Source organism: Lagenorhynchus albirostris, chromosome 4 (genome assembly GCF_949774975.1).
Source record: "Lagenorhynchus albirostris chromosome 4, mLagAlb1.1, whole genome shotgun sequence".
Taxonomy (NCBI): Eukaryota; Metazoa; Chordata; class Mammalia; order Artiodactyla; family Delphinidae; genus Lagenorhynchus; species Lagenorhynchus albirostris.
The window spans coordinates 48,708,207-48,780,295 of NC_083098.1; the positions used below are offsets into that span (position 1 = coordinate 48,708,207).

Here is a 72,089-nt window from a genome sequence, read left to right on the forward strand (position 1 = left end):
TCACTATCGCAGCCTCTCTTGTTGCAGAGCACAAGCTCCAGACGCGCAGGCTCAGTAGTTGTGGCTCACAGGCTTAGTTGCTCCACGGCATGTGGGATCTTCTCGGACCAGGGCTCGAACCCGTGTCCCTGCATTAGCAGGCAGACTCTCAACCACTGCGCCACCAGGGAAGCCCCTTTTCAAGTTATTTTAATTCAAAATAATATATATGCCTAAGTGGCATATTTGGGAAATCCTGCCCTGAAACACATCAAGGGTCAGCCTCTGTTCAGTCTCCCCACAGATTGCGTGTCTGGCTCCCCTTTTTCTTTCTTCTGGTAACACAGCCTAGATTTACTCTGTTTTCAGTGCATGGGGTTCATATGGGATGACCTATTTCTCAGCCCCTTCTTATCAGGGCCCACCCCTGTACGCTCAGAGAAGGGCAAGTGACCTAAGCCTGGGCAAATAAGAAACAGTCTCTAGAATTTTTGTTGAAACAATTGAAAAAGAAGTTCTTAATTCTTCCTGGAGTTCTAAACAGGTAAAATGGGTCTTAGACATGAGCTAATGCTTCGGGAGAGATTTCCGTATAATGAAGTTGGCCCAGAGGAAAGCACTTGAAATGGGGCAGATTACTGAGGACCTTGTTTGGGCACCTATGTCTACCAGGTGGCTCTGATTTATCCATGGACATTACGTAGACCAACAGATGTTCTTTTTCTTTAAATTTAAATTAGATTTATGCCTCATGCCAGTGAAATAGTCTGGCTTAATACCATCCATCTTTCACATTTCTGCTACAGATAACTTTCCAACACAAGTAACTCTATTTAATCTGTGTATTCATTTGTCTCTTCAACATTTATCTATCACTCATAAGCTAGGAACTAAATTAGGTTCTAAATTAGTTTACAAAGAGGAAAAAAATAAACCAGACTTGGCCACTACCAAACACAGCCTATGGAAGCATAACGGAAAGATATGAAGTTGTCTGGAGCTCCATGATACTTAGCAATGTACCGAGCTTTATAGGCACTCAGAGGAGGGTGGGCATCTGACTCCCCTTCTTGGAAGGGTGGGAGCTGTCAGAGAAAAGTTGCTAGAGGAGGGTACTACCTAAGGAGAGTGGGTAGAGTACCTATTCCCGACAAAGAGGACCAAGTGAGCAGAGGCATGGAAGCTGAAAGCAATGCAGTATGACCTGAGAACAAAAATAAGCAGTTCGTTTTTTTTGTTTTTACCTGGCGTTTAACGACAAGGCACGGATGTATAGAGAGCAGGAGGATAGGCATGGCTCAGACACCAGAGGTTCTCTTGTCACTCAGGAGCCATTTCAAGTGTCACCTCCATTAGAAATCTCATAACACATCTAAGTGTTTACCTTAGCCCTTGGATACAGATCACATTGTGGTTTACATGCTCCCATGCTGGACTATGTACTCTGCAAAGAAACTATCATATCTTGTTTCTCTTTCCATCCCCATCTTCAGTGTGAGTCAGGTCATAATCATACTAAGGATTTGACAAATGTTTGTTGAAATAATACATGAATAAATGATTTCAGGCCACTATTGATTTTTAAGGAATTTGTTTTGGAGATAAAAACATCATTATGACATTATGGTATTATGGAAACAAAATTTAGGAAGTCGAGAGATGAATGTATAAACTGCAAAAGAAAATAGCATGCATAGCAAAAAGAGACAGATTTCAACTAGGAAAATTATGAATCATCATAAAAACTTGATATTGAGCATCATGTCCACAGTATTTTCCAGTGTTCATTATTTCCCAGTTTCTTAGCCAGAAATACTTTTGTTTTTATTTTTACCTTCTGGGCTCTGTCCATACACTCAGATAATCTTGGAGGCAGAGGATTCTGAAAGATACTTATTTCAAAGGAGGGACTCTGCTAGTGTATGACTGAGCTAGTTCATTGACTGACATTTTCGAAGTGGTTGACAACATTAAAGAAATATGACAACATTAAAGAAATTTCCACCAATTAGGTATGGTGGAAATTATGGTGGAGGTAGAGAAAGTATGGCTTTGTTGTGTGTATTTTACATATGTGTATATTATGCACTGAATGTGAATATCTACAATCAAATGTTTAATGAGCACATATTATAGCATCTGTGTGTGATTGAAGGGTGTAGATGGACAGATAAGGGGAACTCTAAGCAGATTCCTTAACAGTTACAAATGTGACTCTAACAACAGCAACAAAAAATCATATAAATCACTTATTGGGCAAATGCATGAGTGTGTTACAATGTCTGTGGATAGTTTGGTGAAATCTCTGAGCTTAACAAAGTTGGGAAGAGACTCTTTAATGTTCAACCAATTTTCTGCTGGCAAGGTGCCTTATCCAGCACCCAGCTGCAGTATTACATCTTAATATTAACTGCGTTATTGTTTCATGTAGTTAATATCTGACAAACATTTATTTAGCACCTACTCCATCAGGCATTTTTATGGAAGCGGGAATGAAGAGAGGTTAATAAGCATGACCCTTATTCCCTGATCTAAAGAAGGAAAACAGATAAACAAATAATCACAGTGCAGTCTAATTGTTATTCTAATGGAGGTGTGTATAAATTGCTTTACTCCTGTTTTTCCAGGAGATCCTATCATCATCCCTAGAATTACCACAAAAAGAAGACTCTTTCTCCAGCATAGCTAATACATAAGAGCTGATTGTTCCAACACTGCTCACTGACTGCCCTGCTTTCAAGTTTTACTAACCCTCACCACAATACAGGCTACTAATAGCATAATCCCCATGTTGTGTCTGCCTAAGCAAAGAAATAAATATTTGACAAGGTTATACACAAAGTTTATTTCTTTTCCTTGTTTTAGATACACAGTTAAGCCAGGCTTCCCATCACCATTATGTCCTGTGGATTTTATAATCTTATAGATATTCTGGTTGATAAACATTGTGGTTTTGTTATTTGATTTTCTTTTAGTTGTTAACCATGAAGGGAAAATACAACTTGAGTCTATGACATTAAACTTTTTTTCTTAACTAGTTATCTGCGCCCACATGTTGAGTTATGGTTCTGTTCAGGGGAGGTTATAGCTTGTTGGCCACATTCTTAGTGGGTTGCTTCTTAGCTCAAGGATTGTGGCCATTTGGAAATGACATGTGTTCTAGGGGTAAAACTCCAGAGAAAAGTAACTTTTACTTACTAGGTTCGAAGTTTGAGTCAGGCCCATGCTGGCTCCAATTATAAGTGAGATTTACTCCTTTCCAGAGTCCTGTGGGGTGAGCATTACTGCCCTTGTTTGGCAGATGAGAAAACTGAGGAAACTCGGGGTCACAGAGAGTCAAAAGATGTAACCCAGACTGTCTTATTCAGAAGCTTGTTGGGCTAAAGCCAGCAACTACGGGGATAAGGAAGAGCCATACAGGAAGAAGAAATAATTATAAAACCACTATTAAATTTATCGAATGTCTTTGCTTCTTTCCCAAGGTGTCCTAGAAATCAATGTACTTTTGGCCCTCAGTTCAGTTTGCATTAGACCCCAAACTAAGATGCACATAGCTGAAGCAGGATGGGCAGTGAATTTAAGTAGGGGCACCCAGCTGTAAAGGACATAGAATCTCAACAATACAGATAATGTTCTACTTGGTGTTACATCTTCCCCTCAAAAGCTGCTTCTTATGGCATTCCCAAAGACTCCATCCCTGAGTCAGGCCTGGAGACTGAGGTAAGGAGATTTAACTGTCCTGCCGTTCCTGAGCTTTCTGTCCCTACTAACCAGACAAGCATCTTGAGAAGCACTAATTAGAGTGCGGACTCCAACATGAAATGTTAAAACTTGACTCTTCAATCAAAGGACTAGACAATGTTTTTAAACTACAAGTTATGATCCATCACTGGGTTATGAAATCACTTTATTATAGGCTTGTGGCCAACATTTATTTTTAAGTGGATAATTGGGAGAGGCTAGTATGAAACAGAGCAGCACCCTGTGGTGGGGTCCCAGGTACAAATCCTTTCTATGCCCTCGATTCTTTTTTTTTTTAACATTTATTTATTTTTTGGCTGAATCGGGTCTTAGTTATGGCATGCGGGATCTTTTGTTGCAGTGCGCGGGCTTCTCTCTAGTTGTGGCGTGTGGGTTTTTTCTCTCCAGTTGTGTCACGCGGGCTCCAGAGTGCATGAGCTCTGTAGTTTGCGGCACGTGGGCTCTCTCGTTGAGCAGTGCAGGTCGGTAGTGGTGGCACCTGGGCTTAATTGCCCTGCAGCATGTGGGATCTTAGTTCCCTGACCAGGAATCGAACCCGCATCCCCTGCGTTGGAAGGTGGATTCTTTACCACTAGACCACCAGGGAAGTCCCATCCATGCCCTCGATTCTTGCTGGTAGGAAATAGGCTTCATTCAGCCTCCTAGACCTCTCCTGAGCTCCAAAGGACAGATTCAAAAAGTTGTTTATCAGGAAAGGGAAGGGATGCAGAAACAAAGGAGGAGCAGTCAAGAAACAATAGTCCAGTCATGGGGCAGCGTTCTGGTTCCTCCTCAAGGAATATACGTAATAAAATACCTTTGAGTTCTTCTGCAGGAACTAAGGCCCTCACCTAAGTGGAGGATGGTAACTTCAGACTGAGCACAAGATTCCTGAAACACCACCCTGCTACCTCACCACCAACGAATTGAAAGAAAGTCTGCACACAGTGAAAGATAATGAAGACTTTGACCCCCTTCACCAAATGATTCTTTCTCCCTTTAAAACCTTTCATGGTCAAGCAGAATCTTCAGAGTTGGTTTTAGGACATGAGGTCCACCTTCTCACCAGGTTGCAACCCTCCTGAATAAAGCAACCTTTCCTTTTCCAACCAACACTTGCCTCCCAAATATTGGCTTTTGAGCAGCAAGAAGCCCAACCTAAGTTCTGTAACAAGTATAGAAAATAAAATATCAAAACACAATAGTTGATAAAGCAAGTATAAGTATTGTATTTTAAACTCGTTTTAGGCCTGTGTGTCTATACATGCATACATACACACACAGTGAATACATACATACACAGTACCTATAAATCTATAAATAGATACCAGGTCACATGGGTTTGATATTATTTCTCTGGCCAAGTAAAAACTTATTTTATTAACCAAAATTGGAACAAGAATACTCACTAACTAGTTTCATTGCAATGAAGTAATTACTGTGTTCCTTTTATGATTGTGTCCAGTGATATTTTATTGAAAATCAGCAGTTCACCTCATAACTACATCAAATGACTAATATTTTAAAAAATGAAAAGAACATTTTGAGTAGTGAAATTAAAGTTTTTTTTTTAAGTTTCCTCCTTCTTTCCTCTGTATTTCTAAGTTATCTGTAGTGAGCATGTATTCATTGTTTTTGTAATGAGAAAAAAATATGAATATATCTTTATAACCAACTAAGACCTCAATACTCTATGCATTGAAGAGGAAACTGTTTTTACCACAAAGACCTTAAAAGGGGGGGGGAAGCAAAAATTAGAAAAATACTGAAGAATGTCCCAGAGCAAAATACACTTTGGTGGTTTTGTTTGTTGATAAGGCCTGTGACTGTGCAGTAAGCACTTGGTTGGGGACATTTTCTGCTGACTTACTTCCTGCCAAAAAAAAAAAAAAAGAAGAAGAAAAAGAAAGAAAAAATAGTTCAAGTTTACGTACATTCAATCTATATCACTCCATGAATGTTTGAACAGCAGGCAGCTACAGTAAATTGTTCTCTAATTTAGACTTTTCCTGGTAGGAAAGTCCTCTCCCAGTGCCATTGCTGATAAAAGCGACCACTTGAAAGCATTCTCCGGCTGGTTAGCCAAGGTAATTCCGAAGGGAGAATTTACAAGGCACCAACATTAGTTGACTTTGCACAATTTGTTTTGGTCCTTTGGCCCTTTGAGTCATACCTAGGAGTTATTGAATCCAACTAAGTATGTTGTTTGATGCAGGCAGTAAAAGGAAATTAGGCAAAAAACTATTGTACCATTCACAGCCAATTTCAATGTATTCTTTTCCAAAGTTCATTTGGTTTGAGAAACTTTTATTGCTATTGCAACTTTTTGTTTGTTTGTTTGCTACTTATCACCAAGAATCACTCTGTTAAATGCCTTACTCAACACTCCAAACTGACTGGAATTGTGTATTAAGAACAATATTGAAAGCAAAAAAAAAAAAAAAAAGAAAAGAAGGCAATAGTAACAATTAATCATTGCTAATTTTTAAGCACAGACTATGTATGAGGAACTATGCCAAGTGTTTCACATACATCATCCTCTTAGTCTACACAATAATCTATGAAGTAGACACTCATCCACATTTCATGGATGAAGAAACTAAGGCACAAAGGGGAAGTGAGTATAGCACAACCTTGTGTGCCATGATAAGAACTTTGGACCTTGAAGATAATTTGGGTGAAGGTGCACAAGGTGGATCGAAAGTGAAAAACACCAAATGGGTGAAAACTAGTTGGGAGACCCATCCCCATAGACATACTGCAGAATGGTAAACATCCTGAGGACTTAATGATCTTGTGTCTTTCTACTTTGTCATCTTGTGGCAGTTTCATTCTTCCCTTTGCCCCTGGCAAATTCATACACCACCTCCAAGAGCTGGTTTTTGGGTCAGTTCCTCTCTGAAGAACTAGCTAACATGCCACTAACTTGTGTGAAAGGCAGAACAACATGAAGGCAAGAGCAGGGAGTTGAAAGTCAGACTGATCTGCTCACCCTCTAGCAAACTGGTCTTGGGAGACGCCTTAACCTTTCTGAGACTGTTACTGCAACTCTACAATGGGAATAATGTTACCTGATGTGCAAAGTGGTTGTGAAAATTTAGATGATACTCTTGCACTTCATAAGCCTCTATAAATAGCGTCTATTTACGTAGTTTGTTATCTCAAAGCTTCCTCCCTTTCTCCCACCCCAAGGAGACTGAAATGGACATTCTCCATTTTCTCTTAGCAGTCTAATCCTCCCTGTACACAAACATTGCCACCTTAGGTTGAAATGACTTTGGTTCATGGGTAAAGGTCTGTAGCTTTCTCCTGCCTCAACTAGATTCTGCCTTCTTGCCCTCTAGGCTGAATAAAGATTTCCATATCCTAACCTCTAGAACCTTGTGAAAATGTTACCTTATATGGCAAAAAAGATTTCACAAATGTGAAAGGATCTTGAGATGGGAAGATTATTTTAGATTGTCCAAGTGGGTATAGTGGGATTATCCAAGTGGGCACAGCATAATCACAGGCCCCTTTTAAGAGGCAGGCAGGGTATAAGAAGAAGAGTCAGAGGTGACAACAAAAGTAAAGGTTGGAGTGATGTAGTTTGAAGATAGAGGAAGGGACCAGGAGCTGAAGAATGCAGGTGGCCTCTAGAAGCTGAGAAAGACAGGACATAGATTCTCCCCTAGAACCTCCAGAAGGAATGCAGCTCTGAGGACACCTTGACATTAGCCTGTAAGCCCCATTTTGGACTTGTGATGTCTAGAACTGTGAGATAATAAATTTGTGCTGTTAAAGCCACTGAGTTTGTGGTACTTTGTTACAGAAGCAAAGTAACTAACACACCCAACTTTCAATGCCATCCTTTCTTCCTGAAGTATAGTAGTGTCTTCTTAAAGCATAAACGAAAATACAATCTGTATCTCTCCTAATTTCCGCAGCTGTTTAACACACAATCTCAATATCTCCAGTGTTAAGAGATTCATGGAACAGTGGTAAACTGCAAATAAGGTTTTACTGAACCCGAGAATACTGAGGAAAAAGTCTATTAAAGACATTTTCATGCTTAGAGCAAAACTCACGGTATAGAAATGGAACGTAATAAGAACCAATTCTGTAAGTTTGCCAAATGTGGGATTTATTACAGGTGGTAACATAAGTACAGGAACCGTTTTTATCATTTCATTTTTGTTAAATGTCAGCATTATCAAAGGATCAATAAAAAGTACAATATTTTAATGTAATGCTCTGGAAAGTATCCGTATATTTCCACTAAGTAGTAGAGAATTCTAGTTTCATTTTTATTAATTTTCTATACTGGGGTAAAGTATAAATCTTAAGGAGGTAAAAGCAGTGTCTACTTTATTTACTTATTTTTTTTAAAAAAAGCAGCCCAGAAAACTTAAGTGCAATTAATATTTATTGGCAAAGCTAATCATGACATTATTATGTAAATAAGTAGTTATTAAGTAATACAATCCTGGAAATATGCAAATATATATCAGCCAACATACAACACCAAGTAAAACCAGTGTTTATTAAACCAAACCTTGTTTCACAATATATGTTTGCTTAAAATTCTGGAGATTTTTCTTTATATGAAATTGTGATATGTCAACATTATTTCTTTCCTCTATTAATAAATATTGACTATACCACAACTTCATTTATTTTGTTTATGTAGAATTTCAAGGATAATAAAATCATCAGATGATTTTTCCGCAGTTAGATTGAAAACGAAAAAAAAAAAAGAAGAAACACTTTATATAGCAAAAGTACAGATTTAGGCAGCCGACTCTTCAAAAGTACAGATTTAAGAGCTAACTCTTCAAAAGTTTCTTGATTATTTTCTTATACAGAGGATTCTGCGGGTCCAGACAAATTTTCCTCCCATCCTTAAGCGTAGCTCTGCCAGGGAAAGAAGAGGCGCGCCTTTCAGTCCTTGGGTTTGAATTTGGGATTAGGCTGGCGGGAGGCGGGTGGAGAGGGGCGGTAGGGAAGGGGAGAGGAGAAGAGGGTGGGCACGAAAGAAGCGAGTGCAAGGACTCACATCAGTTGGGGGCTGGGGCAGTGGAGTCCAGCCCCGATCACCTCCAGGCTGGAGATGCTCCGGGGATGGACCGCAGAGGTGGTCTTCACACACACGCAGCGCAGGTCTCCAGCTCCACCTTCAGAGTCTGCTGCGGGTGGGCCGGGGACAGTGGGGAGTGACGACTCTGTGAATAGCCAGAGGTACCTTAGGGATCTTCTCGTGGCGTGGCGTCTGACCTTCACTTCCTCATCCACAAACCAGACCTCCCTCAGAAAGTGTCTGACTGTCCAGGTGGTAGAGCGCAGCGGGCAGCACGTGGCACAGCGCCTGCGCTCTTAGCCGCGCTCGGTCAATCACAGCTGGGAACCGAGACGGGTACAGACTCCGCCCCAGCCCCGGGGGTTCCAGCACTCTCTCCCCACCGCCCCCGACCTCCCCCAGGCCCTGCTTCATTCAGCTCTTACCTTGGGCGAGAGCGACGGCTAGTAGGAGCAGCAGCCCGGGGCTGGGCCGCGGGCCGGGGGCGCGGGTGCCAGCTGCCAGGCTCATGTCGCAGAGATGCCAGCAGGAGCCGAGAGCGCGGGGGCAGCCCGGGCTGGCGCTCCGCAGACCGGTGGTTCCCGAGACTCTCAGGCCGTTTTATACCCGCGGTGGGTCGACTTCGTCGGAAGCCTGGGGTTGAGGATGGAGAACTGCGGTGCGGAAGCTGAGACACTTCTGCAGAGTTGGGCACTGTGCAGCCAAGATTAGGGCAAAAGGAAAAGAAGCCAGGGATCAGCAGTCTTGCTGGGAGCTGGTAGCAGGATCCAACCGCCACCCTGAATTCATATAATACATGCACATTTGTGCAGTTAGAAACGGTACTTTAACCTTGTAAAAATGTATGTTTTCTTGGTTATGTGCAACAGTAGAGTTCTCTGTAGTCACCGTGTTGCAGTTGGTACAGCAGGAAAGTTTGTTTCCTTCTCAACCCTCAATTGCCTCATCAAGAACAAATACCGTATGCTAACACATATATAAGGAATGTAAGAAAGAAAAAAAAAAGGTCATGAAGAACCTAGGGGTAAGACGGGAATAAAGACCCAGATCCACTAGAGAATGGACTGGAGGATATGGGGAGCGGGAAGGGTAAGCTGTGACAAAGTGAGAGAGAGGCATGGACATATATACACTACCAAATGTAAAATAGCTAGTGGGAAGCAGCCACATAGCACAGGGAGATCAGCACGGTGCTTTGTGACCACCTAGAGGGGTGGGATAGGGAGGGTGGGAGGGAGGGAGACGCAAGAGGGAGGGGATATGGGGATATATGTATATGTATAGCTGACTCACTTTGTTACAAAGCAGAAACTAACACACCACTGTAAAGCAATTATACTCCAACAAAGACGTTAAAAAAAAAAAAAAGAACTGTTCCTTCACTTCTGCCTTTCTTGTTGATTACCACTGAGTGAGCTTGGCAGGTGCATTTCTTCCAGATGTGCCGTTTGTCATTGTTTTCTGCTACTAAAGAGTTGAATTTGGTCTCCAGGTGATGACTTGGTTCCAAATTTCACGTGAATGTGGAAAGTTTCCTCAGTCTCTTGAATGGGATCCACCTGGCTCTACCAACCATCGTCCAATATACTCCAGGAAGCAAGCTCAGTTAGCCTCATCTATCCTCTTATTCTGAGAAAAATTGTAACGGTAATGTTTGGATGCACGCTTTCTATAGAGATTGCTACCTGGATGTTTCTCCATTCTGCTCAGGAAGAAGAGAGGTCAAGGAGAGTTTTCAGGCCATATCTCCCGGTGCCTGCTGCCACCTGGCCGGTACAAGTGACAGGGTGAGATGGGCTGCACCGTTGGCGGGAGTAGTGAAGCTCTCGGGAGGACACAGAGCACCTGGGAGTTGAGTGTGTAAAAGATGCAACAGAATCCTGCACAGAAAAGGTCCAGAGATCAATATAGACCATCTTCCCTTCCCTGAAAAAGAATGACTTTGGCTCTTGATCAGGGCAAAGCACGCCCTCATCTCAAAGCCAGAGGCTCCCTGTCACACTGATTAACAGTGGTGAGGGGCCTCAGGAGCCCACTGCATGGAACTAGCAGACCTCTTTTTTTTTTTTTTTTTTTTTTCCCGGTACGCGGGCCTCTCACCGTTGCGGCCCCTCCCGTTGCGGAGCACAGGCTCCGGACCGGCAGGCTCAGCGGCCATGGCTCACGGGCCCAGCCACTCCGCGGCATGTGGGATCCTCCCGGACCGGGGCACGAACCCGTGTCCCCTGCATTGGCAGGCGGACCCCCAACCACTGCGCCACCAGGGAAGCCCTAGCAGACCTTTTAATGCTCAGCAGGACCAGATTTCTGCAGGGATATGGAATTTAGTTCCTGGGCCTGGAATGTGCTTTCTCTTACTCTCCCACCACCTGTCTTTTCAGCTGGCTAGTTCTACTCATATTTCTGGTGTCTGCTTAAATATCACCTCCCCACAGGGGCCTTCCCCGACAGCTAAAGCTACTTGTTTTCCCTGTTGTTGTCTTGTAACACCCACTGCTTCTCCTATGTCTCACAGCTCATACAAACACAAATATATGACATACACACACACATGCATATATATCTAAATGTGTTTAAAATGGTTTCTCTTCCTAAATGGAAAGCCCCGTGTGGTGAGATATAGTACTGTCTATCGCTATTCTAGCTCCCTGGAAGGAACTCAGTATAAAGTACTACACTAGTGAAGATGATAAATGTTGAAAATGAGAACGATGAGGCTTTGACGTGTTCATGTGTCTGTTTCTTTGTGTAGTTGGAGCGTACCTCTATATGAACTTGTGGTCGTGATTATTTGTCAGCCTGTCTGCCTCTCCCACCAGACAGTACTCTCTTCAATGGCAAGTCTCTGTGACTTACAGTCTTTGAATATCCAGCATCCGTGCAATGGCTGGTACAGCATGTATAAGTCATACATGTGTATGGAACTGAAACTTGAGATCCCAAATTGGGTTAGCCCAGAGGGAATGGACAGGAGGGGTGGTTTGGCGTATGGATGGGCAACATACTGGATTTGTACAACCTTACCCCACAGATTTCAATATTTGCAGTATAAAGGAACCCAGGGAGTAGTGACAATGCATTCATTCTTTCTCTGCATCTAAATAGAATAATTCAATATGCGCACACAAAAGTAAGAGACATATGCATTATGCAGGAGGTATTAGCCTAGTGTAAAAACTGTGTCATGTCTCAAGAGGTGGCCCTGTTGGATTTCAGTAGGAAACCACTAGAGAAATGAACGAGATGCTGAGCTATTTTAAATTATTGGAGAAAAACTGATCACCACGACTGCAGTCACCATTTACTGCTTTATTTATTACATGTTTATTCGTGTATGTTATTTGTTAACTATTACTTAATAAAAGTATTTATTTTGTAGAGAAAGCGTCTAAGGCATTAAACCTATAATAGTGAGGAGAAAATAAAAGGAAACCTAATAATGCAGAGATTGTGAACTATGTGCTTAATACATGAGTGCTCCCCAAGGTCCATGTGCAGTTTGGGATAGATGAACTGATATCTTCTCCTATAACCATCATAGTATGTGCAGTATGCTATTTATGTATCAAGTCCTATTTTCCGTGTCAATAACATTATGTGATATATAATGTAATCTCTTAATTAGAGAAAGAAAAATCAAGCAAAGTGATATGGTATGTGGTTAAGAGCATAGTTTCAAATTACCACTCTGTCACCTACTTAGTTATCTGATTCTGAGGCAAATTTCCTAATCTCTTTGAACTTCGTTTTTCTTCCCTATAACACTAATGGTAATAATAATAAATACTAACTAACATTGACATATGGGTTATTGTGTGACATTCATTATCTTCAGCACTTTGAATTTATTAACTGTTAATTTCACATCAACTCTATGAGATAAGCAATATTATTATGCCATTTTAGAGATGAAGAAACTTAGGCACAGAGAGGTTATGCAACCTGCCCAAATTTACACAGCTGGCAAGTGGTGGACTAAGTTACCCTCTCTTTAGAGGACGTGCTCTTAACCAGATCCTAGCTATCTTGTAAGAATTATTAAATTCTTTACAATTATTTAATTGTAATGCATGCAGAACAATTATTTTGTCTGGAATATTAATCTTATTATTAATATAACTCATAATATTAATAGTTATTAATAAAGTTTAGCTATTACTATAGTACATTAAAAATAGCACGTATCATCAGCTAGTGACTTTTGTTGGCCATATTGTTAAATACCAAAGTTTAAAAAAATAAAAACCTAAGTCTTTTTTCCCTAATAATTCTGTTAAAAGTAATAATATATGACAACAAAGCAATAATAAATTTGATTTTATATTAATATTTCTTTAAGAATAGCGTGGGTGTAAATGAAAGAGATTAGACATTAAAGAAAGTTCTGTTGATTGTAAACTAACAGTTAGTAGCCTGGTAAAGCTTAAATTCTCTATCGTGTTTATTTGCAAGGCTGATTCTCATACTGAAATGGTTACCATCTAGATATTTAGTAAATGCAAATACGTACAAACATGTCAAGGTAAAACATTCAACACCAAGTAGAATCTGTGTTGTTATTATTATTATTGAAAATACTATCATAGATTATTAAAAATATATATGATATTATATACCATCACATATTTTTGCTCTACTGGTATTAAATATATCCACTTTAAAGTCAATAACCACTGCTTACAAGATTCACATGCTACAGCTTTATTTTTAGGATTTGAAGGCTAAAATAAACATTAGAAAAATCTTTCAGAGAATGTTTTGAAACAAGACATCCTAGGACTAAGACAATGAAAAACACTATTAATATATAAAGTGCCTAAATATATTAATAAACATTTATTGAGCAAGTGTTCCATGCTGGGCCCTGTGTGGTTCCTAATATCACTGACCATTATGGAATCATCATGGGCACATCTAGTCTAAGAGTACAGAGGAGCAAGATAAGTTAACATGGCTGTATTTGGAAAGAAATTTTTAAAGAGGAAATGCAAAACACAGTACCACATTTAGCCAAGAGTTGGGGAGTAAACCATGTATTTTGAAACTAGCCTTGCTTACTTTCCTTTTTTATTAACTTTAAAATTTTTAAAGTTACTTTCCATATACAGTTATTACAAAATATTGGCTCTATTCCCCCTGTTGTACAATGCATCCTTGAGCCTATCTTACACCCTAGCCATGCTTACTTTCATTTTCTCTCTGTCATCTATTAATCAGCCATCTCAGAACAAAATGTGACTTTTTGCGACAGAACGGAAAACACATCCAAAGCTTCATACGGTATGACTCGGTATCCTGGATAAATAAGAACTCTAGAAAGCCAAGACCTCAAACTTTTATCCTTCTTGGGAGATAAAATCGTTTGACAGAAAGCAAAAACATTAAGCAGCTGACCCACCATCTTCCAATATTTTCTGGACTATTTTCTTGATTCTGGGAGCTTCTGGGTCCAGACAGATTTTCTTCCCATTCTTCAACATTGCTCTGCAAGAGAGAATAGAATTATCCGAGAGCATCCTGGCACACTATCAGAAGGGATCCAACAGTGTCGGTAGGGATGGAGGTGAAGGGCTTCCCTAGTGAGGCAATACTGCAGAAGCAGAGACTTACATTACTTCGACTTTGGTGCAGTGGGGTCCTGCCCTGATCACTTCCAAACCTTGGATGTTACTGGGATGAATGCCAGAGGTGGTCTTCACACATGAGCAGCGAAGTTCAATGTACAGCCTTCTATCCATACTTTTAGCTAGGGTAGAAGGTGCGATTCTATGAGAGGTCATGATTATCTCAAGGATCTTCCCTATTGATGGGTACCTCTCTCACAAGGCCATTGCGAGTCTGATCGGTAAACCTTTAGTAAAGTACCCTAGCAGAATTCCTGGCACATGAGTGCATCGCCTCCATTTACAGTTATTCATATAATGCCTTTCTCTAGTCCCAGGAGCACCAGGACAGTCCATCCCCCAGATACAGCTGCAGCAGAAGCAGCCTCAGGTGCAGGGAAACAGAGACTCCACCTTCAGCTTTCCCTAAGTTTCTCTTACGTTCTCCAGTGGTGGAGGGAACCAGCATGGTCAGGAGCAGTGACATCGGCAGCAACACCTGCAGGACAGGAAGTGGGATGGCCCTGGTACAGGAGGAGGTGGTGCTGCCCCTGAGGCTCATGGCAGAAAAGACTGAGTTAGAGCTGTTAGCCTGGGAGTCTGCAGCTAAGTCGCTTTCACAGTCTCCTGCTGTCTTTTATACACACTCCCTCAAGGCCAGTAAGGAGAAAAAGGATAGGGATGGGGGAAGTGAGGGTGTGTGGTAATATATGTGTAAGAGTGGTCAAGTTGTGCCCAACCCAGATAAATGCCAGGCGAGTCAAATTCCTGCTAAATTTCATTTTAAGCATCCCTGCACACTCTCACTCCCCCCTTCTCAATATCCATCTCCCTTACACATATTTAATACTGTACTTAGGAAGAACTAGACTGAAATATTACACATATTTTCTTTGTATAATTATGTAATATGCCCTGCCTTTCCTATAATGCAATTTAGAGGCCTTATAGACACTTTAGGTGTATCTGAAAGCATAAGTATGCGGCCCTCGAAACAGAGAGTTAACTTCCCTTTCCGGTTGCCAAGGAAAGCAGATGTTCCTATCTTGGTCGTTGATAAGTATTGGGATTCGTTTGGAGTATGTGGATAAAATAGGAGCCAATTACCATCAAAGTCTCACTTTGCATATTAGTTTATGGGCTTCTTTCTGTCTTCCAAATATATCATCTTTTGTAATTTTATCCAGAAACTAGAAGCAAACTCATCCTCCTTTCTGTTATAAAATAAACTACTTTTTTCTATCATCTGAGTATACGCTAGAAAACAAGACCCAGCAGCTTTATTTTTCATCATTAATCTAGCTGAGAAATGTATAATACAATTCACTGTAAAAGATTCATAACCTGCAGATGCATGTGGGATAAAGCATGCAAGTTCCTCTTCATCATTACTCCACATTCCCGGTCTCCGATGGTAACCACCGGTAACAATTTGGCACTAGTTTTCTATTCTCTCTACATTTCTATATACACATATACATATACATAGAGCCACACACATAATATTGGGTAACTTTTTGGCCAACCCAATACATAGAGATAAACATATAGAGAGGTAGACATAGATTTTTTAAATATAAATGGGATTATTATATAGCTTTTGTCCTTCAAAAATATGTCTTCAGCATCCTTGCATGCTACCTCAGTGTCACTTTTCCCCATTCTTTTCAACGTCTGCATAACATTCTATAGCATGGGCTCTTGTTGTTCAACTTCTGTCCCATTGGTGACCTTGAAGGTGTTTCCATTTTTGAACTTTTATATGAACTGCAGTAACATCTTTATTCCTCAAGTCTCAGACACCAATTAAGGGTCTTGATCTCAAACCCCACACGACAAAGCCCTGCAGCTATGCAGAGATAGACCTGCACATCACATACTGGCTTGCATATGCTATTGTCTGGATCTCTGCCCCATCTATGAGACCTGCTTCCTCAACAGGACTGTACACTTTTTTTTTAAGGTTTTTAAAATAACGTTTATTTCTTAAAAGTTAACATGTGCATAATAGGAAACCGAAAAACACAAGAAGCAAAAATCAGTCGTCCATAATCACAAGCAGTTTACTGTTTGATGCATCCTTCTAAATCTCATTTGTGTATCTACACAACTAAGCATCCATGTATCTGAATTTATGTAATTCAGATTTTACAGTTATGTATCATGCTTTTTCCCACATCACGAACATTTACCATTTCAAAGTCCCACAGCTATATGAGTATTTTTATAACCAAGAATACACTACAGCAAGTCAATCTGGAAGGAAAAAAATATAATCCTGCCTTTCTTGGCAATAAAAATTTCATAAAAGACAAAAATGGCAACAGGCCTTTAGACAGATATTGGCAGACTTATGATTAAAATACTACATTCCCTTAATGTTAAATTCAAAATGAGACATAACACAACAGAGTACACAAAGCATAATGCTTCTAAGAGGATTCATTATCTGATCTAAACAAAGTATTAGCAAGAAGGTATGTTTCCATTGACTCACTTAACAATATATTCCTATAGCACAGCCAAGAGATGCACATGCATCAATGGTTATCATCAAAATATAAATATGAACACATCCACATACATCCCTCCCTTTATACTTCCTTCTGCCCCTCTTCTGCCAACCTAATGAAAGAGTCCTGACGTATATTTCTGAGACAGTTTAACCATTCCATAACCAAGGTGCTGCTTTTTTAAAAAATCAATTATAACAAAGATATTTACAAATTGGTTAATTCACTAGCTCTATTTTTTTTTTTTTTTTTGCGGTATGCGGACCTCTCACTGTTGTGGCCTCTTCTGTTGCGGAGCACAGGCTCCGGACGCGCAGGTTCAGCGGCCATGGCTCACGGGCCTAGCCGCTCCGTGGCGTGTGGGATCTTCCCGGACCGGGGCACGAACCCATGTACCCTGCATCGGCAGGTGGACTCTCAACCACTGCGCCACTGGGGAAGCCCACTAGCTCTACTTTTTATCCTACATCGTCACCTCTGATCATCTAAAAATCTTAGATGTTGCAAAGTAAAGAATGAACCTTGTCCACAATAAACATAGGTACTTTACAAAACTGCACATATAGCCTATGGTTATAACCTAAAACTGTCTTCTAGACATGGAGATATTAGCCAAGAGCCCTTCCTTTCACCCTTCCTCTTACCCTTCCACCAGCATTTCAACGACTAAGTACAGGACTACATCTAGCTCTAAGAAGTGGATTAACATAGACACTCCCAGAAGACACAGCCCTTCCTAAAAAACAATAAAAGAGCATTTATAAAGGGATTATTTTACTACCTCTACTTTTAATATATTTTGGGCATTAGGACCTGTTTATTCTTTAATGCACAGCAATGTTAACTGAAATGCACAAGTAGTACAATGGTTAGACAATCTGAACGTCTAGACTCATGGGCACAGAACCCCCCTCTGTACACTTTTGAATACAGAGACATGTCCAAGGTTTCTTTGAAGACCTCATGTATCCTATAATGTGTAAGGTAACACAATATACAGCAGGTCTTAGCTAAACAGTGTTAGTGAATAAATCAGTGAATATGTATCACTAAAGGAAAGTTTCGTTTTCATTTCTAATCAGTCACAATTCTCAAATTAGACTTCACATGGCCCAAAGTACCTGTGGTATAAAAAGGTGCTTTGGAAGGCTGGGCAAAAAGGATGAGGCCCCAGACACAGGTTGTCTTCCTCTTACAACTATGTCCAAATCTTACACAATATTCAAACTTCCCATTTTCTTTTTTTCTTATTTATTTATACCTTCAAAATTTTAGAAGAAACTCTTAAAATATTAAATGTATAAGATTACTTTTTATCAAAAGAATGACTGCAGTAAATGATTTCTAACTTGTAAAAAATTTTAAGCCAATTTCTCCTGTTGTTTAGCAGTTACTGACTATGCCTACTGAAGTTCTTATTTCCTGTTTTACAATGTATTCCATATTTTTCTCCAGCCCATTTGTTTTCTTCTTATAACTTACAGTCTAGCAGTAGAACATATTAAATTAACCTGATTTTCCACCTCTCCCAACCCCAAAATTCATAGTCTAGTAGGTAAGCTTAAGGAAAATCTTAAGCTGAAAAAACTTAGTATCCTTCTAAGAGTGACCATGTGAAGTGAATTATAGAAAGAATTTCAACAGGAAATAGAATCAGGAGAGCAAACTTCTTTCTGGTTCTTCCTGAGTGATGATGGTATAGCCTTTCCCCATTATTGTGATTAAACTATTGCTGATTCACAAATCAGATATGTTTGTATTCAACCATAAGCTCAAAACCATTTCCACAGCAAGATATAAAGTTTTTTGGCATTATTCATCGTATCATTCTTTTTCTGTCCATCCCACCTCTCCTCTCTGCAACACGTACTGTTTACTATATCTGTGAGTTTCAATGTACGCTTCCCTCTCCCCGACCCCCATACAAACACTATCCACATTTCCTTCCTGGTTCACTTACTAAGATTAGTCAAAAGTTCCTAATCCTTTTGGGGAAACTATATGGAAGTTTTCTGAGCTAATGATGTTACTTGACTTAGTTGATACCAGGAAAGAGGTAAGCATGTAGCACAGGATCATCAACTCATTGTCTTAATCAACAAGTGTATTTTGTCACAAAAGACACATCGACAGCAAGGTTTGTGAGGAAGTATTAACACATTTCTTGAGTCACTAAAATTTCACAAGCCTATTAGCGTGTGAGGTAAATAACGTTTTGCTAGTTTTCATTTCTTCAATATGTATTAAGTATCTACTATGTGCCAGGCATTACAAAGTCTCTTTGCTGTGTGACTTAGTCATTTAACTACTTCTTTTTTAAAAGTGAGATCTCAAATATTTGTGCAAAGCAATGGGATATAAATACTAATTTGCTATTACTACTACTACTATTGCTAACTGCTATTACTGTCACATGCATGATTTTCTTGGCTTTCCATGAAGAGAAACATAATACTGACTTGAATAACCTGACTATACAGAAATGGGTAAAAAATATTTTAAAATCAGTTATTCAAGCAAAAGAAGTTACTTTATGCAAAGTTATTACTTCAGAGAATGCTAGAAAATTAGTGTCAGAGGCTCTTGGGTTTAAAAATAACTTGACAGCTTTTTATGACTCTTTGTCACCCTGGGTTTTTTTTTTGTGGTAAGTTACTTTATCTCTTTTTCCTTTAAGTCATTGTCTTATAAATAGCAGTGTCATTCAGGAAACTAGCAAGTTTTCTAAGACTCAGAACAGAACTTATCTGTTAGCTATTTCAAAAGAAAATATCTAGAGACACTGGAGGAACATTAGCCTTTAAAATTAAAACATATATTAATTCTGCATTAATTAGAATGTTTTGAACTGACATCTCCTAAATATGAAGGGGATAAGCCACTGCCTACAAATTAGTAATAAAACAACCGGTACACTAGGGGCAGGACAGGAATAAAGATACAGATGTAGAGAATGGGCTTGAGGACACGGGAAGGGGGAAGGGTAAGCTGATGCAACGAGAGAGTGGCATGGACATATATACACTACCAAATGTAAAACAGATAGCTAGTGGGAAGCAGCCGCGTAGCACAGGGAGATCAGCTCGGTGCTTTGTGACCACCTAGAGGGTTAGGAGAGGGAGGGTGGGAGGGAGATGCAAGAGGGAGAGGATTTGGGGATATATGTATATGTATAACTGATTCACTTTGTTATAAAGCAGAAACTAACACACCATTGTAAAGCCATTATACTCCAATAAAGATGTTAAAACAACAACAAAAAAACCCAATGGGTACAGAAGATCCTAGAGATGATAAAATGGAGGGTCAGTTTGTTAAAGCGCTTTAATCAATAAATTGAAATACTAGCCAACAAAAGCTTTCCTATAAGTGCTGAAATCTAATATGTCTTCTGTATAACTCTGAGTGCCCAAGAATGATCCAGACCTCAAATACTCTGGCACTAATATAATTGAGGCTGTATCTTATCCAGGGGTGAGGCATGGTGTGGGGAGTGGAGGGAGAGGGGGGAAGGTGAAAGAGCTGATGGGGAAATATCTTCCTGGGTGCTGTTATACAGGAACAATGCAAAGTTGTGCAAGCCTGAGGATTTTTATTTTAATTATATTGATTGTTACTATTTGTTGAACATCAGATGCCTGACCATCCTTTTCTGATCCTCTTTTACTGCATAACAAGCCATCTCCAAACTTAGTGGCTTACGGCAAAGGTTTGTAATTTCTGATAACTCTGTGTGCTAATGAGGGGTTCTTCTGTTCTCATCTTGCCTGAGCTCACTTGAGTTGGTGTGGTCAGAGGGCAACTGGAATGGCTGAAAAGTCCAAACTGGCCTCTTTCACGTGGGAGGTGTTTCGTGCTGGCTACTGGCTGAGATTTTTGCTGGGACACCTTGGTCCTCCTGTTCGTCCTCCTCTTTTGAGTAGTATCGTTACATTTGTCATGAATAAATGAAGAAGGAGGAAGGAAGGGAGCAGGAGAGAGAGAAAGAGAGAGAGAGAAGGAAGAGGAGAGTAGGAAAGAGAGAAAAAGACAATGAAAGACAAGAGCCTTCCTCCCTCCTCCCTTCCCATCCCGTTTCCTTTCTTCTCCTCCTCCTGCTCTGTCCCTCTCCTCCCCTCCTCGCCCCTCCCCAGCCCCAGAAACCATGATGCACCTCCAGGATGCCCTTTCAGGATCCTCTGGAGGGTGCACCACAGCTTTCTTCCTTTGCTGGGAAAGATGGCAGCAGATCACGCAGAACAAACGTCCCCCCTGGGCATAGCTCACCGCCTGAGGGCGCTGTCTCACCCAAAGCTATGCCCACTCCCCAGGGGTAGCCCACATCTAATGGCTGGTCAATGGGCAGATTCAGAGGTCTGCCTCCTTGCCAAAATTCAGAATAACTCTGCAAAGCCAGGCCAGCTCCAGAGCTTCTCACAGGGCCACCCGAATCTTCTGTCACACAGCAGCTCTTCCTTTGCCCACTGCTGCTTGCTTACTTCCTGACAGATGTTAATTTTTAGAGCATTCCTCAAATTTCCTGCATGCAAATCTCCTCTCAGAGTTTGATTCTAGGCAATGCCACCTAAGACACTATTGCTGTCTCCCTCTCTCTCTCAAAATATCTAGTTCCTTTTCATTCAGCTTTCAAGAAAAGCTTTGTCAGAGAAAACTTTGAGTGTATTTGCTGCCAAAAGACCTTACCTTAGGTTGAAAGCTTCTCATCTTTGTAATCGCCGTATCATAAGGATCCTGCACGAGGTCCAGTATGAAACAAGATTACCAATAAATGTCTGACATACCGATATTTGATGGATTAATGTTTATAAGAAGGGAAATACATCATACATCTTTATATTGTTGCCACATAACTGACAGAAAATATATAGAGAATATGAATGCATTGTTTCCAGAAGCTTCCTGAAAAAGACTGGTGGAAAAAAAAAGATTTCTTAGAAGCACTAAAAATTAATCATTCACACATAGGTATAAAGAATGGTAATACATATGAGAAAAATTAAGGGTGCTCAAATGATTGAACCCTCAGTTTTCTCATTTAAAGAGGAGCTTGAATTAGGAGGCTTGAGAAAGGAACTAACATTTATCAAGAAACTACTTTGTTCCAGGTTAGTCTTTATCGCCTGAGAGATAGATATTATTGTACTGCTCTTACAGATGAGAAAACTGAGGGATGGAGAGGCTAAATAAATTGCCAAAGTCACGTAGCTAAAAATACTCAAAACTAGACTTGAAATGCAACTGCTTTGACTCGCACTTCACCACAAACTACAAAGAACTATCACTGGCCTCTCTTGCTGGAAGTGAATCAAATCAACTATTTTTCTCTTTGTTCAACCCAAGAGGTGGGTCCGAAATAATCATCACACTTTTATGTGGTAGTGGAAACACATCCATTAAGAACACGGATTTTTCAGAGGGCAGGGGATGTTCTTGCAATTTCTCAATATTTAAGAAATTGGACTCTAGACTTGGTGGAAACAAAGTTTTACACCTAAACTCTATGTCTTGCTATGTCATTATTTCACTTTACGTATTTGAAGTATGAACAATCTTTGTCGGGAATATAATATTAATTTTGCTGACTAAAAGCCACTGAGGACCATCAGCCAAAATCAGAATCATGTGCACTGATGGTTCTTAGTAGTCAGGGAGGCAAATCGAAATCCCCAGGCTCTTCCTCTGTCTGGTAAATTTCTCAATTTGTAACATCCAGGAAGGACTTTTGAAGTTATGAACAACCTGAGAATTACCCACAGCAACTCTTTTCCTCATGCAAGGATTAAAACTATGATAGAAAAACAAAGCCACTAGTCATATTTTATCATAGATCCTGTCATATCTTCAGGAACTGAAGGATTATGTAAATGTGTCACACCCGGAGGCAAACAAGAAAGTCTGGTAGAATGAAGGGCATCGATTGCACATTGAAAATTGTTTGAATTGGGGGAGAAGCATAGAGTAAATTTTAGCTGAGCGTTTGTTCAATTCCCAGTGATTTCATATATGAGAATGAATTTCAGAGGGATAACAGAGTGAATATAGTATTTAGGAATTTAGAGGAGGAAAATAGAAGGTATATCCTTAGAAGATGTTCATTAGATTAATTTCCCTCGGATATGTTAGTCTTTGAGTTTGCTACTCGCAGGATCAATAGTAACAGCAGGATTGGTGAGTAGTAGCTGTCAGTGAGGTTCTTGTATAGGTTATACTTTGGTAATATACTGTGATCTATTTTATTTGTAGAACAGCCAATTATGACACGAGCATGACAAATATGATTTCAAGAATATTACAATAAGGTCTTATTCTATGATCTATAAACAAACTAAACTTACTAATCTTGCTTCTGGGAAAAACAGACATTTTGAATTATGATAAAGAAGTAATCAGTAATGTTTATTTCTTCACATGTTTTGTCCATCCCAAAGGCATTTAATACGCTTTCATTTGTTATTATCAGGCACTTACTCAATGAGTATTTTGGGGCTCATACAATAAATCAGGGATTGTTTAAAACACTGAAATTTATAATTCAAACATTTATAGTAACTGGTTTGTTTTTTTAGGATTAGTGTATAACTTATGGGTTCAAAGGGAAAAAATGCTATTTGAGAGAGCAATAAAGTACCATAGAAGTTTAAAATTTTTTTTTTAATTTGAGGTATTTTATGATTTTTTATATTGTTGAAAAAATTGTCAGCAAACTCATCTCTTTGAATCTACTCTAGGTTTTTTCATATCTTTGTATCTCTGTTTCTCTCACACATACATTCTCTCTCTATTACGTAGATATATTAATGTGTAATAATAGAACATTTATTAATCTAATTGATATTTGATATATATGGAAAGAGATGAAAAGATATAGAATAGCTTAGGTTAGATATAGATATGTTAATAATATATTAGCATATATTAATAAATACAAATACATGTTAATATAAGCATATATAACAATTAATCCAATTGGGGGATGCATGTATGTATACTAATTGGATTAGTCTCTTTCCTTTTGTTTTCTTGCTCTTCCTCAGAATGAGCTATTCCCATGAAATTGGTATTTTAATACCAGAGAGACAGTGGGAATTGTTTAGATCACTTATCTTTTAAAGCACATACTATGTGCTAGGACTGTCCTAGGAACTGAGGTGAACATCATAAACATAGCCCTGCCCTCATGGAGCTTACAGTGAAGGTGGAACAGACACTAAATAAATGACCACATGTACATAGTCTCTATAGGCTCTACAGTCATGTTGGTGACAAAATGCTGTGAAGGGAAAGAACAAAATTCTATGACAGGATATAAAAGGGACTTTAATCTAGTGGGGGGAAGGGTCAGAGAGGCCATGAGTGACATGTAAACTGGCCTTGAAGGAAGGACGGGAGTTAGTCAGGTGAAAGTGAGGGGTCAGTGTTATAGGCTGAAGGGACTGCACATACCAAAGCTCTTGTTGGATTGCTTGTAGGCAAGAAAGAGAAAAGAGGGTAAAGGAATTAAACTTTATTCAGCACCTACCATGAGCCAGGTGACTGATTTTAGGGCACTATCTGACAACCTGAGTTTCAGGAAAATTTATTAATTCATTAAAGTTAATCTGTATCAGGTATTGGGGATGCGGAGATGAACGAAATATGGCAGATGCTCTGGGAGAACTCTAAGTAGAGCAGGGTAAAAACCCTTATAAGCAAGTAAAAGTAATGCAATGTTGGCTATTCACATAAATTCAGATATTTAGAAGATACTATGGGAACATCAAAATGGAAACCACGAGTTCTGCTGGGAATGCCAAGGAAAACTTCATGAGGGAGGTGTTGATTGAACTGAGCTCTGAAGGATGAATAAGCTTCCTCCTATAGACGGAAAATGGGAAGGGCCTTCCCGGTAGAGGCCCTACCAAATGCAAAGGCCTGGACCTGGAAAGAACTTGCCCTGTAAGGGAACTGAATTCTTGACTGCAAAGATGCTAGGGGAAAATGCAGTTGAAGTAATAATCAGGAGTCATGAAACAGAACTTAATTTGTCATACTTTGTAACTTGTATTTCATGTCTAGGAAACAGGCAGCAGTAAAAGATTTAAGGTAAGGAAGGCTTATCTATTTGTGTTTTCTAAAGAACCCAGACATTGTTGGTGCTGTGAATGAGGAACTGGAAGGAGAGTGAGCTTGGAAATAGGTTGAACTAATGCAAGGACATTGGGAAATGAGGGTCCTCTCTGCTAGCCAAAGAGGAGACTGGTTAATTTTTACAATAATGTAGAATTAAAGAGGAATGACATTTTTGTAACAGTACAATAAAGAAGAAAGAACTTGGGCTTCCCTGGTGGTGCAGTGGTTGAGAGTCCGCCTGCCGGTGCAGGGGACACCGGTTCGTGCCCCGGTCCGGGAAGATCCCACATGCCGCGGAGCGGCTGGGCCCGTGAGCCATGGCCGCTGAGCCTGCGCATCCGGAGCCTGTGCTCCGCAACGGAGAGGCCACAACAGTGAGAGGCCCGCGTACAAGAAAGAACTTCAGTAAATTTTTAAAATCTTTTATTGTTTTTCCCAGAGAACAAAGGAAGTACCATAAACCATTGAGACCACATTTAACAAGTGCAATTTTAACATAGTAAATGTGATCCATATGTAATTCTTTGTAACAAAATGGTCAAAACCTTTAAAAGATACAGTATAAGCATCTGCAAATCTTAGCAGGGCAGTGCATTTTTTTTTTTTAACTGCATGATGAGTTTATATTCAAAGAGCTCAAATATGTTTTCAGAACTTTCAAAGTATAAATCATTGTTAAGTTTGCCTTTACTCTTTCTTTTTTTAAACATCTTTATTGGAGTATAATTGCTTTACAATGTGTCTTTACTTTTAAGAAACTAAAAGGATGTATTTTTATAAAAACTAGAAATAAGGAATTTACCTAGTTCCTAGCTTCTTCATCAATCCAAAACATATACTTAGAAATATAATACTATAGATATAATACTCCTAATAAACTGGATAATAAATACCATAAAAATCAAAAGTTTAATGAGTAAGTCATGACATTATGCCATACTAGGAAGACATCAAATATCTAAATGTATAGGAAAAGAATATATTAGTCCTTAGAACTCATACATTTAGGAATTCTAAATAAGGAAATATATTCCACACAGATAACTATATAATATATCCAGATTTCTAATGCAATGTAACTTAACTAGCTAACCAGGGTCAAGAGTAAGAAAATTCTCTAACATATTCCTCAAGAAACAATACTAAAGTAGTTCCTATTTCATGAAAGGGTGAGAATAACAGTTTATCTCCGTATACAGCATTCTAATGAAATATCATTCACACATTAAAGACACAGCTTTTTCCATAGCACTATAAGAACTACATTGTAGAAATACAATAGTCACCTTGAAAGATTAACAACCAATGATTCCTGATTCACAATTTAGTTAATTGCCAAAGATTTCAGTAGCATAGCAGATAAAATAACAGCAAATAAGGAGCAGGAAATACTACGCTAAACACGCCATAAACTGAGCAGAAAGCTGCAGGGACAAACATAGTTTCCCTCCTCTCATCTCTCTCTTATAGTGGGGAATTCATACAGAAACCTAACTCACTGGAGAAAATTAGCCCTTGCTTCTTGTCTTCACTGGGTCCAGAGATCCCCAGAAAACTCTTCTGCTGAAGAACTGGGCAATTTTTCCAATGCACAGTCCTTTCTCTTAATTTTTCTTGTTTCCACTGTTGGGAAAAGAATGACATCAGTATAACCAAATTTCCACACACCTGTCTACCCCAACTTGTTTTCAAAACACAGTTGAGGATCAATAAAAAGCAAAGGGTGGGCTCAAGATCTCTAGTAACAACAACAACAACAAATACATCTCAGCGGTGAGTTCTGTGTAACCTCCTAGGCAATTACACATGACATTTGTGATAAGGGTTTTCCCAGGACATTCTAGAACAACTTTCGCCCCTTCTCCCGAACATCCTTTTTTTTTTTCTAAGCGTGGTCTGGAATGTGGTTGCCAAATCCCACGCGGAGAATAAGGACTTTGAGAAGTCCGCACTCCAAGAGACATTCAGAAATCAAAAAGATCAAGGTGACAGGTACCTGTCCAACATTTTCTGGATGACCTTCTTGATCAGAGGAGCTTCTGGGTCCAGACAGACTTCCTTTTTGTTCTTCAAGGTGGCTCTGCAGAGAGAAAAGGAGGATGCGCCCATGAGCTGCGGGGGCTGAAGTCAGGGCTGGGGAGACATCCCTCTTGCCAAGGTCACAGTGGACAGCGCCGCGCAGGAGGACTTACACCACTTCCACCTTGGAGCACTGCGGTCCTGGGGCGATCACCTTCAGATTACTGACCATTTTGGGATGAATCCCCGGTGTGGTGGTTAAGCACATGCAACGCAGCTCTCTCACTATGACCGCGACAGGACCCGCTGGGGTAGAAAGAGAGACACGGTTATGGGCAGGTTGCTGGGAGATCTCTTCCCCAGCCAGTCCGACCTGGACATTTCCCCACGCCCAGGGCGTCGCGGCCGCCTGGCAGGCGGGGCCACTCCGCCTGCCCGGTGCGTCCGGCTGGCTGTGAGCTCTCACCGCTGGCGAGGGGCCCTGGCGGCGTCAGCAGCAGCAGCGCGAGCAGCAAGCACAGTGAGCCCGAAGGGCCGGGGATGCGGGCGGCGTGGCTGGATAGGAGTCTCATAGTGGCGAAGAGACTCAGCGAGAGGGGTTCAGGAGGGAGAAGGGGTGGGATTTGAAGCTCTAGAGCACCGTGACTTCTTCGGGTCCTCCGCATCCCTTATATCTGCACTCTCTCCCTCCCGGCAGGAAATTCAATCTTTGGGATGCCTGGGAAATCCCCCGGACTGAGGCGGGGCGGGGTAAAGGGGGCCGAGTGGAGCGGGGTTAGTCAGTGGGGTTTGGGGAGGGCGGCTGGGAGCCGCCGACTGCACCCATTCCGCGATGGACGAGTCAGCTCGCCCCGCGGTGGATGGAGTTCTGCGCTGCTCCCGCTGGAAGTGAGAAGCAGTCCTGCGGAGACTTCATCCTCGGGGCCAGCCTGGGCTAGCGAAAGCCAGCTTCTCCTGGGGCACAGAATCTTCTCAGAGATGCCCGTCGTCTCCATCTAAACAGGAAGACTGGGAACAAAGTAGCCCGGAGGTTTGACTTTAGAAAGATTTCTGAAATTCCTTTCTAATTCTTATTACTATTATTATTCAGGAAATGTAAGCCATGATTAAAACTGTGCCAAACTGCAAGACCTTACACTCCTGCTTGCAGGCAGACCATTCTAGGTTCTTCAAATTAGTTTATAATTCTCTGGTCTTCAGCCAGCGTTAGAAGCCAAGATAATACGATGAAAGTACCTCTACTCCCACTTGAAGTCAGTGGGAGGACCAGGCTCCAAAATCAAGTCTACTCACTGGAAATCCTATACTTAGTTTTGCAAACATGAGTGTCAAGGTGGTTTAACAAAAATCTTCAAAAATCACCCAGCAAATTGCCCTGGGAAATGATGCCTTGTTTTGCACAGATCAATACACTATGGAAGTGGAAGATGTATGGTCTTGTTTGGGGGTGGAATGGGGAGGGGTGAGTGCAGACTAAAGCAATGCCACAGAGCCCAGCCTCTTAGCTATGGCTCCAGACCTTCCTAACTCCGCGTGTAATTGACCCAAGTTGGAGAAGCTGTGGGGTCTGATGAGTTTAAGTGGCTCATCTGGAAGTTTGGTTCTAGGGATCTGAATCAATTTGGCAGCAAGACAGCACCCACTCTGGCTTCGTTCAAACAACTTCATGGGAGGGAAGGGTGACTCACCCACACACATAGGCTTCTGGAACCATCCAACTTCTTGCTCAGTGGTGTGGCCAAGCCTGCTTCCACAGTACTCTTCTAGTCAGAGTGAGCCCACAGCTGCGCCCTGAACCCGAGGTGTGAGGTAGCTTCCAGCTTCCTCTCTTTCTCTCCTCTGTGGAAGCAGTTAGCACTGTGAAGTTTTAACGGCTGGGTCTTTCACATGTCTAACTCCATGGCAGGTGTGGCAATGATGTTGGAATGGCATGTAGGCTTTTTTTTTCATGGAAATCTAACTAGATCCTATTCTGGATTGTTCTCAAGACTGTTTTCCTCACATTTGGCCAGCCAAGGCAATCGGTAAACATGATGGCAATTAGAAACCAGTCATGGAACACAATTCTTTTCCTTGTCTCTCGTGACCGTGGAACCTTTTCTTAACTCCTTCACACATCTTCCTTGGCAGGACATCGCCTCCACTGGTGAGCAAGAAGGAGGTGTCATAGACCTTTAGAATTTTTAGTCCAGAAGAAAACTTCAGAAATCCCCTAGTTGAAGAGGGCTGAGAGGTTTGGCCTCACTTTGTGGGAAGTTAAATGGGAAGTTCTCTATCCTGCACAGCTTCCTGATCCCATCAGCGTAATAATCCTTCATCCTTCTGAGAAGTGGTGATCTGGGAAAATAGCCTTCAGATTATTATTCTGTATTGCCTTTTTAGATATTCGACTGTATCTAAAGACAAAAGCCTCACTGATGTGGATAAGATAAAATTTCAAAAATGTAACTAAAAGTCTTGGGCAATTATATTCAATTTAACCACAGGGAATAAGCCATAGTATAAGATTTTGTGGGGGAAAAAGTGTGTAATGACTCAAGTAGGTTATTGACTTTTTATAAGTGTGTATGTGTATTATGTGTGTGATTGTGTGTATGTGTGTTTAGGTTCCAAATAAGCTGTTTTAAATATAAAGGAACTTATGAATTAGTTTTAGCACCCAATGGTAAGATCATAGAAGGGTCATGAGATGTGACTTCCAGTTCTTCTGGACACTCTCCTTACAGATGTGCATGCTTCACCTGGTTTGTACCCAGAATCAACTTACCATAGGTTGTTTACAGAATATAAGGCAAAAATAAATATTTCTACATCTGGCAAGCAAGTAATAGGAAGTCCCCCCTAGAAATTAGCTGTTGGGCTGCCCAACCTAATCAGGAGGCAGCAGGTAACTTAATCTGAGTTCTGATTGAAATCATTTGGGTGCATTGCCCATGTCTGGTTCCTGTCTAGGCATCCCTGATGTAGACCTTGTGCAAAGACAGATAGGAATGTGGATGGTCCGAAGACTCCCTCCAGTTGACAATGACACCAACTAGGAGGCAGAGCTCTTCAAAAGTAATTGCTTCTTTATTGCAAGTCTAAAGGGAAGCCATTTGCCCTGCCTGCACTGTGTACAGGTAGTATAGAAAGGCACTGTGTTATTTTTGTCCCAGAGTATAACAAAACAATCCACAAAATGACATCCTGATAGCCTGAAAAGTTGACTGTCAAAAGCAACTCAATTTTAGTCATAATACCATAGAGTAATGTAAGAAGAATTAAAACATTCTTGATGGTTTGCAGCTCTGAAAACACTTTCATGTTCATGATGTTTTGAGCCTCATATTGATTCTTTGAGGCAGGTAAGAAACATTTTCCTCTCCTCACTTTTCAGCTTGGGAAAGAAAGGCCAGAGAAAGAGTTAAGAAGCAGAAAATCCAGGATTGGAAGTCAAGCACTGGAGAATCCACCCCAAGAAAATTTTAATGGTTTCCAGATTACAAACCGCTTTCTTCACAGTACTGGCAAATACCCCGTGGCTCTCCACATCTGGTTAACTTTACTTTACCACTTTACTTTATTGCCCAATAATCATATGTTAAGGTGTTGAAATCCACAGTCTATCTACTCCTGGACTTTGAGGTCACAATGATGTCAAACATCCAAGAGGCTTTCAGGTTAACCAGCCTAATACTGTCACCTGCTTTCTAAGTCCTTCTCTTTCTTCAAAACCAAAGTCTTGTCTTCTCTGAGAAGGTTTATTCTGACAAAGCCAACTGAAATGAATTCCTTCCGCTTTTAGTCCTTGAACAATCAATGTACTTGTAAAAACTCTCTCCTAAGACAGAGTTGATTATTAATTACTCCATAACTTTTGTTTTGTCTATCCCAAATTAACCATAAACTTTAAAATCAGCACTGGGGATTTCCCTGGTTGTGCTGTGGTTAAGAATCCGCCTGCCAATGCAGGGGCACGGGCTGGAGCCCTGGTCAGGGAAGATCCCACATGCTGCGGAGCAACTAAGCCCATGCACCACAACTACTGAGCCTGCACTCTGCAGCCCGTGAGCCACAACTACTGAAGCCCACTCCCATAGAGCCCATGCTCCACAACAAGAGAAGCCACTGCAATGAGAAGCGTGCACACCGCTATGAAGAATAGCCCCTACTTGCCACAACTAGAGGAAGCCCATGCACAGCAATGAAGACCCAACTCAGCCAAAAATAAATAAATTAAATAAATAAATTTAAAGATAAATAAAAAAATAAACAAAATCAGCACTGATGTCTTATATTTCTCACTTGACCTCCCATAAGTTTCAAGTTCAGTAGCAAGCAGTTCATGAACATTTGATGACAAATAATGTTAACTTTTAAATTTTGTAGTGTACTTTAAAGTGCAAGTGGATCTTAAAGTTAAGGAGGAAAGAATAGGGTGGTTTACTGTCATTAATCATTTGAACTTATCTATTTTGAATTGGCTTTCCCAATGTTGAAAATTTTTTCTTGACTATTCTTAGGGACTGTTCAGATGATATTTTCAGTCTTTGGAATCTGAACCATTCAAAAGAATGTTCAGAAACCAGCAAGATATTTGATATTGAAAGAAAAACTATATACGACTAAGGTGTCAACCAAAATACATGTTTTATGTGACTTAGAGATTGTTGGAGATAAGTGATAAGGGAAAATTCTGATTAGGTTATACTGTGTTGAATGGTAACAGTGTGGGAATGTTATTCTAAATTGATCTCTTCCAACAAATCAGAGAGGCCTTTAGTGATGTGATTTAGTATATGACTTAGGCCTTTTCAAATATTTTTCTAAGTTTCTATTTTCTCTTATATCCACTACTCTTTATATTACCTTTAAGAAATGCTGTATATTGCAGTAAGAAAAGATGTGGACATATCATTATCAGGTTAAGCACATCAAAGATATCAGTATAAGAGTTTATCAATCAATAAGAGTTTAAGTGGAAAATAGAGTTACTTGCTTGCATGCAAAAGAAAAGGAAAAGGCCAGTTACTTTTGGCTTAACTTTGCAATATCAATGCAGTCTGTCTCCTTCCGTATTGGGTTTGGCAGCCTTACGAAGAAGGGACATCATTTAGGGAAGAACTTTGCTTCAAAGTTGTCCCAGATTTACTGTGATATGTCAGGAATGTTTTCTCCCTTTTATTCATTATCTAATTTTCCTGCTACCCATTTCAGATTAAATCTGCTTGAGAAGAAGTAAATGAATGAACTTTGAGTCTAAACTGAGCTAGGCTCCTACTAACCATAGGTAGGTTTTTCCTTGCCACCTCCTGGGTGTAAGGGGTAGCTAGTTATTTTTGTTCAGCTGTGCAAGCCTGGCCTGCAAAAAGTTTTCGTTGAGATGATAGATGAAAAAAAAAAAAGGAATGAGCATTAATGTTTTAAATGTTGCCAAAAGCCTTGGGCTTCTCAGAAATGGGAAGTATTCATTACTCTCTTCAGAAATTTAGTCTGGGCTCAGCAAGAAAAGAAAATCTTTCAAGGGATTAGCTATCTTAAGTAACTTTTTCTGAGAAGTCATTTGTCTGATACTGCAGAGGTCCTTTGTGGAAGTTAGACCTCTAATACTGTGCTTAATAATGGTCATTTACTGTACTGTTTTTGAATACCGTGATCTTCATAACTTTTTTTAGGAGAATATCCACTTCTACATGAACTTACGGTGTCTTTCATTCTCATTTAATATATATCAGAACATAATTGATTGCTGTTTTAATAAGGATAATTGTGATGTATTTATATGTGTGTGATTTATGCATTTCCTAGAGAATCAAAACTCTCTTTGGCCCCCCTTGTCACTACTTGAACAAATAGCAAAGACTCAGCATTTGACAAGTATCGAAGACAATGTTCATGAACTTAAAAATCAAACACACACACACATACCACCACGAACAACAATGCTACGGTCTGAATGTTTGTGTCTCCCCCAGAATTCATACATTGAAATCCTAACCCCCAATATGATGGTATTAGGAGGCCAGGCCTTTGGGAGGTGATTAGGACATGAGGGAAGATCTCTCATGAATGGGATTAAGGTCCTTATAAAAGACGCCCCACAGAGCCCCCTTACTTCTTTCAATCATGTGAGGATACAGCAAGAAGGCACCATCTATGAACCAGGAAACAAAGTCTCACCAGACACTGAATCTGCCAGCATCTTGATTCTGAACTTCCCAGTGTCCAGAACTGTAAGCAATAAATTTCTTTTATAAATTTAGGCCAAATAGACTAAAACAAACAATAACAACATCAACAAAACAAAGTTCAAAAGAGAAAAATAAGAATAGAACACATCTTATAGTGACGTTTTGCCACAAATTTTTTCCATAAATCTAATTATGAATCCCTAATGAATAACCACTTTTATGTATTTTTGAAATATTATTTTCATAAAAACTAAGAATTAGGAAATTGATCCCAGTGACATAAGAGGTGTTGCAATGCCAAACAAAAGTCACAAAATCCTAGAAATTCTGGCTAATGATGGACTATGGTAGCTTACTAACCCTTTGGGATTTTAAAGCATGGCTTCCCCTGGAGAGTAAATTGACCAGGCTGTTAAGAAAATGTCTTGCTTTGAATCATTTTGGTTTAAAAAAAATTCAATTTTAATAAATCAGACTGGAAATAATCTTCTTTGGAACAGAATGTTCCTTGAGAACAACTTTTATTTTTCCCTAATTTAAATTTGAGAACTAGACTGGTGAATGCTATGACCAAAGACTATGTCATAGAAAGAGAAAAATAATAGTGGCGAATGTATTAGAAATAGACCAAAGTTGGTTTTGCTCACAGTGTGATTATGCACAAGTAGTTTTTTTAAAATAATAAATGAAAGTTGTGAAGGTTTTATATGAAGTATATCCAATTAGCTTTCCATGATGGCTTGAAAATAAAATCATAACTTAGACTGAGGGAGTAAAATCCATGAAGGAAAGAATTGACAAGCTGGACTTCATTAAAATTAAAACTTCCTGTTCTGCAAAAGACACTACCAAGAGGATGAAAAGTCAAGCCACAGACTAGGAGAAAATATTTGCAAAAGATATATCTGATAAACGATTATTGTCCAAAATACCCAAAGAACTCTTAAAACTCAACTATAAGAGCACAAATAACATGATTAAATAATAAGAAGAAGATTTTAGCAAACCCCTTACCAAAGAAGATATACAGATGACAAATAATATGCAATATTGAATATTATGAAAAGATGCTCTACATTATATGTCATCAGGGCAATTCAAATTAAAAAACAAACAAACAAAACACAGTGAGATACCACTACACACTTATTAGAATGACCAAAATCCAGAACACTGACACCACCAAGTGCTGATGAGGATGTTAAAGAACGGGAACTCTTATTCATTGCTCTTAGGAATACAAAATGGTATAGGCACTTTGGAATGCAGTTTGTCAGTTTCTTACAAAACTAAACATTCTCAGCCTACCTTCTGTCAGTTGTGCTCCTTGAGATTTACCCAAAGGAGTTGAAAACTACGTCCACACAAAAAACCTGCACACAGATGTTTATAGCAGCTTTATTCATAATTGCCAAAACTTGGAAGCAACCAAGAGGCCTTTCAGTAGGCGAATGGATAAATAATTATATATCCAGACAATGGAAAATTATTCAGTGCTTAAAGGAAATGAGCTATCAATCTATGAAAATATATAGAGGAAACTTAAATGCATATTATTAAGTGAAAGAAGGCAATCTGATAAAACCATACATACTGTATGATTCCAACTATATAACATTCTGGAAAAGGCAAAGCCATGAAGACAGTAAAAAAATCACTGGTTGCCAGGGGCTGAGGAGCTACGGAGAGATAAATAGGTATAGCACAGAGGATTTGCAGGGCACTGAGAATACTCTATGGTACTATAATGATAGATACCTGTCATTATACACTAGTCCATACCATAAAATGTACAACACCAGAGTGAACCCTAATGTAAACCAAGGACTCTGAATTACAATGATGGGTCAGTGTAGGTTCATCAGTTGTAACATATGTACCACTCTGGTGCGAGAATGTGATAATGCAGGAGGCTATGCATGTGTGGAAGCAGGGCGTATACAGGAAATCTCTATACTTTCAGTTTTGCTGTGAACCTAAAACTGCTCTAAAAAATAAAGCCTATTTTTAAAATTTAAAAAATTTTGAAAAGAAAAAAAGATGTTTTTTCAGCCATGAATTGCTGGCTTACCTAGATTCCATTTGTTCCAATGCCACTAACCTTCTGTGAAATCTTAACTTATCACTTCTTTAAAAGAAAATACCATTTTCTTCTCTATATGATGAGTGAGAGGAACAAACAGGATAGCTGTGAAAACTTTTTATGTTTCAAATTGAGATAAAATTTACATAGTGAAATGCATACATCTTAAGTGTACAGTTCAAAAAGTTTTGAAATATGTAAACAATTAATCAAGATATAGAACATTTCAACTTCTCAGAAAATCTGTGCTCTTTTCCATTTAATCTCTTTCCTCCTGAGGAAACCACTATTCCTATTTTTAGTTTTCCTATACTTGAATTTCACATAAATGGAATCATTCAATATGTACTCTTTTGTGCCTGGTTTCTTTGGCTCAACTTAATGTCTATGAGATCCATCCAGTAGCATATTCCTTTTTATTCAATTGAATATGCCTTAAATAATTCAAATGAGATTCAGTTGTACAAATATACCAAAATTTGTTCATCTATTCATCTGCAGGCACTTGGATCGGTTTGGGGCTCACAATTTGACTATTATGAATAAAGTGGCCATAAACATTATATAAATATTTTTGTGTGTTCTCAGAATAAAGATGGCCATAAATTATTGCCATTCTTCACATTGAAATGTTGCATCTATTTTTCATACCCTTGTATCTGACCTGTTTCTGTGACTGGTTTTTACTTTTGTAACTTAGCTGTACAGCATGTAGGATTTTAGTTCCCTGACCAGGGATTGAACCTGTGCCCCCTGCAGTGGAAGCGTGAAGTCTTAACACTGGATGGCCAGGCAAGTCCCTCTGTGATTGCTTTTTTTTTTTGAGAAGCCTGCGCACCACAACGAAGAGTATCCCCCGCTCGCCGCAACTAGAAAAAGCCTGCGCGCAGCAACGAAGACCCAAAACAGCCAAAAACAAATAAATAAATTTATTTATTTTTAAAAAAAAGCACAGGTATTTGGGTCCGCATCTCCTCTTTAAGGTCTTTTTTTTTTTTTACACACACACACACACACACACACACACACACACACACACACACACACACTGTATTTTACTTTTACAAGAGAGAAATAACCTGACACCAAGCATTGTAAATGGATGACCACAACAAAAGCAACAATGATTGCAATTACCAAACACGAAACACACTCATACCATGCCATAATATTGACATTCAGTCCAGGAATCCTCCACTGTAACAGCTCCTTTACTTTGCAGTGAAAATTGATTTGTATATTTTTTGCCTCTGAGTCCCTGTGGGATTTTTTTTTTTATTCAGAAAGTCACAAAAATTATAATCATCCTCATCAGTTCACTCAGTCCCATGTAATTAATTTTTTTATCTTGATCTTTTTTAGCACTTTTATGAATTCATCAGTTTTCCATTAGAGTTCTGAAAATGCTTATTCATTCAGTTCAGCAGTATAGTCAGTTACCAGAAAGCTGTACTTGTCAGAGTCTTTTCCATGAATTCCTTGAAGATGAAACACTTTCATAGGAACATTTTTGTGAAAGCATCAGAGTACACCCAGAACTGTCTGTAAATGACAAAAGACTTAAAAATGACCACGGTTAAAGATTTGAAAGATTATGAAAGTTCATAATAGTACAATTGACAAGGAAATTTAGTTATTTCTGAGATACACATTTTAAAGTAATAACTAGAATTATGACTTATAACATTATACCAGAAATAGAAGATTTTTAGAAATTTCATGTAATGTCTGAAACATTTATATTAACATATTTCTATACAAATAACCCAAAGAAAGTTTAGTATTAGTTGTTTTTTGTTTGTTTTTTTTTATATACTGCAGGTTCTTATTAGTCATCAGTTTTATACACATCTGTGTATACATGTCAATCCCAATCGCCGAATTCAGCACACCACCATCCCCACCCCACCACGGTTTTCCCCCCATGGTGTCCATACGTTTGTTCTCTACATCTGTGTCTCAACTTCTGCCCTGCAAACCCGTTCATCTGTACCATTTCCTAGGTTTCTTGCTGTGATTTATGTCATAGAGTGTTCTGCCTATGTTTTCCTCTAAAAGTTTGATAGTTTCTGGCCTTACATTTAGGTCTTTAATCCATTTTGAGCTTATTTTTGTGTATGGTATTAGAGAGTGATCTAATCTCATACTTTTACATGTACCTGTCCAGTTTTCCTAGCACCACTTATTGAAGAGGCTGTCCTTTCTCCACTGTACATTCCTGCCTCCTTTATCAAAGATAAGGTGACCATATGTGCGTGGGTTTATCTCTGGACTTTTATCCTGTTCCATTGATCTATGTTTCTGTTTTTGTGCCAGTACAATACTGTCTTGATTACTGTAGCTTTGTAGTATAGTCTGAAGTCAGGGAGCCTGATCCCTCCAGCTCTGTTTTTCGTTCTCAAGATTGCTTTGGCTATTCGGTGTCTTTTGTATTTCCATACAAACTGTGAAATTTTTTGTTCTAGTTCTGTGAAAAATGCCGGTGGTAGTTTGATAGGGATTGCATTCAATCTGTAGATTGCTTTGGGTAGTAGAGACATTTTCACAATGTTGATTCTTCCAAGCCAAGAACATGGTATATCTCTCCACCTATTTGTATCATCTTTAATTTCTTTCATCAGTGTCTTATAATTTTCTGCATACAGGTCTTTTGTCTCCCTAGGTAGGTTTATTCCTAGATATTTTATTCTTTTTGTTGCAATGGTAAATGGGAGTGTTTTCTTGATTTCACTTTCAGATTTTTCATCATAAGTGTATAGGAATGCAAGAGATTTCTGTGCATTAATTTTGTATCCTGCTACTTTACCAAATTCATTGATTAGCTCTAGTAGTTTTCTGGTAGCATATTTAGGATTCTCTATGTATAGTATCATGTCATCTGCAAACAGTGACAGCTTTACTTCTTCTTTTCCGATTTGGATTCCTTTTATTTCCTTTTCTTCTCTGATCACCCAGTGACTTTCAATCTATATGTACCTTTGTATTTAAAGTGCACAGCTTGTGGACAGCTTATAATTTTGTCCTGATCTGTTTACCCAGCCTGACAATATCTGCCTTTCTACTGAGATTTTTAGTTGATTTAATTGTAATTATTGATGTGGCTAATTTTAAGTGTACCATGTTGCTTTTTGTTTTCTAATTATATTTTCAGTTTTTTGTACAGTATCTGTGTTCTACCGCTCGTGCTTATTCAGTGAATTTTTTCATTTCCAGTGTTGTACTTTCCAGTTCTAAAATTTCCATTTTTTATAATTGCCATTTTCTTACTAATGTGGCTCATCTATTTACTCATTATGTTTATATTAACCTTGAAAACCTTGAAAATATTAATAATAGGTGCTCTAAATTCCTAGACTGCTGATTACAATATCTGGTTCACCTTGGGTCTAGTTTGAATGACCTCTTTTTTTCTCTTGGTTTAGGTTACATTTTCCAGCTTCTTTATATGTCTAGTGATTATGTGCAAAACATTGTATATGAAATCTTGTCAGGGGTTGGAATAACGCTTTCTTTCAAAGGGAATTAGCTTTTATTCTGGAAAGTATTAGATTAGTGTTAGATTATTTTGGTCCCTGCAGGATGACTTGTTTTTTTATTTGGTTTTGAATTTAATCCTAGTGTATGTCCTTTACTTTAGGGCATATATTACAGGGGTTTTTGTTTGTTTGTTTGTTTGTTTTGCATCTCATCTAAACATTGAAGATATTCAGCAAGGTCTTTTTACCCGTTCTAGACCAGAGCTGCAGCATTCTTAGCATGGTATGCCCTCTGTTATCACTATCCAGCTCTCAGTCACATAGCAGGCCATATTTTCTAAGCCTCACAGAGTCTCACCCTGTACCTGGATAGCCCAGCCTTTGGCAAAGAACTACAGTAATTCCTATGCAGTACTCCATTTTCTCGAGTACTCTGTCCCACCAACTTCAGCTCTTTCAGGAGTCTACTCTTTTTGAGCTCTAGTTGGGTTCCTCCTCCTTCCATGTTGAAGATCCCCCAAGGTAGAATGTCAGGATGGTTGATGAGCTCACATCATATGTTTCCCTTCCCTCAATGATTATAGTGCAATGACTATTGTGCAATGACTGAAAACCATTATCTAATAAATGTTTAGTTTTTAATTGTTTTTGGCAGAAGAACAGTTGTTCCATCATAGCCAGGAAAGGAAGACCTGGAAAGCTTTTTATAAAGTGTAAAGAGCTAGGTAATGTAAGATATTATTGCTAATATTACTGTGTGTTAGTAAAGTTAAATAAGGTAATATTCCCTACTATATATATAACAGTTAACTAATAAGAACCTACTGTATGTATAGCACAGGGAACTCTACTCAATACTCTGTAATGACCTATATGGGAAAAGAAGCTAAAAGATTGGATATAGGTATATGTATAACTGTAACTTACTGTACAGCAGAAACGAACACAGCATTGTAAATCAACTGTACTCCAATAAAAATTTATTTAAAAACTAAGGTGATATTTAAGGAAGAGTCTTACAGGGTAACTTTATGGATTCAGAAAGTTAATATTTTCATTCTTCTGGGGGTGTACCTAAGCATTAACTTTTTTTTCTTTGCCCCCTTCAGTCTTTTCATTTCTCAACTCTGTGCCCCAAATTCTAGGAGGAATGTCTCATTTCCTTGCCTTAAACTTAAGTCCTGTCACTGGCAAGAGATTTTCATTATATGTATAACAAGACTCATTTCATTTTTTTCTTCTTGCACATTGTACATAGATAATATGTCACACCATGTCAAGACTAAGGGTGAAGTTTTTCCATAGTCAGCTATTTTATGTCTGTTTAGTAGTCTCAAATTCTATAACTGTTCCAGGGTACAAAATGTCGGGTTTTTCTAAGGAAAGAAAAAAAATTGCTGTGTCATTTTGTAACAAGTATTGTACTCTGTTGGAACCACCTACAGGTCTTAAGAAACAAAACCACAGTGGATACTAAGCCTCATAAATGTGGGGATGTAGAAAAAGCAGACAGTTGCAAAGAAAGGAAAAAGCACATTTCTGAAAGGAAGTTACAAAGAGGTGATCTCTAAGTCTAGTGAAAACGCATTAATAAAAATCTGTTTGAGAATAGAAAGAATTTAGATATTTAAAAGTTTGTTTCCTCAGTAAATTTTTTAAAGAGCATCTTTATCTGACCTGAGTATCCACTTGGAGAATGTTTTTGTGGTCTGTGGTGATAATAGATTAAAAAGTAGTCTAGATTTCTTAAGCTATGTCCTTAACACTCTCTGTGAGCCAAGGCCAGTTATAGGACAAGTTTATATGTAAAAAGTAAAGTCTTATTTATGGAAGAAATTACTCTAGGGAAAAAAATCCAGGGTCAAGTTTTATCTTTTTCTTTTGTGTTGCATGTCTGAGTAGGGTATACCATTTGTTGTTATGCTAACTTCAGAGAACCTGTCTGAGATATAAAACGTTGATACAAAATATTTGAGTCTAATCAAATGTACTACAGAATTCTCTGTTGACTCAAACAAATCCTTAGATTATTGGTCTGTTCTCAATAAAAAATTGTAAACAAAGGTTTTTCTTTACCTTTTAAGTAATCTGCCTAGAGCAAAGATTTTGTGCCTTGTCCAAAATTATTTTTCTGTGTTTCAGGTCTTTGATTACTTGAGAAGGCTGGGTCTTACAACTATGTAACTGTCCATATTTGCCTACAAAGTCTTCAATTATCATTTTGGTTAAATGAATAATTATTATTTGTATAGTGACTTATGATCCTATTTGACCAAACCTTTTGATATTTTTGACAAACTCCCTAAAATCAATTTTTCCTTATAAAAAAGGAGATATTAAACTAATTAAGATTATTTGATAAATTACATGAGAAGCATTGTCAAATAAGAAGTCATACTAAGACTTCTTATGTCTGTATGGGTATATAAGTGTTCCAGAAATTATGTAAAATTCCTGGAAAATATGATATGTCCTAATATAATGTTAACTTTGACAAGTACAGATTTTCTGATAACTTAAAATCATAAAACTGAATTGGGTAAAAATTTCCAGAACTAATGGAAAAATTGGATTCAAGCAGAAAAACAATAACAGAGGACTGAATAAATTGAGGACCTAAATATAAGTGGTAACACTATATAACTCTTAGAAGAAAATGTAGATGCCCAAGGTGTTAGTCTTTATGACTTCAGATTAGGCAATGGTCCCTTAGATATGACACCAAAAAGACAAACAGCCAAAGAAATTAGGTTAATTGGACTTCATTAAAATTAAAGACTTTTGTGTTTCAAGGGACATTATAAAGAAAGTAAAAAGACAATCCACATAATGGAAGAAAATATTTGCAAATTGTATATGTGATAAGCACCTAGTATCCAAAATGTATAAAGAACTCTTACAACTCAACAGTAAAGAGACAAATAATCCAATTAAAATGGGCAAACTATTAAAATACACATTTCTTCAAAGAAGATATACAAATGGCCAGTAAATGTTCAACATCATTATTGCCTTAGGAAAATGCAAATAGAAAATCATGATGAGATACCACTTTATACCCACTAGGATGGTTATAATAAAGTCAGATATATCAGGTGTTATGAGGATGTGAAGAAATGGGAATCTTTATACACTGCTAGTGGGAATGTAAATAGTGCAGCAGCTTTGGAAAACAGTTTAGCAGTTCCTTAAAATGTTCAATATAGAGTTACTATATGACCCAGCAGTCCCACTCTTAAGTATGTAACCAAAAGAATTGAAAAAAAATATTTTCACACAAAATATAAATAGCCACTCAAAAACTTGTCCATGTATGTTCATGTCAGTATTATTTGTTATAGCAGGAAAGTAGAAACAAACCAAATGTCCACCAATTGACAAATGCACAAACAAAATGTGATATAATCTAAACAGTGGAATATTATTCAGCCATTAAAAATGCTGATTTATGCTACAATGTAAATGAACTTGGAGAACATGCCAAGTAAAAGGAGCCAGACACAAAAAGCTGTATATCGTATGATTCCATCTATATAAAATGCCCAGAATAGGCAAATCTGAAGGACAGAAATAGTAATGGTTTCCAGAGGCTAGGCAAAGGGCAGAATGAAGAGCGATTGCTAATGGACATGGAGTTTCTTTTTGGGATGATGAACATGTTTTGGAATTAGTGGTGATGGTTGCACAATTTTGTGAACATATTAAAAACCACCAAATTGTACACTTTAAAAGAGTGAATTTAATGGCATGTGAAATATATGCCAATAAAAACAATAAGTAAAAAAATTATTGGGTTCTTCCATAGAACTATTAAATCGGAAAGGGGAGGGGGGTTGTTTGCTAGGCATCTGTATTTAACAAGCTCTCCAGGAGGTTCCTGTGCATACTGTTTGAGAAGTACTCTTTTAAAACATTAAATAATAAAAAAAGACTCTAGCCAACTAGTGCTTAGAATGGACTTCCTGGCTTCTTTCATCAAGGATTCAGAGAATACCTTTATAGAGCTTCATAAATAATAAAACATCAGTCTATAACAATAATAACAATAATGGCTACCATATGCCATGCAGATTTTAAAAAATCGTATTGTCATTCAGAGTACAGCACCTCACATTCTCCAAGTTCTTTCTACTGACTCAGCGCCCTGCAAAGGCTTTTATTTTTTCTTGGTCAGCTCTTTCTCCTGTTCCCTTCAGCAATAGTTTGAACTTCCCCTGGTTTGGTCTCTTCAACTGCTCAATCTCTCTCTCTCTCTGGTAGAAATTTTCTCAATTCATGTCTTCCTGTCTTCAGACATTTATATTTGTACGTGGCTTTATCTACTTCCAATTCATTCATTCATATACTCAATTTCCATTTGTTGAAAATATTCACTGTGCTAGGAGCTCAATATACAGTGATGAACAGGGCTGTCAGCTTATAATCTAGTGGGAGAGGTCAAAATAAAACAGGCAAAAGAACAAGATAGAGGTAGTGATAGATGCTGTGAAGAAGGCAGAGTATTTTCATAACTTGATAAAAAGAACACAGGCTGGGAATGCTTACATTATAGAGTACTGGGCATTGAGGCAATATCATTTAAGCTAACACCAGAAGCATAAAAATGACATAGCCCTGCAAAGAGCCTAGAGAAGAGGACTCTAAGCACAAAGAGCAATAAGGGCAGAGTTAGGAAAGAGCTTGCTGTGTTTTAAAAAGAAGTTGGGGGCTTCTCTGGTGGAGCAGTGGTTGAGAGTCCGCCTGCCGATGCAGGGGACACGGGTTCGTGCCCCGGTCAGGGAAGATCCCACATGCCGCGGAGCGGCTGGGCCGGTGAGCCATGGCCGCTGAGCCTGCGCGTCCAGAGCCTGTGCTCCGCAGCGGGCGAGGCCACAGCAGTGAGAGGCCCGCATACAGCAAAAAAAAAAAAAAAAAAAAAAAAAGTTGGTGATGGCTAGAACTTAGTTATAAAGAGGGAGAGTGCCATGAGTGTGGTCAGATAGAGAAACAAGAGCCAGATCATACAGCTGGCCAAGGTACAGAGCTTCTATCTTATTTTACTGGCAATGAAAAGCCTTTCAAGGATTTTATGTTGCAAGAAGATATGATCTGTTTTATGTTTTTAAAAACCTCTGACTTCCGCATGGAACTGTAGTAGTGTAAAATTTGAACACAGAAGCACAATTTAGAAGGCAATTCTAACAGTTTAGGTGAAAGGTAGGCAAACTGTCATCCATGGGCCTGTCACCTGTCTTTGTAAATAAAGGTTTATTGAAACACAGTCAACAGTGATTTGTATGCATATTGCCTATGGCTGTTTTCAAGCTACAATGGCAGTATTTGAATAATTGTGACAGGGACCATTTGACCTGCAAAGCAAAAATATTTACTATCTGGTCCTTTATAGAAAAAACTTTGTCAACCCCTGGTCTATGTGAGAAATTATGATGGGTGGACTACACTGATATCAGTGGAAATTTAAAGATGTCAGAAGATGATGAATATAGTTTGTAGATATAATCTTCAGAACATGTTGATGAGTTGGATATAGGCAATAGAAAATTAAGAATTATTCCTAGTTGTTTAATGAAAACAACTTAAGTGTATGGTGGTGCCATTTATCGAGATGTAAAAGACTGGAGAAGGAACATGATTAGATGGTAGTGAAATGAAGGATTGTCTCTTAAACGTAAACGATTTGAAATGTCTGTGAAATATCCAAGTGGAATTGTCAAGGGGGAAACTGTATATGAGTGTGGAACTCAAGGAAGTGGTCTGTGCCATAGCTGTTGTGAGAGACATCAACATAGAGAATTACTTATGGATTCTACCTAGTGAGAGATTTAGAAAGAAATCGTGGTCTAGAACAGTGCCTTAAGGACTCCAATATACAGTGGTCTCTGGTCTCAGAGTATTTATCCTCATGTTTAAGTCATTTCCTTCTCTCTGCATTACCCAACCTTTCTCATCTTCTCTAGGATCTGGTGCATTGCTTCATATCAATTTTCTATAATTTTTATAATAGCCCTGCAAAACAAATGCTATTATTCTTTGTATACATATAAGGCAAAAAAAAAAAAAAGGAAAAAAAGAAAAGAAAACGTCCCAGAGAGGTTAACCGACTTGTTACAGCTCTTATAAATGATAGTTTCTGATTCCTCTCTGCCACATTGCTTCCCAAAGAAAGTCTTTAGGCTGATATTTGGTGGGATGCAGCTAGCGGGTGATGTCAGGTATCACTTCTGGTTGCTGTTCACTCCCTCCTGGGGTGTAATCTGTCCCACGCTGTATATAAAAGCCTCACAAAACTGGCCTTTTCCAGAGATATTTTCAAAGAGACCTCAAGTAGGCTCTCACATGATCCTAACGTCTTGCTTAAGACAATGATGTCATTAGTTATAAAGAACAAATAACAGTATAAGCAAAAGATAAATATATTAAAAAGATACAGGGGGACTTCCCTGGTGGCACAGTAGTTGAGAATCCACCTGCCAGTGTAGGGGACACGGGTTCCAGCCCTGGTCCCGGAAGATCCCACATGCCGCGGAGCACTACTACAAGCCTGCACGTCACTACTACTGAGCCTGAGCTCTAGAGCCCGCGAGCCATACTCAACAGACATTCACATACTTTTTTCCCAGACTTCTTTTTCTGTTGGTGAAGCATTTTGATTATGGGATCCTATAATAACTCTCTGGCCAGCTGTTAGCCAACAGCTTCATAACAGATGTCTTAAGATCACTAATCTCTAATAAAACAATTATCCAAGATTTATTTCAACACTTCCATGAATCATTTAACATTTTGATGTCTTGTTTGCCTTGTGAATAGCCAACATTCATTTCATGTATCAAAAGTACAGTAACTCTAGCCATGAATTTCCCTTCAATATATCCTACTAACCACAGGTAATGAAACTTTCTTCAGTTAAAAGCTGTTTGGACTCAATTTGTAGGGTTTTCTATAAAGATACTCAAGAGAAAAAGGAATTATTATTTTTTTTCTTTTCTCCCCATCTCTAGTTTCTAGCAGTCAAGGTGATTGATTTTAGCTAGACTACTCTTGTGATAATGTATCAGAACCTTAGAGAAGATAAAAATAGTCTTGTCAATGTCACTACTACTATAGTTCATATTGAATTCCCATGATATACAACACCCAGGGCCATCTGTTCCTTTAATGTTACAATTTCACAATTTCTTCAAAGAATTTCAACCTCTCCATAGTGTACCCTAGGTGGAAAAAGCACCAGGACTCAAACCACAAAGGCCTGTTGTTGTTAATTTATTAATGCATTTATTCTACAAACATTTTTGATTACTGACTTTGTGTGAGAAGAAAGACTGCTCCCTCATAATACTAAGTGATAGGAGGGGCAGATAATAATGAGAAAAGGTCTTTAAAATGATCCTTCCTTCTAGCCTCGGTTTGTTTTCTAACTGATAGAGGCTTATCAGTTAGAGACTAGACTTCAGTAGCTCAGAGTCTAGTTTGTCATTAGGAGACTAAAGGTCTGTACCATTTCTGTACCTATGGCATTTCTCTGACTGGTTCTGAGAGGCCATGTTTTTAGTGGTTCCTCTGGTAGGTAACTGGGTTACCTCGTGGTGATAGCAGAGACACAAGTATGCCACTGGACTTTGGTCTTTCAAGGACTGAGTATACGTAGATTCTACTTAGGGAAGGAACCCCGGCTACCCACAACCCTCAAAGCTTTTAATGTGGAAGGCATACCTTCAACATGCTGTCATGATATCAGAACCTATAACCAAGTTATGAGCTGAGATCCCAGAGCTGCCTTTGTGGTTTTCTCCTTTTGTCCCTATTTTAAGATTCTAATAGTACTTCCCTCTCTTGCTTCTCCCAAATTCTAATTACTACCACCAAAAAAATAGGGTGAAGCGGTGGTCATTCACATTCTCAATTCACGTATGTCCCCACAGAAGCACTTAGCAGCTGCTAGCATCTGTTCTCATATTTTCTTAGTGAACTTTATCTGCCAGCATCTGCTCTGTTGCTCCTCTCTCCACTATCCTCAGAAATAGCTTTTTCAGCATCAACACGTAAGAGGTTTCTATTTCTCCCTGCCATTTGGTGGATATTTAAGAATTTAATATACATATCCCTTCTTTTGTTCATTTCCTTTCTCTTCTATTTTCCTTCCTTCTCTTCTCCAAATTCTAAATATCCATTCAATATTCTTTAATACTCAGGCCAGAGTCTCAGAGGTATTGGTAATCTGTGGTCATTGAACAACTTCTATAGGAGGACTTCTTCAACAGATTTGCATCAGTGTCCTTCTTTTTTGATTATTTTGTCTATATTTCTCTAGGATGATTGAGCCCCTACCAGAAAGATATAGCTCCGTTAACTACAACTACAGGTTTTGACCCATAAGAGATTCTGCCATGAACATTAAGACCTATCCAATCACTGCTCCTGAACTATAGCACAAACTTCATAGAAGCCTGCCTAAAAAGCTAAGAAAAATTTGAGGCTTCTATCTAGAGAAAAATTTCCTCTTTTTGGTTTGCTTTTAAAATTTGGTGATTGTTGGTACAGACTTATAGGTTAGTCCCAGGGAATCTTCCTCCCCTGACACCTTGGACAGTTCCCACAAAATCTAGCCTCCCTCTCTTTCTAATATTATGTATTCATCTAAGGGCTCTGATATAGGAAAAAAGGTGGTTTAATAGCTGCCCCATCATCTCTAGGTGGTACTGTCAAGACCAGCAGAGGTAGGAGGGATCAATATGAACCTTTTAGCTCTCTCAGCTCATAGAACCTCTTGGGTCACAGTATGGCAACCATGGGAAGGATGCCCCACTAATTCTATCTAGGGATAGTAATGTCTGAGATGGGGAAATGTTACTCCTCTCTCCTCCTCTATGCCTGAGACATCATGTGAGCCTGTAATACACAATGTTTAAAACCTTAAATGTAAGCATCAAGGCCATAACAGGCTAGGTGGACATTTGGCATGTTGGATGTTATTAAGTTAAAAAGTCTGTTATTCCCTAGAAATGATGAATGAATTGACATCCTGTTATCATTTTCAGGTGTGTTCATTTCCAGGCAGTTGAGAAGTTGCCTTAGTTATATTTGATTTATCAGGATCTGGAACAGCACTGCCTAAAGATAATCTGCTGTGGCAGTATGTTTCACGCTTGCCTTTTGTCTTGTCCTTCCTCAATATCTAGGCCAACACTTGGCCTTGTGTGAGGAGTTAAAGAGCACCAGAGACTTCTCCTTACTTATCATCAAGGCGACCTCATTCACTTCTTTCTTTGTCCTCTTCTTATCTCAGAAAGACCTTCCTTAGGTGTTGATCCTCTTAGTTCAAGGCTGGGGCCAGACCTCATCCTGCTGCAGCTCCTGTTGGTTGATGATTCTTTCATTTAAACTACAGTTGCCCATCTCAAGATGGGGTTGTATTAGCTCTCTTTCTCTGTGGTGGACATGCTTAGAGGAAGACTTTCTATGAACTTCATTCCACCCATTTTCAGAGCAGATGCCTTTCCCCAGAGTCCCACAGCGGATGTGATTTAAATGTTGAATTTTACATCGAAACATTTGTTTCATGTTCAACAATGAGTCTTTTCTGCTTCAATATCTGACTTAAGGATTCATTTGTTACTGGTCAACACTTCCAATTCTGGGGTTTGTGGAAAACCCCTGATACTTAACAACAGAGGTAAGAATGAGCTGTCTGTTGATTTAGCAGCATGAGATATTGCAATGACAAATCGAGAGCCCTAATTAAAAACAATATTAATGCTCAACTGCATACTTCCGTGTCTGTGATCAGTCATTTCTGAGAGAGTTTTCACCAATCTGGTTGCCTTAATCACGTTGACCTGTGATACGAATCTTAGCATTTAATGTGTTCGTACATATTAAAATTGTGAATTGACTCCAAATCTATTCAAGCATGCTTATGAATCATAGAAACCTTAAATGGTACAATTGAATGTGAGCTAATATTTAGGAGATTTACCAACCTATTAAAAGTATGTATATTGGGGAAATGGGGGAAAAAAATAGAAATAGTAGAGTAAATATAAAAAACACGTTCTTACAAAATTGTTGGTCTTTTTATTATTGTGATTGAATGTAGAAATAAAGTTCGATATCTACATAATGCTGTAATTCATCTATCATTTATCCAGATGCTGGGATTATAAAGATATTTCTCACTTGTATTTTTCTAGACCATTTGATGGCCATATTGACTAAAGCAGGAGCTGGTTGCCTCTGGCAATGGTTGCTGATGTTGATTAAAATTAGTCTTAACCTTATGCTGCTGGGACACATGATACTGGTTAAGGGCCTACAAAAATAACAGGATGTGGTGTAACGCAACTCACTAAATCTTCTGCTGAATCAGTTTTATGTTTTTCTCAACTACCTTCCTCTTTTCATCTGGCATTTGACCTGATTATGCCTTACCTCTATTCATGAAATCTAAAGGTCTGACTAGGTCAACACTAGAAAGATTGTGACTATTGGTGTTCTATTTACCTCTTACTCTCAATAAGCATTTTAAAGGGGGAGAAAGACCTTCACTTATCTAAATATTTGCTGCAGAGTATGCCCAATGTCTTGACTCTTTTGATCCTCTTATTTTCTCTTTCTTTCATTATCCTGCCACTAACTAGCCCCATGCTACCATATGATAATAGACAGCAGTTAATATTTGATACCTACTTTGTGCCAAGTGCATTTTATGAATTATCTTCATTTAATCCTCTTCCAAACAATCTCATTTAGTCCATATTTTGGGTAAGTATTATAAGGGTTTGGAGAGGTTGACTGACTTGACTAAAGTCCCACAGGAATGTGGTGGAACTGGAGTTCAAAATCAGGCTTTCTGACAGCAGAGTCAATGCAGGTAACACTGCCTGATAGTCTTCCTTACCTCTTCTAAGGTTCTGTTTGCATATGCATAACTGTACCTGGGATTTGACCATTGCCAATGGCAGGCAGGTGTGTCAGAGATGCCACTGTGAACATTTCATGCTCTTGCCACCCATCCCCATCCATTTCTCCATGTCTGTCTCACCATATTTTCCTTTTCTATGCCATTCATTCATTCCTCAAATATTTATTGAGATTCTACCAAGAAATTCTCCCATCACTGAAGATACAGCAAGAAACCAAAGTTTCCCTCTCAAGGGACAGACATTCTATTGGGAGTAACAGTTGACAAATTTTATATACATATATATATATAGTATATATATAAACTATATATATAGACATACATATATAGATGTACATATATAGACATATATACACATAGTTGACAAATTATATATATAGAAAATATATATACACATATATGTGCATATATATACATACATAATGTGTGTATATATATTATATAGAGTGATATAAGAAGGACTCTAACATAATTGTATATGAGCAAGGCACTGAAAGAAGTGATGGACAAACTTTACAGGTTCTAGGAAAAGTAGTATTTCAGGCAGAGAGAATCTCAGGTGCAAAGATCCCAAGATAGGAGTTTGCGTGGTATATTTAAGGATGAATGTGCCTGAGCGTTATTAGTAAAAAGCAGTTAGAGGTGGTAAGTTTGAAGGGTTTGTGCCTTGTAGGATATGAAGAGAACTTTGAATTTCCTCTAAGTGAATTATAAAGCCATTTGGAAGATTTTTGAACAGAAGAGTGAAACGATCTCTCTTTTTCAAGGCTTACCATGCACTGTGTGAAATAGAACATAGGGAGGCAAACAAAGATGAAAAGAGACCAGTGCAAAGGATTTTACAACAGTTCAGGTACGAGATAATGATGCTTTCATTTGCAGTGGGAGCCTTGAAGCTGGTGAGAAGTCGTTGGGTTGGGGGCGTCTTTGAAAGGTAGAGCTGACAGGACTTGCTAGTGAATTGGATGTGTGGCATGAAATACATGAGGTATTAAGGATGGCTCTGAGATTAGCTTGAGCAAGTGGAAGCATGAAGTTAACATCACAGAGATAGGGAAACTCAAGGAGAAGATTGAATGGGGAATGGCTTGGGATTTAAAATTTTATATTGGTCTTGTTAATGTTAGAAATTCCTATTAGATCACCCAAGTAAAGATATAAAGTATTAAAGAGTTGCATATAGTAGTACATAGTTCAGCAAAGAGGTTTTGCTTAACTTATATAAATTTGGGAGTGATTATCACAAGGATAGCATTTATAGTTAAAGAATTAGATTAGGTCACTCATGGAAGTGAGTGTAGAATAAAGAAGAGAAGCATCCCCTTAATAGTTCTATATCTTAGTTGTACATCAGAATTTCCATGGGATTTTAAAATATATACACATATCAGAGCTCTACCACAAACTCATCAAATCAAAATCTTTGTGAGTACAACCCAGGAATCTACATTGTCAATCAGCTTCCCTAGGTGATTGATTATGTAGAAACTGAGATGAGTGTGAGAATTAGTACTATAAGTGTCTGTTTATGTTATACTAGGAATTAATTTTTAATGCTAAGATACTTCTCTCCATGTAAATTGCCATCTACTCAAATCCAAGCTGTGGTTTTTCCCTTACCCTAAGTGTTCTACCTATATCCATCCTTACCCCTATTTTTGCACAATTAGCTCACACAGTCTTTTCAAAGAATAAAAGTCTTCAGTGCCATCTTATTGTTCTCAAAGGCAACAATCCTTAGCATGGCCTGAAAGATCCTACCTGGTGTTGGCCACCTGTCTCTCCATGTCATCAGGCACCAGTCCCCTACCTCCCACCCCCTTGCTCACTGCACTGCAACCAAACTCTGGCTTTCCTCAGTCCCAAGGATACATCTTCCTCCTCTTGTCCCCAGGTTTTGCACTCGCTGTATCCTCTGATGACTCTTTTCTCCCTTCTTTAACCTAATTAACTGTTACTCATCATTTGACCTCAGCTCAATCATCATTTCCTTAGGGAAGACTTCTCTGACTTTTCTGACTAAGCCAAATCCCCCCATGGTAGTAGGTTATGAAATAAATTTAGGTAGTTATGACCAGCATTTTTTTTAAAAAAGGAAGTAGAATACTATTAAAAATGTCAGAGTGGGTTGCCCATAGTAAGGATAAGTATTATCTAATAAACTTTTGTTTCTGTGTGCACTCAGAAGAAGATGTATTCTGCTTATAATACTTTTACAGTTGCAATATTTTGCATGTTTTATTACTAGCTTACTGACTGACTCTCTTACTAAACTGTAAGTACCATAAGGGCAACGGACGGTGTCTGCTTGCATTTCATTGTATCCGTAGTCCTTGATCAAATGGATAGCCCTTATGTAAGCAATTAAAGCATATTTGTGGGAAGGAGGAAGGAAAGAAGACAGATGTGGGAATTTATACTGGGAGCAGGGTAAGCCTGTACCATCACACTTTATAGCATGGCCATAACTAACTCCGCCAATGCAGATTCTATGGGATCGATCTCATAAGTGAAAACCACAAATCTTTCCATAATGTTTGTTTATTTTTGATGATGTTTAAATAAACAGTGAAACACCTTCACTTACAAGATGAACACCTTCATTTACAAGATTAATGGTAAGCTCAGGAAATCTGAAATTGCTGTAGTTGCATTGTTTCTTGAGAGAAGATTTAGAAACTCAAGTCTTTCTGAGAACTGCAGTGAAAATCTTCACTTTTTTAATTCTGGAAATTTATGGAAAATTTAGAGATGATATCAGACCTAATGAATGGGTGCCTTATTTCTGCCTGGGACTACTTTTTTCTTCCCCTTGGCAGCTCTTTTACTCACTCCTATAATCATTGTTTCCAACCTTTCCAACTCTGTCAGTTGTAATTTTCCTGTTTCAAGTGCTAAAAAATTCAACCAAACTAGGCTCCCGAGAAAAGGGAATTAATTGGCTATTTAACTGAATATTTCAGTTGAGAATTAGCTTCAAGTCTGGCTGAACCCAGGACTCAACCACTGTCAGTCACCTAGCCTGTTTTCTTGGCCCCATTCTCCTGGTGCTGGCTCCATTCTTGGGTTTCATGTAGTTGCAAGTTGGTGGCAGGTGATCTCAGTCCCTCTACCCTGCTAAGTTCATTCAGTGTATTTCTTAGCAGAATTTCCCTTTTTGTTCCATTAAGGTTCAAATCTGTCCCTGAGCCTATCATTTTGTGCAGGGGAATGTGATAATCTGATTGACCAGACCTGAGTCACATGCCTAGAGCGGATTCAATTTTTGTAAAGTACATGGACTGAGAATGGGGAGGTGATGGTTTCTCAGAGGGAAATCAAGGTCTGGGAACCAGAAAGAAAGTGAACTAATAGCAACCATTAAGCACCCCACCTGCTGTGAACCCTCCCTCTCATTTTCAGCAAATGATCTTCATTTCTACCTCAAGAGACCATAAAGTTAACTGTTGTTCCCTCATCTCTATATCTAGCTATGCCAGCCCCTACCCTTACTTTAGTTCCTGTCAGAGCAGGGCTTTGGTGTCAGAGACACCATCCGTGTGGGTGATTATTAGCTTGGATCCTGCTCTTTCTTAACTTCTCTGGGACTTTACTTCATCAGTTATCTTATTTCTCCAGTTTATTTACTCTTTCCTTTTTCACACATAAACCTGTTCAAAGTTTTCCAGCTTTACTAAAACGTTTGCCTCTTGACCCTACAACTCCTTTAGGTTACCAACTAATCTTGCTCCTTCCCTTATAACCAGGTTTCTCAACAGTTTTTTTCTCTATTAATTTCTCTTTCATTTGCTCCTAATTTTATGACAATATGGCTTCGATCTTTATTAAAATTTCTATGGCTAACATTACCAATAGCCTTAAAAGGGCCCCAAAATACCTCCTTTTAGTCCCTCTCATTTATTTTCTATTGACCTCTCAAAAGAAACAGGGGCCAACATATGTTTTTCAAATTTCCTCTCCTATATAATTCCACTACCACCGCCATTCAGGATTCCATCATCCCTCCCCAAATATTTCAACAGTTTTCTATGCGATTTTCTTGCAATCAGCCTCTCCTCCCTTGAGTACAGCTGACCACTGTCACCAGTTAAATTTAAAGAATTAAATGTGATCACCTTACTCTCTGTTTAAAACCTGTATTGAAACCCACAAGATTAAACAGTTTCTACCCTACCATTAGAGCAGGCTGTGAATCATGATCAGTGGTAAGATGTGGCAAAGTAATTTGTTACCAATAAAATATCTACAGTTTTCTCTTTTTTTTTTGCATTTTTATTTTTGACTTAAAAAATTGATCTCAAGATGATAACTTTATTTAAAAAAAAACCTCACTCATTTGCATCCTAACATACTACCTTAACTGTAAGAGAAGTAGAAGAATGTATAGGCAAAATACTAGGGCTTATAGGTAACTTTCCTTATATCCATGAGTGTGTGTCATACATATGAACATCATCTATCACTAAAAAAATGGCTGAAAACCACAGCTTAGCACACAAAGTCCCTCATAATCTGAACTTCTTCTCCTAGTTTTCTCTACTGTCCCTGTTAAGTCCATTATATTCTAGCCACACCAGATTCTTTTTACAGTTCATAAAATGTACTATATTCTCTCATGGCTCTGTTGATCTCTTCTATCATCAATGTACTCACATCACAAACTCCTACTTACCCCTTAAGATTCAGTTTAAATGTCACTTCCTCCATGATGCCTTCTCAGCCTCTCAGGAGGCATCTCTTTTCTGCTAGGAAGGGAGGAATCTGTGAGCCACAGGACAGGAGAAGTTAGAGAGGGAGTAGTACATTGTCAGTTTCCATATACTTGGCCTAACCAAATTGAAAACACAGCTTAGCAGTGGACCAGCTGATATGGGAAAGACTAGGAGCTGAACCCTCTTAGGAGGTTGACAAGCTGTAAACCTAGCCCGCTGCAGTGACCTGTTACTGGGGTGTTGCTAAAGGCTTTAAACCCATAACACATAATTTAAGAAGACGGCTCAGGTGCACTTTGGGGGCTACCTGAAAAACCAATTTATGCTAATGAGTTATGCCCCTTAATTTGTCATCTTCTTTCCAGACTCTTCCAAAATGTAAGTGCAATGAATCAATACCAGGTGAATGGGTGGAAGCCCCAGTCATCTGTAAATTGCATAATCAGGATAACTATCTGTCACATTCATAGATAACATCAGTCCATGCCCTTTATGTGTGTTATTCAATGGCTTAGAAGCTTTGGAGCCTGGTTCTTTCTAGTTGAAAAATGAGTTTTCTCACTCTGTTGGTGTATACTATAGTGTACTTTCTATTCTTCCTGAAACCATGCCTAACTTTCTTATGAAGTTGGGAATTTCCTCAAGGGCTTCTAAGAATTCAACAGCAGCGATGTGACCCTATGTGTTATTGTGGCCATTATGGTAACCATCAGCATAAACAAAAACCACCACCACAACCTCCATTCTCAATCTATTCTCAAAAACACAAAAGATATATTAGGGGCATAGCCATATCTAATGTGAGATTAAATATATTTGGGGCTGAGAGTTCTAATAAAGATCTTTACTGCCTTTTTGTGATATGGTAAATGCAGAACTGACTCTTCTCTGTAACGAATTGATAATCCTACTACAGGAGTTTGAAGAGGAATGGTCCTGAAATTGTGCAGATATACATATATCTGTTTGCTTAAAAAAAATCCTATTTTTTTAAAACAATAGAAAACTCTAAAGTGGGAAATAAATAAAGGAACACGCAAAAATGAGAGTTTCTAGAGCAATTCTGGCATCCCGGGGCACAAAGATCTTTTCCTACTGTCTGGCTCACACCTCATCATTTTCCTCAGTTTTTCATAGTCATTTTGTTATCTTGATCATGCAACAAAACTGTCTTGACTTCAAAGAAAATATGCTGTTTGGTGTTTTCTTTAAAAACACAGATGATGGGCTTCCCTCGTGGCTCAGTGGTTGAGAGTCCGCCTGCCGATGCAGGGGACACGGGTTCGTGCCCCGGTCCGGGAAGATCCCACATGCTGCGGAGCGGCTAGGCCCGTGAGCCATGGCTGCTGAGCCTGCGCGTCCGGAGCCTGTGCTCTGCAACGGGAGAGGCCACAACAGTAAGAGACCCGTGTACAGCAAAAAAAAAAAAAAGAGAAAGAATTAACGCTTTAAAAATTATGTAGTTCTTTCCTTAAATAGAATTCAGCAGGTAAAGCACCTAGCGTACTGCCTGGCATAAGGTGGAACTTAATAAATGATTAAGCTGCATGATTATGGCTATCTATCATGTGGAGTTTTTGACTTATGTTTTTGCTGTAATAATGATCATATGGAGTTCAGTTGCTGTATGAAGTGAGTCTGTGTAAAGCTCCAATCTCTATTGGTACCTGTTGTGTCCACCCATTTCTCAGACAACTGTAAATGAGTGGGAAATAATTTTGGGAACTACTCACCAGAAATCTATCTCTTTGGTTTAACAGTGAAAGTTCAAAATGCCTCAGAAGGAACTTGTCGAGGTTAGGTCACAGGCGATACCTAGCCTTCACCTAGAGATAGATCTAACTTAGAAAGTAAGAGATTCAAGCAAGGTGTCTACAGATGTATGTAAGACTTTGTGAACTAAAGTGTTTCTAGAACATTATTTCCTAGGTGTATTTTTTTCTCTTCTTTTTATTTGATAACTTTTAAAAATGTGTCATTAGGTCTCAATTATATTAAGGAAAACCTAAAGCAAGGGGTTTGTCCATGTATAAATAGGGAGCTCCATGAACTGATAGAGCCAGTATGACAATAATGGTGGGAATCACCATGAGAAGGACCCAATAAGGGAAACTCAGGAAGATAAAGTCATGGACTTAGAATCAGATAACCACCTCTTCACATTTTCATTCCTAACCTCTGGCCAGAGAGGTCCTGTGTTTTATTCTAAGTGAGGCATTTTTTCCTTACATAATACTTTATCTTTGAAAGAGGAAAGCTTTCAAAGTGCTCTGGCCTGATGTTTAAATTTTTGGACTCATATATTTTAAACAGATGCAGATACTTCAAATGAAACAAATTTTATGCTGTGGCCTCTTACATGCTTTGCCAGACCAAATCTGATCTTCTACAAAGGTGTCAAGGTAATTCCATGGGGAAAATACAGTCTTTTCAATAAATGGTGCTGGAACAATTGAATATACACATGGAATAAAACAAATCTTGGTCTTTGCTTTACACCAGACACAAAAATTAACATAAAATGTATCATATACGTAAACATAAAAACTAAAATGATCAAATTTCTAGAAGAAAACACAGAAGAAAAAATGTTCAGACCTTGGGGTAGGCAAAGGGTTTTTAGACAAGATTGTAAAAGTACTAATAAGTACTTTTGAAAAAATTGCTCACTTTGACCCCATCAAAATTTGAATCTTCTGCTTTTCAAACACTTCCAAGAAAATGAAAAGTCAAGTCACAAAAAGGGAAAAAACATTTGTGATGCATGTATCTGATAAAATTTATAATTGAAATGTATAACAACTCACACAGCTCTATAATAAGACAAACCATTTAGTAATAAATAGGGACAATTTTTGAACACGTACTTCATAGAAGAAAATATGTAATTGGCCAATAAGTACATGAAAAGGTGCTCAAGATCATTAGTGCCTAGATAGGTCAATATCTTTGGTAAAACTCATCAAAAACTATAGTTTAAAAGGATGCTTTTTACAGTGTGTAAGATAATCTGGATTTTCTGCTTTTTCATATCCTTATTCAAATGGAACATCAGTATGGCAACTCCCAGGATTTGTCCCAAACGGGAAATTGTGTCATCTTCACCTCAAAATTACAGGTCTTAAGTATGGGGAAGAAGCCAACACCCTTTTGGAGCCATAAATGTTGTTCAGACCATCTGTTGCTCTGATTGGAATCTCAGCAGATTTACAGACAGACTCTTGCACGGAGTATCTTTAGTTGATTCATTCATTCAGTCATCCGTAAACTGTGGGGCAATTTCCACCACTTTGCTTCATCATTTGCTGTTTCTGAGGCCCGGATGATATCAAGTCTATTTGAAATTTTCATTTCAACAAGGGAGGCTTAACAAATGCTATGAAAATTTCAAAGATGACTAATACAGAGCCCTCTCTTCTGAAAACCATAATCTGAATAAAATAATTTTTAAGGGTTCTTGAACTTGTCATGTTTTAAAGATAAATGACATGATATACAGGCAGGAAGCAAAAAAAAGAAAAGAAAGACTAATTTTTCTAAAGTACTTCTTGACTGTGTATCATTATTAAAATAAAATTTTATAAATACAAAACATAGAAAAATGAAAACATGTCATCATTTATGGTTTTTCCCCCTTAAATTTAAAATACTATTCAGAAGCAAAAGTTTTATTTGTTTTGTCTCAACATGTATTACTTAAAATTAAGTATATCCAAAAAGCAAAAGTAGTATGCTTTTAATGTTTCTCTAGTGATTTAAAACAAATTGTCAAGCACTGCTCTACTTCTAATCTTTTATTTTTCAATGATTTACTATAGTAGTTAACAAAATCAACTACATCCAATTTCTAGAGACTTTATGCAAAAATATATCAAACTGAAAAATACTTTTCAAGAAGTTTTTCTTTGGATTACAAGTACTTCAAATAATACAGATTAGATGTCATTTTTTATATCTGCAAAATCAGACTTCTTATGTTTGTTTAATAAAACTCTCATGATAAGTACAGATGTGCCTTTATTCAATCTCATTAAAGTCATGAGACATTGTATGGAATATAGGATTTCATAGATGGAGAAAAAGACTGTTTCCCACCTCAAAGTGCACACTTGGACACCCTTATACCTTTAAGAAAATACCCATTTTATAAAATACAACTTTATCACATAAGCCGAAAAAAATAAGCTAGCATGCACTGTACCATCAGCAATCTCAGCTGGCTGACTTCCTTTGCCATGTAAACGGTGAGACAGCCACTCAAAGTAAAAGTTTGAAAACAATTTTGAAAAATCTGGAAACAAGTAAAAGCAGTGTATTAAAGAAGAATGAATCCCAGGAAAGCATCATGCATGTCCTCAGAATGTTTCCATTCTGCTCCAAGTGATGGCTGGGGCAGGGCTAGTTTCTAGGCCCACATTGTGGATCCCATGAAGGATCACAGACTTGGTGACCTTTATGGCATTTCACCAGAAGTTGTGTCAACATCAAAATGTTTTGGCTTTTCTCTTTAGCTCTGCCATAGAAAACAATTTCCCCTGAGAACCTCTAGCTTAGAATCTAGGTTCACAAAAGACTTTTTCTAAATGAATCAAATCTTTTTCAGAGTGAAACCACAGAAGTAAATATGGTTTGAGGTTACTAAACCTCATAACAAGGAAGAAGGAAGTCTGGCGATTAAAAGCTCAAAGGGATTTTTAATGAAGGAAATGTTTAAATTCCCTTCTATTTCCCCATTAAGAAAAAAAATTCCACAACGATTCAGCCTTTTCACATTCAATTATAAAACCCTTTAAGCATGAAAGTAAAATATATGTACATATAACAATTACCTATTTATCCACTTCTGAAATTAAGCAGTATTAACATTTCATTATATTTGCTTCAGGTCTTTTTTAATGTAAAAAATGATATATATACTAAAGCCCCACTGGCCAATCCTTTTCCCCCTTCACTGCCAAATTCCTATGATAGTGGCATTCTCATTATTGTTCTGAACTGATGAAATAAAATTCATATTTTAAAGCAAGAGAAGAAAAACTTAACATAAACTTTTTCTCTGCCCATTTTGGCTTCCTCCCTCTCCTCTAGTGTGATTTGTGTATCTGCAGTGTGCATTAACAAGACCGCCCCAATGACAGAAACACCTGCTCAGTCATAAAGATCAATTTTTCTTCTTCTGGTGTCAGCTGTGTAACTCCTTAGAAGACAAGATTTCTTTCTCAATACTGCCAGGGGTCACAATGACCCACCACTTGCCCTTTATATGCAGATATCTTTGGTGAACTTTGGTGAACAGTCAATTTATCGTTTCCTTTAAAGATAGCGATTGGTGAACAGGCTGGTCAGACGGCCTGGGGAGATACTGGGTCGCACATAATGGAAGTTCGTAGCTTAAATACTTACTTATGACCTTATTAATGTTACTAGCTATATTATTAGTATCGTGCCTGTTTTTTAAGATTATTGTTTCTTGCATTACCCAATGTGTGACTAAGCCTCAGATAAAATTAAGGATGATTAGGTGACTTGAAATGATTGATCAAATATATATGCTAAAACATCAATGATTATAATAGTGAAACTCTAGATATGGGAAGAAGAAACAATAGGGAACCATTTCCTGGACCACATCAGACCGGTAAGACAGGCAGTCCAGAGGCTTTTGGTTACGGTTAAAAAGTCTTCGTCCAGGGCTTCCCTGGTGGCGCAGGGGTTGAGAGTCCGCCTGCCGATGCAGGGGACGCGGGTTCGTGCCCTGGTCCGGGAAGATCCCACATGCCGCGGAGTGGCTGGGCCCGTGAGCCGTGGCCGCTGAGCCTGAGCGTCCGGAGCCTGTGCTCCGCAACGGGAGAGGCCACAGCAGTGAGAGGCCCGTGTACCGCAAAAAAAAAAAAAAAAAAGTCTTCGTCCAGTAATAACACGTCGAGTGGCCTATCAATGAAATCCTCGCCCGACCCGGGAATGGGCATTCCTAGCACCGTGGGGCAAATTGGTCACAAAATGCCTCCCAAACCTTGGTTGAAATTAAGATCAAAAGGGAGGGGATTGTAAAATAAAGAATGTTGCCCACCATCGAGTTCTACAAGAATCAAGTCACTGGCCACCGTGGTGGCTGACCTACAGTAACCCTGAAAGGGATTCATGGTGAAGATCAGTATGGGGCACTTTGTGTTCTAGGAAAACTGGCAGAACTGGCCCTCAAATAGTTAGATATTTTCAGGAGAAAATTTTATGAAACCAATTTCTTGCATCTTCCCATACTTAGAGAAACACTAAAACCATTAACTAAGATATCTGTTCCTCACAAACAGCACTGAAACAGCAGCAACCTTCTACCAAGTCGTGTGCTTGTTTGCACGTATACCTTCATCAAAATCAATACATACTGGCCACCCCTCTTACCTCTTCAGAATAGTCCTCAGAGTTTTCTGAAAGACTGTCTCCTGGATGAAAATCCTCAGGTTGGCTTGAATAAAATCTTCCGTTTCTTTCTTAGATTGACTACACATTAAATTTTCATCTACAGAAACTTTACTGAAATGCATGTTTCCAAATGATAGATACAATACCATTATTTGGGACCTTAACATTTACATGAATGGCATTGTACTGAACTACAATTTTTTTAATTCAAAAGTGTGTTTTTAAAGACTTCCCTGAGTTAATGCAAGCAGATGGAGTTGTTACATTTTAACTCTGTGTCATGGCATTGTTTATCAATTTAACTATTGAGGGACAGTAGTTGTTTCCACATTTTGCTATTACGAACAGTGTTTCATAAGCATTCTCATACATCATTTCTTATGTACATGGTTGAGAATTTCCCTAGGGAAGACAGAAATGATAATGGATATCTTCAACTTCACCCAAGTATTGCCAAAGTGCTTTTCAGGGTGGTTCCATGCATTTATACTTTCTCCAGCCATGTCCGAGTTCCCATGTCCCTACGTCCTCACCAGAAGTCAGTGTTTCCAGATTTACAAATTGTGGACCACCTGATAGATATGAAATGCTATCTCATTGTAGTTTAAATTTGTTTTTCCTTGATAAGTAATGAAAATGATTATCTGTTTAGTTTCTTGTGCATTGCCTATTCCTATTCTTGTTCATTTTTCTATTGGATTGTTTGCCTTTATCTTATTGATATATAGCATTTGTAATATATTCCAGATAGCAATTGCAGAAGATTGAGACTTTTATTGGGACCATTTAGATGTGCCAATTTACTTCACTGAGTCTTAGAAAAGTTTTACAACTTATTCCGCTTCTGTCTTGATTCTCAAGACTTAATCCTCAATATTATACACATTTGCTTACCTATTGTAATATATCTTGATCTCTATATATCTCTACCTATCTATTTATCTCATAGAGCATCATGATTCAGAGAACAAGGCAGGTTCTGGGCCAGACTGACATTTCCTAGCTTTGAATCCCAGCTCCGTAGCTTCCTAGCCATATGACAATGGGCACATCATATAACTTCTCTTTGCCTCAGTATTTTCATCTGTTAAATGTAGAAAATAATAGTATGTACCTCACAGAGTTATAATAAAGAGGAACACTTAGCGCAGCTCCTGGCACAGAGTAAGCACTCTATGTTAGCTATGATCATTATTCTATAAAATACAATATTATTTAGAACTTTTAAAACAGTAGTTTTAATATAAATTATATTTAATAAGGATATCAAAAGTAAATGCCCATGGACTTCCCTGGTGGCGCAGTGGTTGAGAGTCCACCTGCCAATGCAGGGGACATGGGTTCTTCCCCCGGTCCGGGAAGATCCCACATGCCGCGGAGCCTCTGGGCCCCGTGACCCATGGCCGCTGAGCCTGCGCGTCCGGAGCCTGTGCTCTGCAACGGGAGAGGCCACAACAGTGAGAGGCCCGCGTACCGCAAAAAAAAAAGTAAATTCCCATAACCTCAAAGTATTTCCCTCAAATATTTAATTACTGTGCCGGCTTGAACATATGACCACAAAATATTTTATACTCTTGCCCCCAGGCGGTAGGTTTTAATTTCCATCCCCTTAAATATGAGATGAACCCAGGACTCTTCTAACAAATAGGGTATGCAAAGGAAAATAATCACTTTTCAGTGGAGCAACCTGGCTGATACCACCTTAACCAGATGATCAAGGTTAACATCCTCAGAAATAAATAATGTTGATATCATGTGCCCCAATACTGTGCAATAAGCAGGGCAATTCTGTGACAGTTTTCCCTAAAGTTTGTAACCTCAGTCTATTTATGAGAAAACATCAAACAAACCCAAACTGAGAGACCCCCTACAAAATACCTGACCGATACCCATCAGAAGTGTCTAGGTCATCAAAAACTGAGAAACAATCACAGATTGAAGAGCCTACAGAGACATGACAACTAAATAAAGTATGGTATTGGGTTGGACCGTGGAACAGAAGAAGGGCAACAGTGGAAAAATATAGTATAGTTTAGTTCATAGTATTGTGCTAATGTTAATTTCTTAGTTTTGATAAATGTACCATGGTTACAAAAAATGTTACCATTAGAGGAAGCTGACTGAAGGGTAAATGGGAACACTGTACAATCTTTGCAACTCTTCCATAAATCTAAAGTTATTTTAAAATAATAGTCTAAAAAGTGAATACCCATAATATATTATTTTACTATCGCTATGATGAACCAAGACCGCTTATAATTAGACAAAAATATACAGATAGCACACAAGTGAGGAGGTTATATATGTTTATTTTCTTTAAGTTTGGGGGCCCATGTATTTGGACTTAAATTTACTGGGTATATGTTGCTGTGATCTTTAACACAACATGAATTATCTAGAAAGATGTACCCCTTGGAGGATATTTAACATTTCGTTAGGTTTATTCTAAGTGATAAGAGAGCAAATATAGACAAATGAAAATTGATTTTAAAAAATTTTTTCTATATTCTGCTTAAGTATTACCTGTGACCCAAAATGACTCACGCACATTAAAATTACTTAATTACTTTAATTCTCTTTTATTCCTGGCTTTTAAGGGGCTGAAACTTTTATGTCTCCAAAAATGTTTATAAGAATACATGTATTACTGTTACTTTGGGATTGTATTAGTCCAAACTGACAAAAAATTCAATTAGGAGAACAGAAAATCTAAGTTAACAACAAAGTACAATACAGTCAACATCAGTACTAGAATGTGTCAGAGAAAAAAAAAATTAAATCTACCTATAAAATTCAAATGGAATAATTTTATAGGATCATGTAATTAGCAATATTGTCTGAGATTCAGAGAAACCAAATTCAAAAGATTTTTAGTTATTTACAAACAAATAATTTAGTTACAAACCTGTGCTTAGATTTATATACTTTCAAGTATCAGTTTGGATAATGATGTTACATAAGGAAATATAAGAAATTTAGAAAATGTTACCACTTTAAATATTTGTACAAAATCCAAAATTTTTCACTAATTAAAATTTCATACTTGTAACCTGATTTTGAATAGTTGTAATTCACTATCACCAAAGGAATAAAAACATATATATTCAAATGTGGTCTTAGTTAAAAGCAGGAGAGAAAAAAATCAGCCACACTTTATTTTTCTTTAGTCTAAAAGTTCCAGTGATAAAAGATTCCCAAATGGAAAGGACTTTCAATTTGTAATCTTAAGCTTGTGGTTAATTTTTCTTAAAATTGCGGCAACTTGAGCAGGCTTCTTTCAGTCTCTCTTACCTGTAGCTAGAAATGTCTTCAAGCAAAAGGAAAAATCTTTTTAGTTTTGATATATAAAACTTTAAGCCTACTGATGACTACTTTTTTTGTCATGATGTTAGTTTTAACAAATTTGTTTCCTATCTCTAACTAAGCTTACACTAAACCGGCTACTGTTTCTAAGTCAGATTCTTTCCTACTTTTCCTCATCAGAACACTGCTATAGACAAGAAAAGACGTTACGCTGAAAAACAGGATCACGTAGAGTTTAAAATAGAGCTCACATTCATAATAACATTTCTGGTTTGTTTTCCATAATTGTATTTAGGTGCATTTATTTTTCTTCACTAAATGTCATGTGTTTTAGAAAACAAAAATGTAATAACTGTATAGAATATTTAACTTCCACCTCAGAGTAAATCTTTTCTAATAGAAAATCATTTTATGATCCAGTTCTCTGAACACTAATTTCTTCAACTCAAGTAGTGCAGTCACACAGATCACATTTCTCAAAGCTCAGCTTTCTCAGAAGTCTTCATCTTACATCTAAGAACAAAATCAGTTAACATCTGCTCTGGGACTTCCCTGGCGGTCCAGTGGCTAAGACTCCACACTCCCAATGCAGGGGGCCCAAGTTTGATCCCTGGACAGGGAACTAGATCCCACATGCCGCAACTAAAGATCCCACATGTCACAACTAACGTGGCAACGAAGATCCCGTGTATCGCAACTAAGACCCAATGCAGCCAAATAAATAAATAAATATTTAAGAAAAAAAATCTGCTCTGACAGAGGACCCAAAGGAGACTGGGGGGCTTCCCTGGTGGCGCAGTGGTTGAGAGTCCGCCTGCCGATGCAGGGGACACAGGTTCGTGCCCCGGTCCGGGAAGATCTCACATGCCGCGGAGCGGCTGGGCCCGTGAGCCATGGCCGCTGAGTCTGCACGTCCGGAGTCTGTGCTCCACAACGGGAGAGGCCACAACAGTGAGAAAGAGGACTTTTACCTCGGCTGTGAATTTACATGTTACAGTTTGTGAGCTGTAGTTTATCCCTCACTATGGCTCAAATAAAAAATTAAATAGCTCAAGTTTTAAAGGCCCAATTGACCAGCATAGTTTGTTGATTAAATTACGGTCAACTATATACTGGCTATCCAAGTGGAGTCTGTGCAATAATGAATACATATATATTGTATCTGGATCAACCCTTCAGGGAGAATAGAACAATCTATCAATTAAAAGAAAAGATACCTAATTAGCTAAGCTTAGCTTAATTGATCCATAAGACATTTTTTAAATTAAACTTTTAACAATATTTGCTATTTGTGATTGCCTTCATTGTTCTTGCCCTCCTCTGCTCTCTGATATCTGAGTATTTAAAAGTTATTACACAGCCATGATCCTGAGCCAACATCCAGGTGAGCAAACTGTGTCAGAAGAGGGAGAGAAAGAAATCATGAGGGAAACGATGCAGATCTTGTTTCACTAGGGTGGACATGCCAACATAAGGCCATAGAGATACAAATCTCATGCACATGCTGCAAATAACAAGGTTTCCCAGAAAACGCAAAAGAAGTAGAACTGTCCTCTCTACTTAGCCTACCTAGGGGAGCATCCTCTCTTTGATAGCTTTTAGCCAATCAACTTACTTTAGGCAGAAGAAAATACAAGACTCTCTATTTGGAAAACTGTCTGAGGTTTTTGCTCTTATAAACTTTGTCTTATAAGTTTATAAGAGACCTCTTAGACCTGAGGAGACCTCTGAGACCTGAGAAGAAACAAGTCACTTTAATAAAACATGTCTCTACGTGGGCTTCCTGTAAAGGGTCATGGTGAATACCTGTGGAAGCATAAAGAAGTAAATCTAGGCAGAGGTATCTACATTTAGAATGCTTTCCCATAAACGTTTTATTCAGAGGAACACTGAAAATATAAATGTGAAGGCATTTATAAAAGCATGGGAAGAATGGCAGAAGATTAATTTAGGATGCAGACAGTGGAAACGATCACATCAAAACATGATTAAAACATGAGCTAAACCATGCCCTATGAAATAGAATCACTAGATACATTAAAAGCTTATCTTCAGCCCCAGCACCATGATCTTTTACAAAGCTATTAGAATATTCCTCTAGATAAAGTCTGAAGCAAACTTTGAGTGGAAATATCTATGAATGTTTCCCCATCTTACTTTTTCAGCATGCTATGATTGTAAGTCCATCTGTCATTTAACCAAATAATGTTTAAAAGTCTTGTAACAATGATATTTATCCACATTGATTTTTATCTATGAGAATGCAAAGAGCATAGAAAGCCCTCTTTCTCTATTCATTAAGCGTTAGGTTCCTTGACCCTTAAGTAATCTTTTGGAGAATTTCTGATTGTCCCATCTGTAAATCTTGTGGGAAGTAATAAGCCTGCTATTTACTCTGTTACATGGAAAAATTCCCTGTTTGTTGTCTGTGATCCTTGCAAACTCAGCAGATGTTACCACACTTGAGGCAATTGTTCTCTGACTATCTTTTTAAGTGGGTAATGGAGAAATCGTTATCTAAGCTTTCTTTTGTTATTGCAGAGTTAATACAATCTTAAGCAATTTTTTTTTAGCTATATTACTACCACAAGCAAAAATCAAAATAGTTTTTCTTCTGAAGAAGAAAATGGCAAAATAGATCTATTACAGTAAAAATAATTATCTATTGATACTTATTTACTAAAATCTTGAGAATAAAAGATTTTGCTTAGGTAACTTCAACCTATGAATCTATTTTCTGATGCTTATCTAGCCAAAAAAGGGCAATTATAAAAATTACTTGATTTGTATGTTGTATGTACAATGTATGTGTTATAGTATTTTACACTTAATTCAATTTTAACGTGAACATTTTATTGTCTCTCCATACTTTTTTATTGTGTGTACCTCTATATTTATATTCATGTTTCTACTTGGAAAAATTTGGTTTGTATTTTGTAATCCACACAAATGGATTAAATGTATAGGGTAATAAATTGCACGCTCAATTTTGTGTTTAAGTCTGTGTCTATACAAATAAAACTTGTGTCTATATACATATTTTACTAATATCATTGAAGCAAAATAAAACAAAATTGTCAATTCCGCAAATTTACTGGCTTTTCCTTCTCTCTCACTCTTGTTCTCACATCGTCTCTCTTTTACTCTTTTTCATTTTTCCTTTTTGGCTTGTTTACATGATGCCTAATCTTCAATTTGATCCACTTAATTGTCTTTTCAGTGGAATGCTTTGTTGTCTTACAGACAGTGCTAATATAGATGAGAGTGAGGAAAAGCGTCTGGCATATTTTAAAAGTGACAAAAATGGAATTAAGAGGTAGATTTTTTAAAGTATCATTATTAAGATTCACCAAATTGGTGCAGATGTCTTTACTTTGCCTTCAGGGTTGGACATTGGTCATATTAAGGATGTGCACTTAACACATTAAGAGGTTTTGTATAAGGTTGGGAGTTTCCTGATGATTCAACCCCCAAATGACATTAAAATTCCCCCAAGATCAGACTTTTGGGTTGCTTTGTATGGCTCCCCATTGCTTTATGGAAGGAAACCCAGGAAGAAGAATAGCTTATAATGCTCACCATTTAAAATGAAGGTAATCGGAATCCAGTAGAACTTTTCAATTCCAAATCTAAGCCCTTTAGAGCTTTCCACAGTCCATTTAGCATAGCTTCATCTGTTAGTACTTGTTCTGTTTCAAGCCAAACTCCTGTCACACTAATATTCTTTCACTTCTCAAATCACACAAATTACTTCTCCCTTGCCTTCTAGACCACTCTTCCCCACACGTCCTTCTTCCCTTTGTGTGGCTAACTCGTACTCATCCTTCAGACTCTAGTTTATATTTTCTCAGGGAAGCCTAGGCTACCTAGATTAGATAACTCCTTGCTATCTGCTTCTGAAGAGGCCTGTATCTCTCCCATCATCATTTTTTAAAAAATTGTTTGTTTGTTATCTTTTTTATTCACTGTGTATGAGATCCACAAGATGATTACAAAAGCGGGTAGGACAAGAGAACCTGAATATGAAAAAAGAATATGGAAAAGAATATGGAAATGAAATTTAGGCAGAACTCTGACGAAGAAGAGGCCCCACAGCAGGACCAGAGAAGATCTATAAGCAGGGAGAAATTAACTCTAGAGGGAAGCAATGTTTCTAGGAACAGAAACTACAGGCGTTGAATTTTCAGTTGGTTCCTGTTTGTACATAACTCTCAAATCTTTTATTAATTCTATTATGCTGCACACCTTTGTGTTAACGTGCACTGGGAATTAGAAGAGAACGGGCTTTGCTCCACACCACTGATAAAGTTGACTCAGAGAGAAAACGGCAGTTGCAGGTACCCAGAGCGATTGTAAGGAGATAAATGGCATAGGAAAAGTAGGTTGCAATGTGAACGAACAAATGAGAAAATAAGAGCGCACTCTCTTCCTCACCCCAAATTGTGGAGCTCTAAAAGAAAACCATGGACTTAAAATACCCAACAGCAATAGTAAATGAGCTGGGATCTGCTTGTAAAAATCCAGTTGGACATCCTCTATGTCTTTCTTTCTATTTTTCTTTCCAATTTACTGACTCTTTATCTCTCTGATTTAAATTTCAGATAAAGTTCTTTGGGTTTATTTTCTAATCTCCAGTTTTCTTTTCAGCTGTGTCAAATCTGTTAGAAAACTCAGCCACCGAGTTTTTTGTTAGACTGTGTTTTTACTTTTAAGAGTTTTGTTTGATTTGTTTTCAAATATGCTCTGTCTTTAATCATATTTAAAATTTCTTTGTCTCAGATGTACAGTTTTCCTCAATTAGCTGAGAAGTGCCTTATAATGTGTACCTTCTTCCCGCTTTCACTGAGTGCCCAGATGTGTTAAGCTGTACAGACACCTAGGCTATCTGTTGAAAATCTGAAGTCACCCTTATTAGCAAAATGGTATACAGTAGGGAGTTGAGAATATTTTCATGATTCTATGGAAGAAACTACTGATTGTAATCCATCTCTGGAAAGGAGTTATGCTTTTCTACAAATAAAGGTTGGTAATTTTCCACATGATATATAAAATACTAAGGGAAAGCACTTATGTTTTCTAAATCAAAGTATGATTTTTAATATAAATGAATAATACAATAAATCTTTACCAAAGGAAAACAGACAAACCCCTGATGACTTTGACAATTAATTTTATTTTAAATGTCTTATAGATACATTCATATTTTCATACTATCAAAAACAGTAGAAAGAGTCTCTTTGGGAACACATAAAACCATCTTAAAGTAAAAAATAAAGTTGATGTTAAAATACACAATAATTTAAATAAAATTATAAGAATCTAATTGTTCAGAATAAATAAATAAGAAATAACAAAAAATTACTTTATTCATATTCCCTGGTGAATTTTTGCTGTTTTGAGAAAGATAGTCATAACTCAGGATTCAGGTGATTTAACACAGCACTGCATAATAAGGCTTGCAGTGACAAGACCAGACCAGGCATATTAAAAGTAGGGTTGCCAACACAATTAAAATTTCAGATAAATAATGATGTATTTATACTAAAAAATTATTTATTGTTTATCTGAAAGAAAAATCAACTGGATGTGTTTTTTGTTTATTTTCTATTAATTTGCTAAATCTGGCCACTATGATCATAATATAACAGCCTTGATCAAAGTAGTTCTGTAATACATCACTTAGTATAAAAAATAAATATAAATTCACTACCATCATTATACTTATCAACGTTTCTTTTCCATTTCTCCAAATTCATGCACAAACATTATTATATTTGAGGCTTAAATAAATATATAAATAATAAATAGGTGAATAAGTTACACTTCAAACTAATTTACATAACTGAATAAAATTTAAAGTGCTTCCACATGCCCTCACATCTCTGTGAGGTAGGTTAGTGGCTGAGATGTTTTCCTCCAGTTTGGGTGTGAAGAAGAAACTGAGGCTCAGTTGAACAAGGACTCGTGAATCCTGGCCAGCAGACTAGGGTTGCAAGATTTAACAAAAAACAAAAACGACTAACAGGATTTCCAGCTAAATTTGAATTTACCGTACACAATGAATAATTTCTAAAATATAAGTGTGTCCTACATGGAACAATGTATGTGGGACATTGAAAAAAATCTTCATTGTTTTACTTAATATTCAAATATAACTGGGCATCCTGTATTTTATCTGGCAACCCTACACCAGACCTACACAGTACATGAGGCATTGAAGTAGATTTGTTTGAAGTTTCTTTGGTATCTTTACTGAGGAATTCTTGGAAACCAAGGACAAATGGATTTTTGGTTGTTGTTGTTTTCATGGATCTTTCTTCTCAGCTCTGAAAAGAAATAAAATAAAATAAAAAGTTTTAAAATTAGCAATGTTCTAAATAAGAAGGAATGTATGGTTCTTGAAAATATATTTAATATAGAAATTAAGAGAGTCTTAGATATTTATGTGTTAGAACTACTCTATACTTTCAGCTATAAATAGAGAGATCAGATAAGTTATGTAAACCAGAACACTTCTGAGATTGAGAGAGAGTCATACTAATGACACAGGACACAGGCATATACCCACACTTCCCTGGACAAGCTGAGATATATGATCTCCCAGTCATGAGTACAACAAACTCACTATTGCTGCTATTTTTTTTTAAATCAAAGAGGCAGATACTTAAAAGAAAATTTTCAGCAGCAGCAGGAAATTTATAGGTTGACTTCTGAACTGTACGTCCCAGGATAAATGAAGAATCTAAATTTAAAAAAAAAAACAACTTACCTCTTCAAAAATATCTGCACAACCTTCTGCACCCACTTTTCCTTGGGGTTTAAGCAGACCTCTTTTCCATTGACAAGCTTAACACTGAAATAAGAGAGATATGATTAAAATAGTATTTAATGGGTTTCCAACATCCCTTTGGCATTCAAGTCATGGTTCCTTAAGTACAGGCATAAAATGTAAGTCCAAACTAATTTTTAGCTATGAGTCATGGAGGGTACAATATTTAAATGCCATGGAAACAAAGAATTTTCCCTTTCTGTTTTGCTTACTATGTATTCCTAGTACCTAGAACTTTGCTGGATTCTTCCACCTTCCTCAATTCTAGGTTTACTAAAGTAAAGTATCTAATCACTTTTGAAATTACTTACATGATTTCTGAATTTTCACAGTGTGGTCCACTCTCAATCACTCGCAATTCTCTGATAAATTTGGGGTGGAAAGGTGTGGAGTGTATATTTATGCATTGGCATCGAAGTTCTGAGGTCATTCTTGATAGAACTGCAGCTGTGAAAAAAGAAAAAAGCAATTAAGAATTGATTTCATTAACAGGCATAGCTCAGCTAGCTTCGCCCTTGCTAATTCCAGTGTGATCATTTGGTGACTGTGTGTTTGGGAAACAACACATCTTTAGCAAACTTATTCGTGAAATTGATGGTTGGATATTCTCCTAGCCCCTGACCTCAGTTTTTCTCTTTGTTTTAAAAACAGTCGTTCCTGACAACATGGAATGACATAAACACTTGGAGTTGTCTTTGGGCAATGTTGACATCCTCATGGTACTTTTTCTCCTACTCGACATTGCATAATCTTCTGTGATACCACAATGTTATTCATGGTAGGCAAGATCCAACAACAGGAAAATTGCCTTCAGGAAGAACTAATAGAAATATATGTGAGTTGCACAGAGATTGTCCTATATTTTAGCAAAATCTTTGATGTTTAAAAGTATATATATATATATATATATATATATACATATATATCATATAAAATGTTTATATATACCATAAACATTCTAAACTGTATTTATTTCATAAGAGGGATCCCAATAAGGTTTATAATCTGTCTTTAAGCCAAAGAGCAATTGATGGTTGTTTGAAGCTCGTCAATTAAATAGTACATCGAGTAAAATTACCAGAGTTTTTACTCAGTATTAAAAGATAAAATGGGTATATGTGGCCTCCAATAAAACATACTCTAAATTACAGA

At 38.0% G+C, this 72,089-nt stretch overlaps 4 protein-coding genes across 4 annotated transcripts in view; all 4 read right to left on the minus strand.

The window, feature by feature from the left end:
* Positions 1-8,190: 8,190 nt before the first annotated feature.
* On the minus strand, positions 8,191-9,334 carry LOC132519292 (platelet factor 4-like). The gene is made up of 3 exons (XM_060147225.1): positions 9,202-9,334; positions 8,756-8,921; positions 8,191-8,613 (listed from the first exon to the last, which is right to left on the minus strand). Exons 1-3 carry the CDS (start codon positions 9,284-9,286, stop codon positions 8,526-8,528), a joined length of 339 nt encoding a protein of 112 aa, XP_060003208.1. The 5' UTR covers positions 9,287-9,334; the 3' UTR covers positions 8,191-8,525.
* Positions 9,335-14,157: 4,823 nt separating this feature from the next.
* On the minus strand, positions 14,158-14,941 carry PPBP (pro-platelet basic protein). The gene is made up of 3 exons (XM_060147226.1): positions 14,821-14,941; positions 14,387-14,522; positions 14,158-14,260 (listed from the first exon to the last, which is right to left on the minus strand). The coding sequence occupies exons 1-3, from the start codon at positions 14,939-14,941 to the stop codon at positions 14,158-14,160; spliced, it is 360 nt and encodes a 119-aa protein (XP_060003209.1).
* An 11,114-nt stretch (positions 14,942-26,055) lies between these two features.
* Positions 26,056-27,685, minus strand: CXCL6 (C-X-C motif chemokine ligand 6). The gene is made up of 4 exons (XM_060147227.1): positions 27,487-27,685; positions 27,194-27,326; positions 26,998-27,081; positions 26,056-26,624 (listed from the first exon to the last, which is right to left on the minus strand). Exons 1-4 carry the CDS (start codon positions 27,683-27,685, stop codon positions 26,606-26,608), a joined length of 435 nt encoding a protein of 144 aa, XP_060003210.1. The 3' UTR covers positions 26,056-26,605.
* A 41,664-nt stretch (positions 27,686-69,349) lies between these two features.
* The window catches only part of CXCL8 (C-X-C motif chemokine ligand 8), a 3,150-nt gene continuing 410 nt past the window's right edge, over positions 69,350-72,089 (minus strand). Inside the window, exons 2-4 of the mRNA XM_060147228.1 lie at positions 71,249-71,384; positions 70,878-70,961; positions 69,350-70,434 (exon numbers count right to left, since the gene is read on the minus strand). Of these exons, the coding sequence (XP_060003211.1) occupies positions 70,413-70,434; positions 70,878-70,961; positions 71,249-71,384 (242 nt within the window). The 3' untranslated portion in view covers positions 69,350-70,412. The remainder of the gene's footprint in view (positions 70,435-70,877; positions 70,962-71,248; positions 71,385-72,089) is intronic.

Bases quoted from the DNA above. Each gene is read 5' to 3' on its own strand.
- CXCL6 (XM_060147227.1), bottom strand. From the start codon at position 27,685: ATGCGGAGGACCCGAAGAAGTCACGGTGCTCTAGAGCTTCAAATCCCA. The intron at 27,327-27,486 runs GTGAGAGCTCAC...TTTCTACCCCAG, and splicing joins GCCAGGGCCCCTCGCCAGCG to CGGGTCCTGTCGCGGTCATA. The intron at 27,082-27,193 runs GTAAGTCCTCCT...TTCTCTCTGCAG, and splicing joins TGCTCCAAGGTGGAAGTGGT to AGCCACCTTGAAGAACAAAA.
- PPBP (XM_060147226.1), bottom strand. From the start codon at position 14,941: ATGAGCCTCAGGGGCAGCACCACCTCCTCCTGTACCAGGGCCATCCCA. The intron at 14,523-14,820 runs GTAAGAGAAACT...CTTCTACCCTAG, and splicing joins TCCCTCCACCACTGGAGAAC to CTAAAAGTATGGATAGAAGG. The intron at 14,261-14,386 runs GTAAGTCTCTGC...TCTCTCTTGCAG, and splicing joins TGCACCAAAGTCGAAGTAAT to AGCAATGTTGAAGAATGGGA.
- LOC132519292 (XM_060147225.1), bottom strand. From the start codon at position 9,286: ATGAGCCTGGCAGCTGGCACCCGCGCCCCCGGCCCGCGGCCCAGCCCC. The intron at 8,922-9,201 runs GTAAGAGCTGAA...GGCTATTCACAG, and splicing joins AGCCGTCGCTCTCGCCCAAG to AGTCGTCACTCCCCACTGTC. The intron at 8,614-8,755 runs GTGAGTCCTTGC...TTTCCCTGGCAG, and splicing joins TGCCCCAGCCCCCAACTGAT to AGCTACGCTTAAGGATGGGA.